We start from the raw sequence: 72,089 nt of genomic DNA on the forward strand, positions 1-72,089 counted from the left end.
GATGGGCTGCACGCATTAGTTGATCCATAGAGTCTGTGAGTAATGAGCTGGAAAAAAAATCTTCTGATTGAAAATTTGAGTCATTAAAACCTTTGAAATCAGCAGCTTCTTTTAGAATTTTAATCTTCTATGATTTGCTTGGAGTCAGTGCTGCAGTGGTCTGAGCCACAGGCCAAATTGTCAATCAAAATGAGCAGGCCTCTGTTGTTTCAGAGATAATATTAAACACTTCGAAAAGCTGCAGTAACTCTTCCAGGGGACTGGAATGGTCATTGTGGTGCAGTCCTCTTTGGACTTTCATTGATTTAGGATTTGCATTTCTCATTATTTGCAAATGACCCTCCAGGTTCAAAATACATTGTAATTTGTATTTTTACTGAAGCATGAATTAGAATTGCACTTACTGGCTGGGATGCTGGAGTGTAGTGGTTGCACAGTGAGTGGAAAAATCTGCTGCCCCCGGACCCCAGTATCCAAATAAAAAAGTGCTTTCACTCATTATAAAATATATTATGGGAAAATTACATGACATGGTGATTATTTGTGAATTGGGGGGGATTCATAAAGGTCTCAGAAAGAATTACATAAAGGGTCAGGCTGCACTGTAGGTGTATCTAATTATAACGAAATCCAGTACAGCAATATCTTTCATACGTGAGGATGACTTATCTGGCCATTAAGAAATGACTTATTTTGTAATCACTATATAAAGAAAAAGTGCTGCTGAGCAGACAATATAGATAGTCTCATATTTATCCACACAAAACTCATGCACTTACTTCGAGGTGATTTCCTCATGTCCTCATCCTCAGCCCTCTCCCTTTTTGTCTTTAGTTTGGATCTTAGGTGCAAATTGAAGCTATCTTCCCAAGGAATTCATGCATTTAGTTGCCCATGGTCTCGTCTCTCCCATGTGTTAATTCCTTTTGCTTTATCTTGTCTGACATTTTACATTTAGGTGAACAGTAATTTTTTTGTTTTTCTATTCTTACTTGATGTAATTTCTCAGGATTCATCCATCGTGGTGAATACGTGTCTGGTTAATTTTCCTGCTTCGTGTTCTGGAGTGTGCACTCTACGTTTTGCTTACCACCCTAATTAGAGACACCATTGTTGGGTTAAGGCTTTGCTGATACATAACACTCAGTCTCTTTTGTATTCCTCTGTGGTCCTGGGTGAATATTTCTGGAGTGTTGGAATTGCAGGTTAAGGGCGAGCAACATAATATTGCGTGGAACTGCCACGTAGCTCTTCAGAACACCACTTTCATCTCGTACAAGGAGGATGCTAGATTTCCTATTTTTCCACATTCTTATATGTATATATAACTGATATCAATGTATTTATTTGATTTTATTTAGCAATTTTTTTTGAAGTAGAGCCTCTCTCCATCTACTTGTTAGTCATTTGGAGTTTTCTTCCAGGACTTGTCTATTTATATAGCCTTGTCCATTTTGCAAGTTTCTTGTCTTTCTCATTAATTTATTGGAATTATCATTACTTTATTAGGATTATATGTATACATTAGAGTTTCATTTTTGTCAATTTTAGTTAATGCAGATTTCTTCTGGTATCTCCTATTGATTAGAGAATCTTTTACATGGTAAACCTTTTCTTTTTGAATAATTTTAGATGAATGGAAAAGTTGTAAAGATACTGCACCTTCACCTAATTGCTAAAATCTTACACAACTTGGCATATTTGTCAAAACTAAGACATTGGCATTGGTATAGTATTATTAATTAAACCAAAAATTCAATCAGGTTCCACTAGTTTTTCCCTGTATTTCCCATATTGTTCTAGTATCCAATCCAGGATATGACATGCTATTTAATTACCATATCTCTTTAATCTCTTTTATTCTGTTGATAGTTTCATTCTTTCCTTGTTTTTTATGACCTGAGTTTTGAAGAGCACTGGTCAGTTATTTTGCAGAATGATCCTCAATTCGGGTTTGTCCGATGTTTTCTCGTGATTAAACTGGGCTTATAATTTTTGAAAATGACCACAGAACTAAAGTGCTCCTCTCTCACAACTTACCAAAGGTACCTCATATTATTAGAATTTATCACCAATGGTGCTGGCCTTGCATATTTGATTAAGGTGGTTTCTGCTGGGTTTCTCCACTGGAAAGTTACTATTTTATCTTTTTCATTTCATTTCTCTTATTGTTTGAACATGAATTGCTAGATTCAGCCCACTCCCAAGGGGAGTAAAGCCTCACATTTTTGAACAGAGGAGTATCTCTATATATATTTAGAATTCTAAGAATTATTTTACCTTCTGTCATGGTTTATGTTGGTGGTCCCCCAGCCTCATGCCTTCGCATTATGCATTTGTGATTGGTTCATTGTCTAGTGCTTGGATTGTGGGATGCTATACTGGCCTAGGGGTGGAGCCAGGATGTGACGTAATGGCAGGAAGAAGGTGTGTCTCTCTCTCTCTCTCTTGCCAGTTTCTGCCTTGCTGTTTGTAGCCGCTGTGAACCGTGGCCCCACTATATGCCACCCTGCCTTGGAGCCGACTGAGAATGGACTGAAACCTCCAAAAACTGTAAGAAATAAACCTTTCCTTTCCCAACTTCGGGCATGAGGTATTTTGTCTCAGCAACAAGTAAAAAGTAACTAAGACACCTTCCAAGTCTTCCAGTCTAGAAGGAAAAACGATTAAGTTTGGTATACTCAGTTTTCCAGTTTTTTGCCTTATGGCCTGTGCTTTTAAAGTTTCATTTAAGAAATCTTTCTCTCTGTAAAGATCATAGAATATTCTCCTACTTTTGTTTACACACACACACATGCACACACATACCCCATTCATGTTTGATCTTTAAGTGTTTAGTATAGTTGACTTTTATCTTTGTATAATATGTAAAACAGGACCCAAATTAAAAATTATCTCCATAAAACTTTTTAAAAAAATTGTTTCCTAAACTGATCTTCACCTACCAATTTATCATCTCAGTTATCTCATATGTCCAATTTGCAATTTGGAACTATTTCTATATGTAAATATCATTATATAATTAAATTAAAAATATAAAGGCAAAAACTAAACATATAACAAGATGACCTCTAACCCATTAATCCTGTATTCTATATTATAGGACAATCAATTTATTTATTTTATAGTTGCACTTTCTGATGTCTGGTAATTTGTACCTAAACCTCATGGGTTGTTGGGTTTTATCTATCTTAGCTGATAACTTGTGTCCAGGGTTAAGAGATAAATCTGGGTTACATCTTTGTGCACATGTTATCTAACATTTCTTGTGTTACAGCCACTTAAAGTGTTTTTTAAAATTTGGAGGACTTATAATTGCAAATATATTTATATGACTATATGGCTTGGTAACTATAGAAAATTAAAAAGAGACAAAGAGTTTTTACATACAAATACATAGCACCATAGCAACAAATGGCAGATGACATTTTAAAGGGTGGCAAGGGGTCCTGACAATGTGTATATCCACAGATGTGAACATGAAAAGCAGACTGGTCTGGGATTATACAGTGTAGAGGCAACTGTTTCATATACTTCAGTGGTCCTGGAAGTGAATACTATATGGCACATTAGCATTAGTATTAGCATTTTTATTAATACCGTCAAGGTAAACTTAAGTGCAGAATGAAAATATATGGATAGATACAGTACATATATATATATATATATATATGTTAAAAATTACAATAGAGGTTACTATATAAATAGAATATTTTATTACTTTAAGAGGAAAACATCAACTATCTGAAAAATTAGTTACATGTTTTAGCTTATTCTTTGATAATTCTGGAAAAATGAATGGGAAAAAACCCAAAGAACAGATTTCTAGACATTATCTAAAGGATTTAAATGCAGATCATTTTCTGGTAAGTCTGATCATGATTAAAAAGATCCCCTTACGTATATTCACTAGTCTGTATATGCTGTATGACAAGCCATCCCAAAACTCAGTGCATCAACACAACAGGCAAGAGACTGGGTAGCTGGGTGACCGTGCTTATCTGGGGCAGGCTTAGTTGATTTTGGTTGGTCCCACTGCTGCATCTGTAGCTGGCTGCAGATCAGCTAGGGACTGGCTGGTGTAGCAGGCCTCAGTCACATCCTGGCAGTTGACTGCTACTGGCTGAGGTGTAAAGGAAGCCTAGGCTGGGCGAACCTTGTTCAGTAGGCTGCCTGTGCTTGTCTCACCCTGTCCTGCCTGCACAACTTAAATCACAGCCAAAGTAAGTCCCAAAGCCGGATTCAAAGGAATGAGCAAACAGACCCCACATCTTGATGAGAAGACAAGGCACCCTGCAAAGGTTAAGGACATGGGACATGGGAGGAGTCGAGCACTGTGACCATTCTGTTATTTCTGTATATCCCTAAGTGGGCAAGTAATCAGCTCTGTTTCACATATCAAACTTCTGGGTGAAAACAGATGAAGGAAGTTGCACATGTGGAGTCAGGAACTCCATAGCTGTGACATAAATATTGGTGGCTCAGAGATGCATGTTGGTGAAAGGAAGTTAATTATAAAAGGGGTGTCATAACTATTGAATATTACGAAGTATAGTAATGTTTGGTGAGGATTATTTTCAATGAGTAGATTTCTAGGTAAAGAAAACAATTCCTGATAGACACTACCTTGGATCCAACACCAAGCTTATCATCACTATATCAGCACGTATTTGCTAAGTATTAGTACAAACCAAGCACCATAATTGTGCCTCAAGACACTTTAAATCTGCTAACAAGACATGATATTTTCAAAAATAGGGAAGTAATGTAAGTAATAAAACATAATAGCATTAAAAAGTGACTCAGAGATTGCAAAACATGTAGTTCTCTAAGAGATTTCTAGAAATATGAGTATATTTTCAATAATACAATTAAAACCAATGGGAAGGAAATTCATTTTTCATAAGTAGGCCACCAAAGTATTTAAATTCCAAAAAGGAAGAGATATTTTAAATTCAGTCAAAAGTGGCACCCTACCAAGTGAATTTCCTAGAGATTGGAAAGAATTATTGTGACTCTGACAATAGCTTCCCCAAATCTGACTATATGAATTAACTGAATCTAAGAGACACAGACAGGATGCCAAATCTTTACTTGATTCTCTCCACTTGCAAACTACTAATAACAAAACTAACTCAATTCATGTGTTGACATGAGAATCGGCTAATAGAAACTATTGCAAAGCACTGTGGAAATCTTAAGTGCTGTGGAACTAGGTCAATAATGGACATTGGCTTTCTTCCAGTTGCTCCAGAAAGGGTGAAGGAATTTGATGACAGTTGAGTTACCATTTAACCTGCTAATCAGGCAGCTGGCTGGCTGCCTGGTGATAAATAGTAGAAGGAAATTTGTAGACAGCATCAATAGGGGAAGCAAAAGAGATGAGATGCTGAGTTTCTTCACCAGGGCACCAGTGGCATTTGGGCAGGATGAGTCTTTGCGGTGTGTTCAGAATATTTGACAACATTGGCCCTTGTGGAGCCAAACGTTTCTGCCCCACTTCAGCCTGCTTGTGAGACAGCACCCCCTGAAACACATGTCAACCCACTTCCAAATCCTATCCCTCTTCTAGTTGAAGAGTCGTGGAAACAAAGGACTAACAGCCTTCTGCAAAACAATATTGTCTGGGTATTACACAGAACAGAGTTTGAAGATGCAACAATGTGGGAAATAAAAGTTCTAATTAGAATGACATCATTTTATTTTATTTTTAGAATGACAGTAGTATTTTAGTGCTTGATCTGATTTGTCAAGTTAATGCATTTTGCACTAGGCTTTTAGGTTTTCTTCTAAACATTTGCTTTCATCTTTTGATGACTGTGTTTAGAAGCCTTCAATGACTCCCTATTGCTTCCATGTAGAGCTCATTCCTTGACATTTTCTTTCCTCCAAAACTTATTCCCAATTGCTCATCTTCCATTTTCTTCTATGGGCTTTTCTGTTTCTAGTTAATGGAGCACAGCCATAAAATTCCCTTGAATGATCCAGAATGACCAAGATGAGAAATTAACTAATGTTGACTGAAATTAACTGAAAATTGTGATGAATAATTTCAAATGGGATCCACTCCCAGGCATAGTTCTTTGTTGCTCTGACAGAGGTACTCATTAGCTGTGGTATGCCAGGTTGCGATAGTCCATTTTCTTTAGTAGTTGCCTGACTTAAAGCCATCTCTCCAGTACTCTGCTGATCACAGTTCTCATCTGGATCGCATAAGTCTGTCCTCTACTGAGTCTTTATTTCTTCATCTATTCTACATGGTCTTCTCAGTCTAGGTTATTATTTGCAAGAGACTGAACTAGTAGATGCTTTGGTCAAGTATAGAGTATTGCTACATGAAAAAATTTTTCCATTGGAGGCTGAAGGGTATAGCAATTATTTTTTTTTGTTATCCAGGAGGTATAATTTAAGTCTTGACTTCAAATGAAGAATACCTATCATGTCCATGGGAAAAAGTATCACAGAAAGTCAAATACTGCTAGGATAACTTGTAAATTGAAGCTTGACTTTCCATTTAACTGATAGAAATCTGAGACATATTCATCTAAGTCTTTTCATCCTCTTCTAATTGGCCCCCTAACTAGTTTAAAAATGACTTCATTTGTTCTGATGCTATTGACAGGTCCTTAGTTCAGGTTCTTACTATCTCTCACATGATTCATGACAAATTCAGGCTGATAACTAAATGGTCTCTATTTGAGTGACACCCCCCCATCGGAAAACCCTCTTACTTCTCCCTAAACCCGAATTACTGTTATACTCTTGTTTCAAACCGTTCATGGTTTCTTCTTTCTCCCTAGGGTAAAAGCCTAAAAGATGTAGTAAAGTGAAAATCTTTTTGTGGTCTGGCACTAGTTCATCATCTCAGTTTCATTTGTTATATTGCTCCTTTCTCTGTACTCTGCTGTTGTTATTGAATTAATCTTCTCTTACCTAGGATTACTCTATATGTGTGTGTAGATGGTGAACAGTGTGATTTGAGGAGGCCCCTGGGGAAAAAGGAAGTGGCTTTCCAATCAGCCTGATGGTAAGGTGCCTAAAACTTTATTATGGAGGACTTTATTCATTAACACACCAACTAACATTAATGAGCACTTCATATGTGCCAAGCAGTATTTTAAGCACTTTATGTGCTGTTATGGTTTCTGTTCAGATGCCTCCCCCAAGCCTCGTGCAATCATGGTTGCCGCTGAATCTAGTGTTCATGATTGGTTCATTGTCTAGCACTGTTATTGGTGGTGTGAGTGCTACATCTGCCTGGAGGCGGAGCCAACATACAGTGTAAGAACAGGAAAAATGTGTGTCTTTTGCTTTTTTTGCATGGTTCACTCTTGCTATTTTATGGGGGCCATGAATGGTGACTCCGCCATGCCACCCTGCTTGGAGCCAACTGAATATGGACTGAAACCTCCAAAATTGTATGAAATAAACCTTCCCTTCCCTAATTTTGGGCATCAGGTATTTTGTCTCAACAACGAGAGAAAATAACTGTGACATGTGCATTAACATTTAATTTTCATAACAACCCCAAGAAGTAATTTTATCATTTTTGTTTTATAGATGAAAATACAAAGCACAGAGAAACAACATGGGCAAAATTGCTAAGCTAAATGGCTGAAGCAATTACAGGCAGTCTGACTCCAGAGCCCAGGTTAAGGCTAACCCACCTTGATTATTATTCTCTCCTGCCTGTTATGTGCTGTTATTGTCCAGAGTCAGTTCTTCCACTGTCTGGGAGCCTATAACTGCAAATGGTCACTAGGAAAGACAAGGAAATATTTTCCTTTGAAGGAGGCAATAACACCTCCTCCCATGTGACTCCATGTGCTGGGGCAGTTGAGCTACAACCAGGGGGAATCTCAATGGGGAACAAGTGTAGATCTTTGATATGCAAAGAGCTGTGACCACTGAACTGACCTCAGGCCACTTCCTTCAGCACCCTCCAGTCCCAGAAATAATTCAGAAAAGGACTGCAAAAGGCTTGCAGAGTGACACTGTTAGTAATCAGCAGAGAGTGGACCAGTTTAGGAGGAATTCTGGGGTTGGAGTGGAAGCTATTTAGGACTGGAGATTGGTGAAGAACTGCAGCCATAACCAAGAGGCTAAATGCCAGGATCTCTCTCTGCTGGAACTCCATGTATGTTTACTTTAATTTTCACACCAATTCTGCAAGGTGGGCATTCATTCTGTTTAATGGATAAAAGAGCAATCTTAGAAATGTTACATAACATGCTCAAGTTACAGTGTTAGTCAGTCTCTGAGATGGGATTCATGTCTAGCTGTACTTGATTCCAAAGCTTAACTTTCTAACCCATACTCACTGACTCCCTTATGTAATGTTGGCTGTTTCTTTTTTTTCTCTCTCTCTCTAATAGGGCTTCTTTTTGAATCACTGGGGCAGAGTAGGGAACTTACCTGGGATATTATGCAGCAGAAATATTTTTCCAGGATCTGGGGGGAGAGTATCAGAATCAAGTAGACTGTAAAACTTCCTGTAAAAAGTAAGTCCTAGGTGTCTGCCATGAGACTTTACCTTAAATTTTTATTTCCTTTTTAATCCTTTTTGCATGCCTGGAAAAAGTACAGAGTCCAGAGGACCCATTGTCTGTCTGGAAGGAGAATTCAGGCCATAGAAGTGGGTTGCACAGCCACCTGTGGGGCTGAAGGGTGCTTCTGCAGGCCAAGGGAACTCCTAGAGCATGTTGTGTTGAAGAGCGATGACATCCAGATGCATTCTAGGTATCTTGTTCTGGAGTCATGTGCATAGTGGGTGGGGTGGGGGAAGAGACCAGAAGATCAGGTGTACTACAGGAATAGAACACTGTAGCATGGGCCTGAGACTAGACAATGGAATGGGAATGGAAAGGAGGGGCAGATGGGAAAACATGAAGATGCTTGCAAGAAGGAGCAACAGGACTTGTTTGATGATGGGTACCTGGAGAGATCAGAAATGGGGGCTCATTTGGGGATCAAGAGTTTAATGTCTAAACAGTTTTAGCCTCTTGGATTTTGGAGGGTATTTTAAAAGAGTTAAGTTGGAAATGTGTTCCCTGCAGAGCCTATCCCATTCCTTGCCTTCCAGGGACACCATCATGTGGGAAATGTCCCATCTTTTCAGGACTCCAGAAGACAGGGGTGAACCTTCTGTTTTTAGTGATCTTTGGACCCCAGGATAAGGCTGGCCTCAGGATAATAAATCAGGTAATTACCTCTATCCTGCCTGTGACAATAATGGTGTCGAGATAGGCAAAAATTCATCAGAGGCAGCTTTACAAACCTCCTGGGAGACTCCTGACAAAGGAAATGATTGTCAGAATCTGCCTCTGCAGCGTTATACAAGGCTCTGTAATGATGGCCGAGGGCCACAGTGTGCCTCCAGAGGAAAGGCTTGTGGAGATGAAAAGAAGAAAGACACCCACATCCTAGCTTGGTACCTCGTGAAGTCTGTGTGGATGGTCTGGAGCAGTAATTAGAAACACAGTGCAATAAATATTGAACGAAACTTCTGTAAACATTCTAGAAGACAATGAAATTAGAAATAATAAGCAGATGGGCTTTTATTCAAAGCAAATTCGTGCCAGATGGACTCAGTTCTTCTCTCTCTTTTTTTGATAAAAGTACAAAGTTTGTAGTATAAAGTTGGTAGATGAAGGGAAATGGTATGCTTGATGTCATATGTTTGAACATTGTTAAAACATTTGAGTCTTCCAAGGAAGTCTGATTTGCAGAATTGGCTGAGAATGCCTGGAATAGAAGCATGCACCTGACCAAAAACGTTGGATAAATGCTGCAATTGGGTAATAAAAAGTTCCAAAATACTGAGCTGTGCCTTAACCTCAGGAGGGAATCTTCCAAGAGATCGTAGATATTTGGAGCTGGAAGGGACCTCACAGATCACTGGTTGTGACCCCCTCATTTAAGGATAAGGACACTCAATCAAAAGATGACAGTGACGTCACAGAGCCAGGGCTGGAACAGGGTCACCTGACAATTACTTCTACAGTGTGTGTGCTTGGTTGTTTCTCCACTCAGCATCTCTGTTGTCAAGGAAAGGAAAGAACTTGGTCAAGTCCAACTGTGAGAGAATCCTAAAACACAGAGATGCAAACAAAGCCTGATAGTGAATCACCTCTCCTGTGCAGGACGGGCCCTCAGACAGAGTGGAGATAGATCTGGCAACAATGAGATGGGGTGCGGGGATGCCTTCTCACAGACCAGACTTCTGGGGACCCTGTGCCATTTCTGAGTCATGTTCAATGGTATTGCCTTGTTTTTTCTTTCTGTAAGTTATATATTGTCCTTTTGTAGGTGAGAAAATGGAAAACCTAGGGAAATTTGGTGACTCGTTTAGGGGGGTCAAAGAGCTAGCATGTGACAGAGGTGGGGCTAAACCTGAGCAATCTGTTCCTGGTCAGTCTTTACCTCACCTGAACTTCGCCTTTGGTAAAATTCTGATGTAAGCTGGACACAGCTTTGGTTCTTCCATCTTCCCGGGGGCCTCCTTTGGCTGGACCTTATACAGTTCCCCAGACACCTAACTTTCTAGCTTTGTTTCCTAGGAATACTCCACTACCTTCGCCATTCCTTCACATTCTCTGTGTGGAAAATATGATCTCCTTTCTTGTTTCTGCCAAGTTCTGTGTTCAGGCATTTCTCCCCTAAAAAACACACATATAGACATATTTTCATGATTGCCTTTATAAGTGTTCGTTACACCTCCAGAAAATCATTTGACCTCCTGGGGCCACTCATTTAAAAAACCAAAAGCAGCCCTTAGAGTTAGGTTGTAATGTTTAGTGAAGGAACACATGTTGAACATCTGTCAGTCAGCCCTTGAGTCCAAATAGACATTTAGTATGTATTTATCAAGGGGACTTTAGGCTGGAACCTTTCCTTAAAGTTCCTTTCAACAGTTCTGGCTTCTTAATGCAGAATAACTGTTGCCCTCAAAGCTACGTCTGAATAACCCTCACTCCACCCAGAGGACTGTCTAGCTTTTGAGTGGGCAGAAGATAGTCAGGGATTGCAGCAAAAACAATTACATACAGGACACATAATTTACAGAATTATTTTATAATAATCATCCAAAAAGTCAAACACAAAAAGTACAGAAAATCTGTCCACACACTAAAGACCCTATAGAATTCAGCTGAGGGCCTGGATCCCATGGCAACATCTTATATGAGTCTAGCTGAAGATCTAGAGCCCAGGACAATGTCTCATGCAAGTCTGTACTGGTAAGGCCCAAAGGTTAGTGGTGGAAGCTAGAAAGTCTGTGCCAGCAGGCTGAGTAATCTGCACTGGAGCCAAGAAGCAACACTCAAGGACCAGGGCTCCCCTGAAAAGTACCACAGCTATCCTCAGTGACAGGGAGGTCCCGAGCTCCTCTGATAACAGCCAAGTTCATATCAGGAAGCCGGTGTGACAAGCTTCTTCAGTAGATTGAACAGCACACATCTTCCCCTTTGGAGCCAGGAAGCAATACTCAAAGTAAGGGCCAGAGCTCCCCCAACGTGCACTGTAGCCATTCTCAGAGACAACAAGGTCCTGAGCTCTCTGACAATGAGAACAGCCAAATTCATATCAGGAAAGAAGCTCAACTAGTTCTTCCAGGAGAACCACTGGCAACAGGAGAACCAACACCACCACAGAGAACCAACAACGCTAAACTCTTGCTCTTCAGGCCAACAATCCTCAGATGCACCATTCAGATTCAGCACCACGGTGATTTCAGCTGGTATTACAAGTTGACTACCAGTTATGAATCCACCACAGATGGATTGTTAAAATATGATTCTGTTTCTCCTCCATATAAATTTTTCCTGGCCTTGAATAAACAAGTTTTCACATTAGGCTGCTCTTTTGGAAAGATAAGTCATTGAGATTTGGAGGGAAAAAGAAAGTCCATCTAAATTTCCTTCTCTTGTTTAAGATCAGCAACTTGTCAGTTGAGGTTTTTTGCTCTGGGTGATCCATGAGACAATTTGGTAAATAAAACTCATTCAAACTTATTTTTGCCTCTTTTTTCCTTCTGTAGTAACCCTTAATACAACCACAGCAGGAAAACCCTATTTACCTTCCGATGACTGTAGTAATGGTTTTCCCCTTACTTTTCCTAGAAGGGGTGCAGCAGATAAAGAGATGCCTATTTCCCCTCTACTGAAAGTGTGAACCATGAGAAAAAGGAGTATCTGGAAATAACCAGTTCTGTATTTTTGTCCCAGTTCTGCCACCTGCAGGCTCTGGCAAGTGTCTTAACCTCTCTGTGCTACAGTCAGTCCTGGGTCTCTTTAATTCAATACACTATGATTTCCCTGAGGGCATGATATATAGCTTGTCTTTATATTACTTGACATAACAGGAGCAAATTTAGTAAATATTTGAGAACCATAATTCTAAATGTTGCTGAAACACTGTCACATACACACATCTATCACTAAAAAATATCACTTGGTGGAGTGCCAGATATATGCCTTGCATTCCTTAATCTAATCAGCATAATGCCACAGTGGCAGCTGTTATTATCATTGCAATTTTGCAGATGAGAAAATTGAGGTGCAGAGAGATGAAGTGATTCACTTCTTTGCTAGCTGATAACAAAGCCAGGATTTGAATTCAGGGCTGTTTCTGTTCTTTTATTGGTCTGTATTTAGGATGTATGTCCTAATATTTTATCACTGTAAAGGGCTTAGACTTTTAACAGTAGTGACCAAAAAAGTTACTTTGCTCTAAGAATAAGATGAAGCCATTGATTCTGGAAAAAGGAAGCTCTGATAAGGATTGATTGGTGAGGAGCCCGATCTTGTCCTTGAGATGTTTTTTCCCAGGAACCTCCCGTGTCCCCCACATACTTGACCTAGCCTCGGCTGGTACACCCCATTCTTGGGTGGAGAAGTTCCATTTTGCTTACCCACCTAGAGACCTCAATCCAGGTCAGCACAGTACGGAGTCTGTGTATTTGCCCTGCATTTGGCTCGAGTATATCTCAGGAACAGAACATGCCTTTTCCTTGCCTTCTGGGGACTTATATTCTGGCAGGGGACATGAAGATACAATTTCATGAGGAGGCAATTATAGAAACTGTATAAATTCATGCAATTGCACAAAAAGACCTTGGATCTGGTTAATTTGGCCTTTGTGTAGAGCAGTTTGGTCTGGGGAAGGGACCAGCCTAACAAGGCCTTCGCAGCTAGAGAGAGCATTTTAGATTTAGAAACAATCCTAAATCCAGAGGATTGTGATACCCTGGCCCTCAATTCATCCCCTTTCCTACCCTAGTTTTCATTCAATAAGACCATTTATGCACTCTCTGTTCTAATGTCAGATACCTTATCTCCTGCCTCCTGTACCCCCTGTAGTGTTTTCTGGGGTTCAGACTTCCCAGGACCCCGACACCTATGAGGTAATGGTAGTACTTTAGTAACTGAAGGACTGTGTGACACACTTGATTAGATCACATTTGGCCTCAGAAATAGCAGTATCACCTCTGGGAGTGGCCAGGGAATGTAGATATTTTTACTTAGTAACAGTTGGATACTTCACAATGGGTAGCTGTGATACTCATTTAACATGCTTCCCCTCCCAAACAAAGAATGTCTCAAGTGACTTTTAGTTAGTCATCGTGTTTCCTTTTAACCTTCCCATAGCCAACAGTAAGCAAATTCTCTACATATTTTCCTTAAATCTTTTATGGAAACCCCTGGTTAAAATTCATCCTTCCTCTTTCTCCTCCTCCTCTCCTGCCCTTCCTGCCTCCCTTCCGCCCTTCCTCTGTTTTCTTTTCTCTTTCCCTCTTGTTCTCTCTTGTGCATTGTTGAAAGGTTTGATTAATGTTTCCAGGAAAAAAAGTAGATTAGTTTTTCTTACCCCTTAATTAGCATTACTGCAGAGGGAGGCAGAAGCTGGCACCCATTACAAGAAGGCCTGGGACAATGCTTCACTTCCGTCTGTGACACCCCCATCCTCCCGCCATGAACTGGAGCTGATAGTTACAGGGTACCTTACTTGCATTTAGCCTTCCAGCTGGTCTTATTACTGTGTTTGCAGCTACAGATAGAAATTCTTCTATTTTTCCCAGTGCTAGAAGAGGTCTCTCTAAATGTCCTGCCTATTGTCCCCAAAGCAAAAATATTCCTTACGCTGTCAATATTGTATGCGTAACTTTTCTTGACTTTTTTTTTTCTTCCTCCAGGTTTTGCAAAGTAACTCTGAAACTAACTTCTGTGGTGAAGTGTATCTGCCTAAGGGATGTTTTTTACCCTAAATAACAACTCCCCTAAGTACTCAACACTTGCTTTTTGCAGAGCTGTGCTGTTGTTTATTTGGGACTGATGGAGTGTCAGTCCTTTCTGCCAGAAACAGAAATGCTAATGAGGGCTCTGGCATGATAGGACAGGCTTACATTTTTTTGAGGCTCAGGAGGACAATGGTTTTGCTGAGTTTTGTTTTTGTGGGCCCTATAGGAGATGGGGTCTGTAAGAAACTCTGGCAGTCAGGACAGCATTGTAATGGAGCCCAATCGGAGTACATTTTCCACCAAATTACATTAGCATATAAAACATAGATTATTGATTTTTTCTCTACTTGTCATGGTTTCTGGGATAAAGTCCATTTTGTAGTAGCAAAGAGAATATATACATACTTGAGAATAGTTTATTTTATATTTTTCTTAGCTTTAGAGACTGGTGACACAACTCCGGGCGGTAGTATGATTTTGCATTTTGATTTTTTCTACCCAGCACCACCGTAGGGCTCCACTTATATCTTTGGTGGTACAGTCCTTCCCTTCTAGTCCAACTGGGGAAGCCTGAAGGGACAGAGAACCAACTGTAGGGGCAACAGAGTCCCCGTTGCTTAAGCACCTCCAGTTCAGGCAGTAGATACACTAGTATATGTACACTGTCTCCTTTGGGACATAATATCCTCAGTTTGCAAATGAGGAAATTGTAGCTTACTGAAGCTTAGTGACTTATTCCAGGTCACTCAGAAGTGTGTATAATTCATGGCTATTTCCTTAGAATGCAAGTTGGCAGTTCTTGAAAGTTTAAACACAGAGTTACCATATAACCCAGAAATTCTACTGTTATGTTATGTACCCGAGAAAATTAAAAACATATGTCTACACAAACTCTTGTACATAGATGCTCATAGCAGGATTAGTCCTAATAACCCCAAAAGTCATCAATTAATGAATGAGTGAATAAAATGAAGTCTAATGCAATGAAACAATATCCGGTAGTAAAAAGAAGTAAAGTATCCATGGATGCTAAGCTGAGATGAACTTTGAAAACATTATGCCAAGTAAAAGAAGTTAGTCCAAAGACAACATATTACTGGATTCTATTATATGAAATGTTCACAATACATAGAATACAAGTTTGTGGCTGCCAAGAGCCAGGGGAAGAGAGGGTTTAGGGCAAATAGGGAATAACAGCTAAAGATCCAGGTTTCCTTTTTGGGTGATGAAAAATTTCCCAGAATTGATTCCATGTTTGGTTCTGAACTAGTTTCTAGATTCCAAATTGGCTCTAAACTTGATTGTAGTGATGGTTGAATACATTGAAAATGATTGAACTGGACACTTTAAGTAGGTGCATGGTATGATGTATGAATTATATCTCAATAAACTTATTTAGAAAAGTTAGTAGCTGCTGTCTTTGCCCTTATAGAGGGAAGCAATGGCTACTCAGACGGGAGGGTAACTTGATGTGCTCCTAATGACAGAATCTTAAATGGCAGCAGGAGCAGCAGTCATATTTAACTTTTATCAAGCATTTCCTCAATGCTGGGCACTGAGCTGAGCACTTTCTCTCTCTAACTAATTTAATCGTCACACTAAGCCCTGGAGCTCAGTGTTGCTGTTAGTCTCATTTTCCAGAGGAGGCAACTGAGATTTAGAGAGGCTTGGTGATTTTCTTAAGGTCACATAGCTAGTAAGTAGTACAGCTGCCTTCTACTGACTCAAAACCATGGAAACAGCTGTGTTTGTTTAAGCCCTAACATCATATAGTGGTTGTTAAGATAGTAGATCTGTAATTATCTGGATTCTGTCTAATGGATCTTGTGTAAAACATGTATATTATAGATAGTATAGGTCTGCAATGTCCCCCAAAGGCCTTACATATTTAGAGGTGGGACTTTTGGAAGGTAGAATATACGGGTGCTGCAGCTGAATTCAGTTACCAGGTGGGGTCTCACTGGAAGGGGCAGGTCACGGAGAGTGTGATACTAGAAGGCTGCATCCTTCCTTGGATGCTCCTTTCCCTCTCTGCCTTATGGCTGCCATGACAGGAGCAGCTTTCTTCTGCCGAGGCCCTTCCACTGTGCAGTTTCTGCCTTGGAACCAGCTGACCGCGGGTTGAAATCGTGAGCCCTAATCAAACTCTCCTCCTTTAGGTTGTGAGTGTTGGGTGTTTTGTTCTGGTGCCAAGGAAAGTGACTAAGATAGTGAGCCAGTTGTTCAGACTCTACCCCAGCTTCTTCGTCTGTATGAGGGATAATAGTCCTCAGCTCCAGACTGAGTGAAGATTGGTGACGGGAGTGGAAAGCCGCCAGAAGTGTTCACCACTGTCATGGTTTATGTGTGTGCCCCCCAGGCCTCAGGAGCTTGCATTGTATATTTGTGATGGTTCATTGTCTAGTGCTTGATAGTGTCAGTGCTCCACCCACATAGGGGTGGAGCCAGGATGTGATGTAATGGCAGGAAGAAGGTGTGTTTTTCTCTTTGCTGGTCTGAGCTTGCTGTCGACGGCTGCCATGAACTGCGGTCCAGCCATGCCCGCCTGCCTTGGAGCCAACTGAGTGTGGACTGAAACCTCCAAAAACTGTAAGAAATAAACCTTTCCTTTCCCAACTTGGGCATCAGGTATTTTGTCTCAGCGACGAGCATAAAGTAACTAAGACAACCACACATGACTATGACTAGGTACAATCTCTGTTGGAGGATGGGGATACAGAAGAGATGCATCACATGCTGTAGATCAGCTACAGTCTCGTGGGGGAACATAGACAGGTATCACTGAAATAGGGAATGATGGTGAAAAGAGGTAGGGGCAGGGCACGGACACAGAGGCAGGGAGAGGACTGGATCGTTAGAGCTGCTCTAGTGTTCCAAGCCTTTGGCCTTTAAGACTCCAGTATGGGGACGTTTGCAAGAACTGAATTTTCTTCTTTAAGGTTCCAGGCAAACATAAGAATTATGAAATCTGGCTGGGAAGTTTCATAATTGTGTTTTTCCTGACAGCTTGGTGAAAATTAAACACTTGAAAGGGCAGAGCAGAGGGAGTAGAGAAGATCTTTTATTTGGGCTTCTTGAATATTTATCAGGAGTTAGATCCTTAGGCTAATATAATAGAAACTTGATCAGGAGATGAAAAGTCTTGAAAGAGGAGGGCATGAGGTGTGTTCAGCCTCTGCGCCAGTGTTTTTTCCCTTTTATTCTCATCACACTGAACCTTTGCACTAACTAGGTTGGAGATTAGCTACTGATGCATAAGAACTGTAGCATTTGCAATAAACATGTCTCTGTATGTGTTGTATGTAAATGTTTTATATTATACATCACATATATATGAAAGGAGAGGGGGAGAACGAGAGCAAAAGAGAGATAGAGACAGAGACAGAGAGACAGAGACAGAGAGAGGAGAGAGACAGAGAAAGAGAGGGGAGAGAGAGAGAGAGAGAGAGAGAGAGAGAGAGAGAGAGAGAGAGAGAGAGAGAAAGAGAAAGAATGCACAACCAGGCTTCCAAATCTGAAGGAGCAGAGGAAAAGCAAAAACAAATGCACAACCTAGCTGGTACATTGAAGGTAACTTCTAATGACCTTTAGATTCTGGGTTTAAATTTACCCTCCAACAGCATAATCAAGAAAGTAATAAAGGAGACTTCCTGTGCCAGGTATTGACTCCAGGCAATTGCCGTTTCTTGTGGAGAATGAGGAGACTTTGGAGTACCACCCTTGACCCGAGCTTCCACCCTGGCCGCATGTTAGAATCACCTGGGGAGCTTTTGGAACACACAGCTGCCGGGCTGGAACTCACCCCAGACCAATCAAGCCAGCGTTTCTGGGCTAGGGCCTGGGCATTGGTACTTTTAAAAGATTTCCCAGGTGATTTTACTAGAAACAGGAACTAAGAAACCCTGGATGGACCAGGGCATTTGTGGATGGGAAGGCTGTGACATCTGCCGGCAGCCTCAGTACATAGCTGGCTGAGGTCAACAGCTGGTGTCACCTGAATGAGTGTAGAAACTCCTACTTTCTCCTTTTAGATATCCAGGCTCATTTTTTCCAAGACCTCTCTGAGCTTACACTGAAGATGTCTGAGTACAAGGGCAGTGGGGTGTCTGCAAACGGAGGCTGCAGAGGAAGGAGTGGGCTTTAATAATTGAAACAGCCACTGCACTTTCAAGTATTAAAGTTCTATAATTTTGAAATGTCACGTCGTCTGAGACTTAGCAGGGAGAGAACACGGTGGGAGCCGGAAGCCCTCAGCCTCACCTCATGGAAGGTGCAGGGTTGGGTCGGCAAAGCCCTCTCTGCTGATTGCAGGGGCAGCCCTGTTCTCCGGAGACCTGCTCCTGCTGCACTGCACTCAGGGCTCCCTGCCGATCTTTGGTGAGACCATTAAGATGATCAAAGAGTCTCTGGAGAGTTTGTGGAGTGTGACTGTGACCATGAGGGTATATTTTATTTTGCTCTCAACCAAACCGTTGAGGGAGGATTCTCTTATATTTTTCACCAGGAAGAAGGTTCAGTCAGCCAAACAGCTCTGAGTGCATTTCCAGTTAGCAAACAGCATCCCAGAAAAATCTACCTGGGCTTTCTAGGAGCGGCACATTTCTTTGGAGATCTAAGCTCTCCCTTGGGCGAAGGATGTCACTGGGCCCCATTCGGAGTTTGGGCAGGAATCTAGGCTCAGGAAGGCACACTGTTACTGTACTTGAATCAAGAGAATGAGATTACCTGCCTTAGCTCCCCTCCAAAAGGCATCTGAGTAAATGCTCCTCTGCTCTCTTAGCCTGCCTCCCCTTCAGGAACTTTCCACAGCTCTCCCCGAAGCAGCTTCCTGTCTTGTTTCCCTCTTCTCTCTACAATCCCGCCTCTCAACCATGTGCACTTGATACAATCTTGCACACAGGCTTATTTGTTATTGACCAGCTTCTCTATCTTGGAGAGTATGTCACAGTAGTCAAGACTATAGCTCTTGATGGTAGTTTCAGAGATTTAAGATGAAGAAATAGGATTCATATAGTTCTGGAGTCAGGAAGTATGATAGCCAGCCAGCGAAAAAGCACAGGACTGTAGGAGAGTAGAATTTTACTCACTGGAGCTGGCTTGGATTTTAGATATGAAACATTTGATTTATAGTTTCTATTTCGCTCTGATAGAAAACTCTGCTTACCCTTATTGGAAGGTCGAATGTGTTGGGTTCTTCAGCTAAGGTAGCTGTTAAAATTTATTTCACATTCAAGGAAAGGGGCTCTTGTTATTCACCATGTTCTCATTTTAATTATGATTTTCCTGGCATCATTTTTAACAAGAATAACCTAAGGCCTGCAAGGAGTGATTTCCCCTAATCAGTTCTAAAGCCCAACCTACCCCCTCCAAGGACTGCTTTAGCTGGCTACACAGATGAAATGAAACGGAGAACTGAGCAATTACCTGGTGAATCTGAACAATGTAGAGTCAGCAGTCGATTAGAATAGTTCAATTACAAAAATCCTCTTTTCCTTTTTTTTTTGCTATACAATTATGACCTTAACTCTTCCTACTCCTGTCCTGCCCTGAAGATTCCTTTCTCATCCTCTGCCTCTGCTGACCCCAAAGCTCTCTGGTGGATGGTTTGGCTGAGCCCTTCTCTTGTCTTCTTTCAGGGAGAGGCTCAGATTCCTCTTCTAATTGTGGGCTCAGGATATTGCACCCCCACCCCAGGTGAGACTGGCCCTGAACTCCCACATCTTTGCCTAGATCTCCCCCTTAGAACCTGCTGCATCTGAGCTCCTGAGTCCATGCTCCACTTAGCCTCCCAGGTGTGGGCCTAGGCTTGTGCTCTGCCTTGTTCTGTGACTCTCTGTGCATCTTGTCTCCTCAGATCCATTTGCTAGGGACAATGCTTATTCTTGCCAGCAGCCTCACCAGGGACTGATGCCTGATTCCACCCAGTGAGCTGAGGGGCTGTGCTAGGCACAGAACTCACATGTTGGGGCACCAGCGAAACAGGCGTCTAAAGAGCATTCTGCTCCCTGCCAGTTGGGGCTCCAAGGGCTTCCTCTCCACCACAGTGAAGCACTTTTCTGGGTATTCACTAGAAACAGTCTCTTCCATAGTAGCAGCTTCTGCCACTCTCTTATGTGATTGAATCCCCTGATTGAGGCATCAAATTCCTTCAGTCTGGCACATCTTGTTGGGAATGCGAACCATAACACCACATACTAATTCACTCGTTCAGCATGTGTGGGTTAAGCATTGACTGTGTGTCGGGTACCCTGCTACATACCGGGGCCTTGGAGTTAAACAACATAGACAGATATGTTCATTGGTTAGTGCTGATGAAACAAAGTGCCACAGAAATGATGGCTTGACAAAAGAAGCTTGTGCTTTCACAATTTTGGAGAGAAGTCCAAATTTAAGTTTCAGGCAGGACTGGTAATTCTGAGGAAGGATCTGTTTTAGGATCCTCTCCTAGGTTGTGGATGGTATCTTTTCACATCATCTTCCCTCTATGTATGCCAGTGTCTGTGATCTAGTAACTCTCTTTTTATAGAGATGTGAGTCACAGTGGATATGGGCCTGTCCTACTCAAGTGTGATCTCATCTTAGTTATGTCTGCAATGTCCTTATTTCCCAGTTAGATCACATTCTTGGATTTCAGTGTGTAATTTTTAGGATTTCGGTTTATAATTTTTGGGAGACTTGGTTCAGCCCATCGTTTTGTAGGGTATATCATTTTATGGGCAGTGACGTGATGAGAATGTGTCTGTACACTGTAGACCTAGTCTGGGCATGGTTCATGTTTCAGGGCAGATACATACTTAGGAAAGTTAGTATAACTATGTTCCAGAAACTTCTGTATTTGTTGAAAACTAACTATGTGCTGAACATTCCAGTAATTTACGTGTTAATACAATCCTGGGAAGAAATTGAAGCATAGACAGGTTAAGTAAGCAGCCCAAATTTATAAAGTAAGGGACAGAAAAGTAGAGCAGGTATATCTTATAGGGACTAAATTATATCTTCTGTTTGCACCTCCCGGCAATCTTGGCTTTTGTCTACTGAGGATCTGTCCACTGACTAAGACTGGACCTTACAGGCTCCAATTCACGTGGATTACCATGTAGGGAAGCTCCCTTAGGTGGGCAGTGTAGAAATGTGATTGCTCTAAGCCTCCTAATCCTCATGAGCTGAACTTCTGCCCCAACATGGAGTGATTCATGGCACCCTTCTGTGAATCTAGGTTCCCTTTATTGCCTTGGTTGTATCTTTCAAATACAATTACCTCATTCATCTGCTGACTCACTTATTATTATTATTATTTTTTTTTTCAGGAAAGTGTAACTCCCATGAAAAGCAAAAACCTGTCTGGTCTTTTTTAGGGCCTCACTGCCATTGCCTAGCACCCTGCCTGACCCACGGAGGCATTACAGAAAGACCTTTTGGTAAATGGATGGTGCTACAGATAAAGCAGATTTTTTGGGAGGCTTCTCATAGATGAGATTTTATGTTTTCAAGAAGCTCTAGGCACAAACATGAAAAATGACCATTAAATAACTGAGTAAAAAGGAGGCATTTAAAATGTCATGGCTGATCCCTAGCACAGTCCTATAGAACACTGAAGTCTTGATTGACTCACCAAAGTCAAATTACAGCATTTATTGATAATCATCAATCTACATGGAGCAAAGAATGCTTACACAGTTCTAGCAGGATAGCTACAGCGCTCAGTTTTACTTAAAGTATTGACTTCCCACCCAGGGCTCATTAGGATTTTCTTCTGTAAGAGCAGCCCATGCTGCACCTGTGTGAACGCAGGCTGCAGGCGAGAGGCACGCTTGACTGTTGCCAGTTCGTGTGTGGGTTGCGTAGTTCCCTGAATGCTCAGGTTGAGCAGAGGGTGGAGTGGGAAGTTGGAAAGTTTGTGTTCTCATCCTGGATCATAATTTATGCCAATAGTGGGTGTACCGTTTGTCAAATGTGTGAAGGATTCCTGCCCTGTCTCCACGGAGGCTATTTCAGGGTTCAATTAGATAATGCACAAATAAGATCTCCAGATCCAGGACAAAACCATGGGAAGAAGAAGCACCTGGGGGCAGAGTGACAAGAACAGGAGAGCTGGCACCTTGCAGCCTGGGCTCAAGGCCCGTTTCTACTGTTCATTAGCTGTGACTTTGGTTAAGTTATTTAAATACCTCTGTGCTTCAGTTCTTGATTGGAAGAGTTAAAGGGAAATTTGAAAAACTCTTGGCTCATAGTAGGTGCAGTAGTAATATTTTGCTGCTAATTTTTCATTGCATCACTTAATCAGATAATGTTATTGCATTAGTTTTCTATTGTTGCCATAGCAATATGTCATAAATTTAGTGGTTTAAAACAACGCAGATGTGTGAGTTCATATATAACCATAGATCCGAATGGGTTTGCCTAGTTTCTCTGAGTCTCATATGGCTGAACTGAAGCTGCATAGTTGGCGGTCTCCAGGGGAGTGTCTCCTTCCGGCTCACACAGGTTCTTGCAGACTTGGCTTCCATGTGGTTGTGGGACTGAGGCCCTCATTCTCTTGCTAACTGGAAGCTATGGGCTGTTCTGAACTTCTAGAGGCCATCTACATTGCTTGGCTTGTGGCTCCCTTTCTTCATTTCACAGTCAGCAGTGCCAGCTGCGTCCTTTGAGTGTGATGGGCTTGGAATATCTCCTTTGCCTCTGCTGCTGCAGTGACTCTTCTATTCCCTTTTCCCTTTCTGAGGTCTTTGTGACTACACTGAGTGCATATGGATGATCCAGGACAATCCAGGGCCCTATCTTAAAATCTATCACCTTAGTTTCATCTGCAAAGCCCCCTTGGCCATATAACTGTATTGTGCCAATATGACACATTCGCAGGTTTCAAGGAAAACACTGGCATTGAGGGGGCACCTTTATGTTGATTGCTGCCATATGTTGGTATCCTTTTGTATGTATTAACCATGAACCCTCCACAAGACCTACCATTCAAACTATTTAGCTCAGTAGTTGCCCTAGAACTAACTGTTGACCAATATTAGTTTCTGATTTTTGTTGGTGATAAGCAGATGACAGGAAGTTCCTTGTTTTCTCTACAGATGCTGGCAGATCCATCTGGCTGAGGGGTTCTTGCTTTACTCCCCATCTTCCCTTCTGTCCAGAAAGCCTTTCTGATTCTCACCCTTGGCTGGATCAGGCTGCACCAGTGCTAACTTGCTGTGTCTGTATCTCTTACCTTGTTTAATTTCCCATGTCCATTTCCTGTGAACACTGCCACCAGATCTAAATATAGAAACTGATACTTTTCTGGAATCATCTAGTAGAATGTCTGGTACATAACAGGTGCTCAGTAAATGTTTATTAGATAAATGAATATTGAAAAAAGTTATTATACACTTTAAAAACAATTGATTAAATACTGATTGGAATGCATCCCTTAAACAACACAAATATTGAAATATTTATTCAGGAAGAGGAAAATGTGTGTATATTGAGACCATGCTTCTAAGAGAACTGTTTTTACATAGAGTGTAACTACATAGGTTGTCTTTGTGAATTTTCTGGGCCCAGCACTTGTGGAAGAAAAGGCAGCTCTGAAACAGCTGCACAATCTTTGGAACTTGGAATTTTTGGGATGATTTTTGTCACTTTCTTTCACTGGGTGCATCAGGGAACAGATTTGCACAGTGTTGACATAAAGCCACATCAGTTGGCTTCATTCTCATTTGCTTACTTACTGGGACTTATTATATCTAGCAGTGAAATTGGACCCTAGTGTTATTCCTTTTGGAAAATCAAAACTAGCTCTCTGCTTTTTCCTTGATGTCTTTTCCTCTCACATGTTAAATTTTCATTTTCTACCCATTTTATGAAGAGTCCTAACAGTATTACAAATAGTTAGTGGTCAATAATGACCAAATAAGAGCAACGCTCATAGTGGAGTATACATGCCCTTGCTCTGTGTGTTTTCTGTATTTTAACACTGTCTATTTCAGTTTGTCAACCTGCCCATCTGACTCCATCAGCCACGAGGCCAGGCTCCTTTTGCCTGTTCCAGGATCTCTTAACAGCTGTTTTGGGCTTGGCTGGTCCTTTTGCAATAATTGTTCCCACTCAGGGACTTTGGTCTTTTGATATTTATTTTTAGCTTCAATATAGTCTCCATTATTTTAAAGGAACAGTTTTATTATCTGAAACAACCACAAATGAAAAATTTGAGCCAAATCACAGGCCTCAGGACCCAGATGAGGAATAAAGAAAAGTTGTTTATATCCTTAAGTGCTTTCTTTGCAGTTTTCTTTCTGTCTGTTGGGCTGCGACATTTCCTACCATGGCAGACCAGGATGAGACATCAGGTTACGCCTTGCTGTTCTAACTCGCTGCCCTCTCATGGAAGTCCGGGAAGCCCAGTTTCCTCTGGACTCAGCGCTCCGTTTTAGAATCAGTCCGGCTCTGGTATGAGATTCACACACACAACTGAAAGATTTTGGTGAAGTCGGCTTTTAGTGGGTTATCTCTGGTTGATCTCTCTTGAGTGATTACATTTCTTTAAGGAGAAAAAAAATCAAACAAAATTTCAAAACAAGATAATAAGAGGGTAACAATGGTTAATACATTGCATATTATCTTTAAATGAGTTACTCAGAGTACAAGATATCAGCATTTAATTGTCCAAACTATATTAGCACAAACCTTTCTTTTCAATAAACTAGGAGAATTAGTAATATAACTACTGTATCAATTGTTTTGTTTTGTTTTGCTTTTCTCTTCCCTCTTTCTTCCATTCCCCCGTGCCAGTTTCTCTTTCCTTTTGAAGCTGCTTTCCACAGTGGTTATACCAATCTAAGGGTTATACCAGAGAAGGTATACCTCTATACCAGAGAACGTTTCATTTTGCCCCACAACCCTTCCAGCATTTGTTACTGGTTGATTTCGTGACAATAGTATTCTTTTTGTGGTAGATGAACTCTTAGTGTTTTAGTTTGCATCTCTTGAATGACAAATGTTGTTTAATATTTTTTCATATATTTATTTGCTCTTTGTGTTTCTTCATCTGAGAAGTATGTATTCATCTCAGATGTCCATTTTTGGTTTGGGTCTTTAAATTTGGAAGGTGTGATTTTTTGGAGTTCTTTATATGTTCTAGATAAAAGCCCTTTGTCTGAGGCAGAAATGGAAAGCATTTTTTCTACTTTGTGGATTGTTACTTCACTCTGTTGGTGGTTTCTCTTGCTGCGAAAAACCTTTTTAATAATAGGAAATCCCAGTTGTTGATTCTTAGTGATAGTTTCTGTGTAAATGGGGTTTTATTTATAAAGTTTTTGCCTACACCAATGTCTTCAAGTGTTTTTTGCCTATTCTGTCTTCCAACAGAGTTAATGTTTCTGTTTAATATTTAGATCTTTGATCCATTTCAAATTGAGTTTGGTGCATGGTGAAAGATATGGGTCCAATTTTAATCTTTAGCATGTGCACACCAGTTTTTCCATCACCATATATTAAAGAGGCTATCTTTCTTCCAGTGAATATGTTTGGCTCCTTTGTGAAAGATAACGTGGCTTAGTATGTTTAGAGTTGTTTCTGCATCTTCTAATGTGTTCCATTGAACTTCAGGTCTATTTTTTTTTTTTGCCAATACCACACTGTTTTTATCACAACAGTTTCATAGTATAGTTTCAAATCAGGGATTGTAGCGCCTCTTGCCTTGCCTTTGTTGCCCAGAATTTCCTTTGCTATTCTAGGTCTCTTATGGTTCCAAATGAATTTTAGGATTGTTTTCTCTAATTCTGTGAGATATGTTATTGGAAATTTTATGTGTTAAATGTGTATAGCAGTTATAGAAGTATGGCCATTTTCACTATATTGGTTCTTCCTACCCAAGAACAAGGGTGTCTTTCCATTTTGTAATATCCTCTTCAATCTCCTTTTTCAGAGTACTGTAGTTTTCAATGTAGAGGTCTTTAACATTGTTAGATTGGTTCTTAGGTATTTCATTTTTTTGGAAGCCATTGTGAAAGGTATTGTTTCCCTAATTTCTCTCTCAGTGAGTTTGTTATTTATGTACAGGAAGGCTATTGATTTTTGAGTACTGACTTTGTATCAAGTTGTACTATTGAATTTGCTTATTAAATCTAGAAGTTTTTTATTTATTTAAAGAGAAAAACAAAACTAAACAAAGCAAAACAGTAAAAGGCTAGAAGTAATACTAGAAGTAATACAGAATTTCAAGAGAAAAAAATATACAGTAAGAATTCACCAGTTTACAGATCACACATTGTCATCTCAGAAACAGTTGTCCAGATTACAAAATTAAAGCATACAAAGTGGACATTAATACAGTGAGACTGCAGACAGTTCCTTTCAATGATCCAACAAAAACTCAGCAATATGGTTCTCTATCCTACACTTTTAAATATACTTGCAGTTATATCCTTTAGATTACTTTCTTTCCTTTCTTTTTTATGCTAACAATCACACATTTTGGTTTCCATTACTCCCACAGTTCTTACAACTTTTTCTTTGAAGGGGAAAAGAAAAAAGATAAAAAAACCCCCCAAAACCAAAAAACAAAACAAAACAAAACAAGACAGACCAAAGAAAAACCCAATGTGACAAAGCAAAACAGAGTCAGTTAGAACAGGAGGATGGACATAGTATATAATTCAAAAAAAAAAAAAAAAGAAAAAGAAAAAGAAAAAGATTACTAGGTGATCAACAATGGTTACCATCATGCCTCTTGTTATCTTAAAAAGAGTTGCCTACATCAGCTGGTATAAAACAATTGAACAAAACAGTGCAGAAGACCAGTAAAACCCACATTGGAGAGCTTACAGGACTTCCAAAGAAGGTAATAGTCAAATGATAACGGGCATCATAGAATATCTGGTTGCCTTCCAAATGGTTGCCTATACCCTCAAACTTGATACTATTAAGCAAAACAGAATATAATATAATCAGTTAAAGCAGGATGTGGAGAACAATACAGGGGTTCAAATCAGGTTAATAGGGAAACAAAAAAGTTACTATAATATATTGCACTATTTTTAATTTAGTTTTCCCTTACTTAAAAGATACTAAGAAATAAATTAATTTAAAAAAGGGGGGATATTGAGATAAAAAAAGAACATATCAATAGAACAACACCGGTCAGAACTGAAAATTTAAGCATCATTGTGTTTCGCCACCAGATTGCCTGACATTAATAGTAGTTACCATAGTGACTCTTTCCTTGAAATATTTGAGTCTAACTTTGTATACTATAGCATCAAACTTATCAAGACAGTGTGCAACCATTCATGAGAATGAAATTATTGCAGGGTATTTAGAACCAGCTAACAGGAACCGAACACCAGTTTCTATATTATCTCTCTGCCTATAAAAATTTTGCTTATGCTATTGCATATATTAAAATATAATAAGATACAACATGTTATAACCAATAGAAACAGATGGACAACAACTTGATGGGGCTTTAAAACAGGACGATATTAAATCAGCACTAGCTATTACGCTGTCTTATTTTCTTCAAAATAGTTATTTGTAGTATCACAGACAATAAAATAAAACCATTAAAACCACTCCAATTAATGAGTGAAAACATTATATGGCTTCAAACCAATGTGACTAGGAATCATGATTACCGTGTACTTTTATGTATTCTTGTTGTTTCTTACACTAGGGAAACTATTCGGTATTTATACATGTGAGTTTGATTTATTTCACTTATGAGTATGGTCTCAACTGCATCCATTTATTTATAAAGGTCTCAATGTGATCATTCTTTATAGCTGAGTAGTACTCCATTGTATAAAAATACCACAACTTTTTTATCCATTCCTCAGTTGATGGACACTTAGGTTGTTTCCAAGATCTGGCTATTACAAATTGTGCTGCTATAAACATGGGTGTACATATATCACTGTGGTATGATGCTTTCAGTTCTTCTGGGAATATGCCTAGAAGTGGAATAGCTGCATCAAATGGGGCTTCTAGTCCCAGCTTTCTGAGAAATCTCCAGACTAACCTCCACAATGGTTGCACCAGTCTACACTCCCACCAACAGTGCAGGAGAGTTCCTTTTTCCCCACAGCCTCTCCAGCATTTATTGTTGATGGTTATCTTGATCTTGGCCATTCTTTCAGGAGTGAGATGAAATCTCAGTGTGGTTTTAATTTGCATTTCTCTAATGACTAATGAAGATGAACATTTTTCATATATTTATTTGCCATTTGTATTTCTTCATCTGAAAATTGTTTATTCATCTCAGATGCCCATTTTTGGATAGGGTCTTTGAATTTTGGGGGTCTGATTTTTTAAAATTCTTTATATGTTTTAGACAGAAGTCCTTTGTCTGAGGGGCAGTTCACTAGGATTTTTTTCCCAGTTTGTGGGTTTTCTTTTCACTATGTTAGAGATTTCTTTCGATGTGCAGAAACTTTTTAATAAGATGTGATCCCAGTTATTGACTCTGGGAAGTGTTTCTCGTGCGGTTTGAGTCTTGTTCATGAATTCTCTACCTACCCCTATGTCTTCAAGGTTTTTACCCAATTTGTCTTCCAATAGATTTAGTGTTTCTGTTTTAATATTTAGATCTTTGATCCATTTAGATTTTATTTTAGTATATGGTGACAGGCATGGGTCTAGTTTTAGTTTTTGGCATATGGAGAGCCAGTTTTTCCAACACCATTTATTAAAGAGACTGTCATTCTTCCAGTGAACATGTTTGGCCCCTTTATCAAAGATAAGGTGGTTGAGTGTGTTTGTAGTTGTGGTTGTATTTTCTAATCTATTCCACTGATCTTCTGCTCTGTTTTGATTCCAGTACCATGTTGATTTAACTACAGTTGTTTTGTAGTATAACTTCAAGTCAGGGATTGTGATGCCTCCTGCCTTGCCTTTGCTGCTTAGAACTGTCTTTGCTATCCTGGGTCTCTTCTCACTCCAGATGAATTTTAGGAGTGATTTCTCGAGATCTATGAGGTATATTGATGGTATTTTTATCGGGATTGCATTGACTCTGTATAAGAGTTTTGGGAGAATGGCCATTTTCACAATATTTATTCTTCCTATCCATGAGCAAGGGATGTTTTTTCATTTTCTGAGATCATCTTCAGTTTCATTTTTCAGTGTATTATAATTTTCCCTGTACAGGTCTTTCACTTCTTTTGTGAGAGTAATTCCTAGATATTTCATTTTTTTGGTTGCTAGTATAAAGGGTGTGGCTTCTCTTATTTCTCTCTCTGTGGTTTTGTTGTTAGTGTATAAGAATGCTATTGATTTTTGAGTATTGATTTTGTATCCAGCCACATTGCTGAATTTATTTATTATATCTGGGAGTCTTTCAATGGAGTTTTGGGGGTCTTCTATGTAGAGAATCATATCATCTGCAAATAGTGATAATTTTACTTCTTCTTTTCCTATCTTTATGCCTTTTATTTCTCTTTCTTGTCTAATTGCTCTGGCTAGTATTTCCAGTACTATATTAAATAGGAGTGGTGACAGGGGACTTGTCTTGTGCCTGATTTTAAAGTAAAGGCCTTCAATTTTTGGCCATTTATTATGATACTGGCTGTTGGTTTGTCATAGATGGCCTTTATTATGTTGAGGTAAAAACCGTCTATTCCAATTTTCTTCAAGGTTCTTATTATAAATGAATGTTGTACCTTATCAAAAGCTTTTTCTGCATCTATAGAAATGATCATGTGATTCTTACTTTTGGCTTTATTGATATGGTGGATTACATTTATTGATTTACGTATGTTGAACCATCCCTGCATACCTGGGATGAATCCCACTTGGTCATGGTGTATAATCTTCTTGATGATTTGCTGTATCCTATTTGCCAATATTTTATTGAGGATTTTTGCATCTGTGTTCATTAGGGAGATTGGTCTGTACTTGTCTTTTTAGTTGGGTCTTTCTCAGGTTTTGGTACTAGAGTAATATTTGCTTCCAGGAATGACTTGGGAAGGATTGCTTCCCTTTCAATTTCATTGAAGAGTTTGAGGAATGTCGGCATTAGGTGTTCTTTGTATTTCTTGTAGAATTCTGCAGTGAATTCGTCTGGGCCTGGGCTCTTCTTTGTAGGTAAGGACTTAATTACATTTTCGATTTCATTAATAGAGATTGGGTTATTCAGCAGTTTTACATCTTCTTGACCTAGCTTTGGTACTTCATATGTTTCTAGAAATCTGTGTATTTCTTCTGTGTTATCAAACCTTTGAGAGTAGAGGTTTTTGATATAGGTGTTGATGATCTTCTGTATTTCTATTGGGTCTGTAGTGATTTCACCTTTTTCATTCCTTATTGCATGAATTTGAGCTTTTTCTTCCCCTTTTTTAATAAGGTTGGCTAGGGGCCTATCGATTTTATTTATTCTTTCAAAGAACCAACTCTTTGATTCATTGATTTTTTGGATTGTTGTCTAAGTCTCTATTGCATTGATTTCTGCTCTGATTTTTATAATTTCCTCTCTTCTTTTGGCTTTGGGCTTGACTTGCTCTTCTTTTTCTAGCTGTTTGAGGTGTAGCATCAAGTTATTTATTTGTATTTGTTCTGTTTTCCTGATGTGGGAACTCAGTGTAATAAATTTCCCTCTGAGAACACTTTCATTGCATCGTACAGATTCTGGTAAGTTGTATTTGTATTTTCATTTGTTTGTAGATATTGTTTAATTTCTTCTTTAATTTCCTCTGTGACCCACTGATCAATCAAGAGTGTGTTATTCAGTTTCCATGTGTTTGTGGGATTTTTGCAGTGTCTTTTATCATTAATTACTAATTTCATAGCACTATGATCTGATAACATGCAGGGGATGATTTCAACTCTTTTGCATTTGTTTAAATATGTTCTGTGAGTTAATATATGGTCTATTTTAGAGAATGACCCATGTACTGCTGAGAAGAATGTGTATTCTGTTGTTGTTGGGCAGAATACTCTGTATATGTCTATCAATTCCATTTGTTCACAGGTGTGATTCAGTTCTTTTATTTCTTTGCTGATTTTCTGTCTTGTTGATCTGTCCATTGGTGTCAATGGTGTGTTAAAATCTCCTGTTATAATTGTATTACTGCTAATTTGGTTTTTCATTTCTGATATTACTTGTTTTATCTAACTAGGTGCTCTCAAATTTGGTGCATATATATTTAAGATAGGTATCTCTTCCTCTTGCAGTTTTCCCGTAACCAGTATGTAGTGACCTGCTTTATCTCTTCTGATCATTATTGGCTTGAAGTTCACATTGTCTGCAAACAGAATAGCTACCCCCACTTTTTTTTTTGGGTTCCTGTTGCATGGAGAATTTTTTCCATCCTTTGACTTTCAGTCTGTGAGTATCCTTTTGGGTTAGATGCGTTTCTTGTAGACAGCATATGGTTGGATTTTGTTTCTTGATCCATTCTGCCAGTCTATTTCTTTTAATTAGTGCATTGAGACCATTTACGTTAATGGTTATAACTGTTATATATTGGTTTATTGCTGACATGTTATATTTCTGCTGTTGCATCTTTATCTTTCTGTTCTATTTAGTTGTCTGCTTTGTTAAGTGCTTTTTTCCTAAGTGTATCTAAACTGTCTTTCAGTATTCTTTGCAGGATTGGCTTGGTGATCATGAATTTCTTCAGTTGTTCTTTGTCATGGAAGTATCTTATTTCTCCATCAATTTTGAAGGACAGTTTTGCAGGGTACATCAGTCTAGGTTGGAAATCATTTTCCTTTAGGGTCTGAAATACTTCACTCCATGCTCTTCTTACCTTTATTGTTTGTGTTGAGAAGTCTGCTGTGATTCTGATAGGTTTTCCTTTATAAGTGATCTGTTTTTTCTCTCTGACAGCTTTTAATATTCTATTGTTTTGTTTGATTTCTGGAATGGTGATTATTATATGTCTGGGTGTAGTTTTATTTTGGCTATGGCTATTTGGAGTGCTATATGCTTCATTGATCCTGATATCAGTTTCCAATTTCATATTTGGGAAGTTTTCATCAATTACTTCTCTAAATATCCTCTTGTCATTGTTTATTTTGTCTCCTTCTTTTTCATTTATCCCTATTAACCTTGTGTTGTTTTTCTTTGCATCATCTTGCAGGTGTTGAATTGTTATTTCTTGATTTCTTGTTATTTTTAAAAGATCTTTCCTTTCCTGTTCACTGGCTGCAATCTTGTCTTCAAGGTCCGAAATCCTATCTTCGCATTCATTGAGGTGGTTTTTACAACTTTCAATGGAGTTTTTGATTTCCTGTACATCACTTTGCATCTGTTTTATATATTCTGTTTGTTTCTTATATTGTTCATCTAGAGATTCTTTTTGTTTAGTTCCTCCAATTTTTGTAACTGTGTCTTCTTTAGATATGTTCAGCATCTCCTTCATTTCTTTTATTATTTCTTCTTTTACCTGAGGGATTATTTCTAGTTTGAATTCCTTTAAAGCTTCCCGGAGTTGCTTCTTTATTTTGGTTACTTTTGTTTCAGGTATTTCAGATATATGACATATATTTTCTTCTATGTACATGGCTCCTAGGCTTTCTTGGGATGGGTTGGATGTTTGAGATTGCATTTTGGTCTTTCTTCTTTTTGGTCTTTGAGACTGCATTTTGGTTTTTTGTTTTGTCATTTTCCTATATTCCTGTGTTTCAAGTGTTGTTCCAGAGTTTCCCCTTGTCGTGTTGTAAATTGACTCTTATGTCCTGGGCTCTTGGGACTCCTCTAGTAGTAGCTCCCTCCTTGGGCAGTGGAGCCCCTGGATTAAAAGAGGCTTCCAAGGCTCCTCTCAGGTAGACCTAAATCCTCCTCAATTTGCACAGTTTCCCCTTCTGGTAGCAAAGCTCCTCTGAGGGATAGAAGGCCACCTGGTGTGGTCTCGGCAATCCCAAATCCTGCTAAGCCCAGTCTAGTGTGGCTACAAGCCCAGTGGACCCCCCACCCTCTAGAGCAAGGATCTCATACTCTCCCAGGGATTGGATGTTGTGTGCTCCTTGGCCAGACAAGGCAGTGTGTGGGGCTGGACCAGAGTCCCTCTGCTGGCTGGGCCCTCTCCTTTCGGCCGGTGGTGATGGTGCGTTCCCTGGTTCCCTGGGTGGGAGAGGCAGCGAGTGGGGCTGGACCGGAGTCCCCTCAGCTCTGCTGGGCCCTTTCCTTCCAGCTGGCGGTGGTGTCATCTAGAAGTTTTTTAATGGAGTTTTTAGAATCTTCTATGTAGAGTATCATGCCATCTGCAAATAATGAGAACTTCTTCCTTGCTTACCCTTATTCCTTTTATTTCTCTCTCTTGTCTAATTGCTGTGGCTAAAGTTTCCACAACTATGTTGCATAAAAGTGGAGACAGTGGACATTCTTGTCTTGTTTCTGATTTTAGAAAGAAAACTTTCAGTTTTTGTCCATTCAGAATGCTGGCTGTTGGTTTGTTCTAGATGGTTTTTGTCAGATTGAGGTAGAGACCACCTATTCTAATTTTCTATAGCGTTTTTATCATGAATTGATGCTGGACTTTGTCAAAAGCTTTTTCTGCATCTATTGAGATGATTGTATGATTTTTGTACTTGGCTCTTTTAATATGATATATGAAATTTATTTATTTACATATGTTGAACCATTCTGGCATCCCTGGGATTAATCCTACTTGGTCATGGTGTATAATATTTTTGATGATTTGCTGCATTCTGTTTTCTAGTGTCTTGCTGATGACCTTTGCATCTGTGTTCATTAGGGAGACTCGCCTGTAATTCTCTTATTTAGCTGGGTCTTTCTCTGGTTTTGGTATAAAGGTAATACTTGCTTCCAGAAATGAAGTTAGGAATATTGCTTTCCTTTTAATTTTATTAAAGAATTTGAGAATAGTGGTGTTGTGTTCTCTAAGTTACTTGTAGAATTCAGCAGTGAATCCATCAGGGTCTGGACTTTATTGGTAGGTTTTTAAACTGTGTATTCAATTCATTGATTGATACTGGTTTGCTTAGGATTTTTATACCCTCTTGATTCAGTTTTGATAATTAGTATGTATTTAGGAATCTGTCAATTTCTTCTGCATTTTCCATCTTATCAGAATACAAATTTTCAAAGTAGGTATAGATGATGTTTGGAATTTTTGCAGGGTCCATTGTGATTTCACCCTTTTCATTCCTAATTGTGTGGATTGATGTCTTTTCTTTCCTTTTTTTGACAAGGTTGGATAAGCATTTGTCGATTTTATTTAATCTTTCAAAGAACCAACTCTTTGATTCACTGATTCTTTGTATTGTTTTTTTCTCAGTCTCTAAAGTATTAATTTTTGCTCTGAGCTTTATAATTTCTTCCTTCATATGAGCTTTCAGCTTGGCCTGCTCTTCTTTTTCTAGAAGTTTGAGGTTCACTGTTAAGTTGTTTATTTGTGCTTGCTTTGTTTTCCTGATATGGGTATTTACTGCTATAAATTTCCCTCTTACTGCTGCTTTCATTTGTTCTTGGACAATTACTTTCAATTCCAAGTACTTTGGTAAGTACTTGTCAAAGACCCAGTGTGTGTCAGGCATTGTGTAAAGTATCTGAGAGACACAGAATGCCTGGAATAATCTTCCTGATTTCAAGAACCTTATGACTGGGTGAAGCAGACAGACTTACACACAGATATGTAGAAAGGAAAGGCTATTCATGGGAAATATCCAAAGAGAGTTAGGACTTAGGACTGGGTCAGTTGTTGGCTGATTGCCTAGCACATGGCAGGTACTTCACGTATGCAATATGCATGATTTGGGGACAGTGATGTAATTAGACCTGCGATTCTGGAAGGATTACCGTGGTAAGACTGAAGCCAGAACTTCATTTTTACCTTCATTACCTGCTCACATTCTTAGCATCACTGCCACCAATGTGAGTAAATTCATCTGTGGAGTCGTCAAGAGCAGCACTGTTAGAGTGCCCATCAGTAAACATGTCAGACTTCTGACACCTTTTCTCAGTCCTATGTGGGGCCGGATTTGCATGAATGGCAGCACAAAGCTTATGTGATTGGATGGACAGGAGAGAATCTGTTTCTAAAGTGTGACTGAAAAATATGGTGAATTTTTAAATTAAAAAAATAGGTGACAGTAAGAGACTCATGGCTATTACTTTTCCTTGCTTTGAACACACCCCATTATTCTTGGTACTTTCTGAAGCACTTCTGGAAGTGCTCTTTGGGGAGTGTCTTCAGTTGTGCTGTTGTATCTGGTTCCATGTCATAAATCAGTTCAAAACATTTACTTTTCATGGTCATTTTAGCTTTGGGGAAGACCCAGCTGCTTCATGGAATCAGATCTGGTAAACAAGGTGGATGAGGATGCATAGTGATGTTTTTATAAGGCGGTCTTGCTATTGGATGGCACTCAGCAGCCGCACTCGCTGTGTTTTTGATTACAACCCAGAAAGACACTGATGAAATAAGACTTCCGGAATTGCTTCTGCAATGAGCAAAAATGATGGGATAAATGTAGTCAAAATGAGAGGGAATATTTTGAGGGAGATTAATGGCAATGTGAATTTTACTGTAACAAGTTTTAAAATATTTAAATATTAACCATGTATTTTGATCACCCCTTCTGTACCGGCCAGCCAAACTCATGCCTACCTAGAGTTCTTGTCCAATTGGGATCCCTCTTGAGAAGGACAAACTCTGAGTGAACAAACAGACCATAAACCACCATTGCGGCAAGGTTGGTAACAGGCTTTACAAGTTCTTACTGGACGCAGTAGCCCCTGGTCTCCTCTCCCAAGATTTTCCTCCCTTCTTCCAATGGACCAAGTTGCTAAATAGTGCCGTGCCTTTGCACTGCCTTTCCTTCAGTTTGGGAAGATCTTTATGAGCCTGACTTTCACTAAAGTTTATACTTACCCTTTAAAGCTTACCTCAAAGGCCAACACTTTGGAAAACATTTTTTTTGGACTTTTTTTAGACTGTGAAACAGTCTGCTTATCTACAAATACTCAGCCATATCTCTCTGCTGCTACTTAAAATTCTTTAGCTATTTGATTCTACATTTGACTTCCCAGAGGTCAGATCCTGGGTCGTATTAGTCCTCTTGTCCTACCAACCTAACATACCACCAGGGATGTAGCTAACATTTAGTGAATGGTTTTTTTGAATAAGTGAAGCAGATTTCATCAAAAATTCCAAGGAAGGTATAATGAAATATTTTTCATTTTTTATATGTAAATATCTACGAAGGCAAGTTAGGGCCAGACTCCACAGTCTGCATTAATGGTTCTTGAGAACTGGCAAAGGAGAGAGAAGGGGCCATGCAAGCAGCGTCAAGGTCTCTTTAGCAGGCAAGGTGAGCAGCTAGGGTATCATAACCAGTCATAAACAGTTCTGTGAAGTTCCCAATGGGAAAGGAATCCATGCTAGAAGGATTTTGGGGAAGTGTGGTTTACTGTTTTTCAATTCATTCATTTGTCATTCATCCTTTTGTTTAACAAACATATTTTAAATGCCTCTTATGTGCCAGGCATTGTTGTAGACACTGGAGATACAGTAATGAGCTGCATGGATTTGCTTCTGGCCCTCAGGAGCTAATTGTGAAACATAGGCAATAAACAAAACAACAACTTCAAATGTATAATACTTTAAACATGAACTTTAATGCTACGGGGAAAAATAAAATGGAAAAGCTTGTTGGAGGTGTTAAGGAAGGCATTGTGGGGATTTGGGGTGGGAGGTCAAGAAGTTCTCTTAAAGGCCTTTGAGTAAATTCCTGGAGTGCGTAGTGCATAGAGGAATAGAGTGGGGGTCAGGGGTTCACTGTCCAGGGAGACAGGCAGAGGAGGTGGAGGGAGTGGAGGAGCAGTTGTGTGAGGTCACTCAGGTAGGAATACAGTCAAGGGAGAGAAGGAAAGGGGGACAAAATTCTAGATTTATTTAATCACTTCTCTTGAATGCGGAACTTTGGCAGTCCTTGGGGAAAAGAAACAGTGTTTAAGGTGACTTCTCCCAATTTACTGGTCCATAGAACACACTCTCTCCATATAACTTACCCACTGAACACATTCTGGAGAAGGCCTAGGTAGTCTAGGGCCTCGAGCTCAAGAGAGAGAACTTTCCATTCTCTGTCTAAACTTTTCCTTCAGGTGATAAAATGTCTCCGTGGGATTTTAAGAGAAGGGTTGCATGTTTTGGTGTCAGTGTGGAGAATGTTTTGGAGAAGGAAGTCTGAATAAAGGACAAGGGAATGGGTGACTGCAATAGCTTAGGTAGAAGATGATGAAGCCTTGAATGTAGTAATTGAGAGCAGAGAGAAAATATCAAATCAAGTGAGCATTTAAGAAATTTAGAATCTACAAAATTTGATGACAGGTTAGATAGCAGGTGATAAAGAAATGTGCAAGGATAACCTGAGAGTTTGGACATGAGGGTATCTCTTGGAGAGATCTATCAGTGCAAGCTACAAACTAATGTTTCATGTAATTAACTTTTATTTTTAAATGCATTGTCCAAGAAAAATGTGAATTGATTTAATGGGAAGACAATATTGGCCTCTATTTTTTGTTATTCACAGTTATATTAACATGGTACTTATCAGAGTAAGCACAATGAAATGTTTGACTGCACACGGATTTTGATGTTGAAATGTCAGTGTAAGTGCCATGCATCAACTCTGGCTGAGGGTCTTGAAGAGCCAGTGTGTAATTTCCACACTTCCTTTCCTCTGCTTAGTGGACCCGTGTGCTCCAGATGATGGAGGCTCCCTTAGCTTTTGTGCCAGAGTGAAGTGGTATGGGTCCCTTTCTGACTTATAGTAGACGTGCACAGGAGTAAGAAATAAACCTTTAATTTTTGAGGAGGGAGGGTACCGCAAATTGAACTCAGGATCTTGAGCTTGCCAGGCAGATGCTTGTGCTGCTGAGCTGCATTCCTGGCCCAAACTTTTCTTTTTCGTACCAGGGACTGAACTCACCAGGGACTGAACTCACCAGGGATTGAACTCACGACCTTTTGCTTACCAGGCAAGCGCTTGAGCCACTGAGCTAAATCCCTGGCCCTAAACTTTTAACTTTTATGCCCAGGATTTGGAGTTTGTTTGTTATAAAGCCAATTCTGATCAATACAATTTTAATTTTTCACTGATATGTTTAAAAACACCGCTGTTTATATTTTCTAATTACCATATGTTCATTGTGGAGAGTTTTGGAAAGTATGAAAAACAAATCCACTGAAATTACCTATATAGAAGTAATTTCTTAATATTTTGATGTATCTCTCTCCCAATTAAAAAAATTGGGATCACTTTATAAGTGTGATATCATAACTAGTAATGGTTTAAAAAATATAAAGCATTGTATAACATTAATCAGTGAGGACATGTTGGAATCTATTTGTTACATTTATTTATATATTTTATAATTAAATTGTACAATTTATCACAAGGTCATATTTTATTTTTGTAGTTTTCCTAGGTGTAAATGCCATCCGATGAAACCATACCCCACTCTTGCTGGAACTGCTGCTTAAGTTGTTTGTGTAGATCCTTAGGAGAGGAATTAGTGGGTCGAGAAATGTGTGTGGTTTTAAAATTTTTTTCTCTCTATTGCCAAGAGAAAGATTGCACCAATTACTTCTACAGGAAAAGATGTGCCATCTCACCACCCCTGCTGAATATTAGAATTCCTTTTAATCTCCATTAATTTGATAGGTGAAAATGTATTCTTGTTGTTTTGTATTTGCATTTCTTTGATTACAAATGATGTTGAACATTTATTTCATATATTTATGAGTCATTTGAATTTTTTCTTGTGGGAATTATCTAAATGCATTCTCAAATGCTGCAAACAGCAACCATAAAACAGAAAGCAGCGCAGGAGGCCAGCATCCTGTTGGCTGCTCCGCGTGAAGGTTTGCGGTGAGTGCTGAACAATTTCCTCTTGCTCGCCTCCTCTTCCTGGTTCAGATTGTGTTCTCTCCACTCAGTCCTACCCCAGCCTTTTCCTCTCTCAAGCTTTGGTCTCACTCCTCGCATTTCAATGCACCAGGCTATAGCTGTGGCTTAGCTTAAAATTTAGGGAGAAAGGGACAAGTATTATCAAAGTTAGCTTTGAGTGCAACAGCACAGTTGTGGAAAACGCTTGAGGCGCCTGAGATTCTCCTGGGGGGAGCCCCCGGGGTGGGCCTGTCCTCTGCTTGGGGTCACGATGGCCAGCACAGCCCGTTGCTGTGGCGTTTGGCTTGAATCTAATGTCCTGGTGATAAAGCTTAAATTATTCTTCCCAGAAGCGTTCTTATTTATTTCACAGACATTACATTACCTTCAATTGTCTGCTTGGTGTTTCTAAGAGGGAGGAAGAATCTAAATTTCCCTGAAGTAAGTGCTACTTTTAAGCTAGTGGGAGATAAAAGACAGATTGAAATGGAGCCAGAGGGACCTGCCCTTCACCCTCCATCTTCATCGGAGCTGGAAGCTCACATTGGTATGTCAGGCAGCAGCTGGCAGGCTCTTTTATCATCATTAATTGTCCGTGGAGTTGTCACAAGGAGAGAGTAGAATTCAGGTTTAATTACATCTGTATCATCTCTGATAAAGTTCAAGAGATTCTGATGGTGCAAAACAGGAGTGGGCTGGTAGGTGCTGAATATACCCCATAAAGCAGAAGGCATGTGTATCCTGGGGAACAAGGTGAATTAACCAGATGCGGAGGGAAGGAAGGCTCGTCAGGGCTCGGAGTCTCTCCTGAGACAAGGTGACAGGCGAGATGGGCAGGGGAACCTGCTACGAGCATGAAGGCCGTTAAAAAGTAATTTGATTTATATGGGGCAGGTGCAGTGGGCCTTCATGGGAAACAAGCAGAGATTCATTTCAGGAAACTTGCTTGTTTTTTATGGGCAATAACCTACTGCTAGACAGAAAGCGGAGGTACATTTGGTCTTATATAAACAATAGCACTCCCACTTTCACTTCATTTATGAAATAAGCCTCTTTGGATAGCTTCTGATTTAGTTCTGGAAACACTGACATAGAAGGAGACTCAAGTGATAATCAGATGAGCTTTGGCTAAAATGAGCACTAAATGCAGCTTAATGGAAATGGCCAGGGGCAGGTGGTCTGGGAGCTGGTGTTTGAGTAGCTCACTGTTTCATGAAAATAAGTCAATAAATGCTAAGAGCCTTCAGCATGCTTATGACAATGACCCTTCTGCTCAGTTTAGCTGCACAAGGTCTCCTTCTGATCTTTTATGAATCCCTGGGAACCTCCTTATCTGCTGCCAGTCCTTATATTATCGACCAGCACCTGAATCTGCACTTCAGAATAAAACTTTGGCCCAGTGCTTTATTTCTCTCCATGGTGCATGGATCTCATGCTTAAGAGTGTTAACTACTCAGGCTCCTCTTAACACTCAGTTCCTAAAAGAAAATCTGAAACCATTTCGCGAGTTACCTCTTGCAGAATTAAATGTTTTCAAAGAACTGTATAGATTGGACATGTGATTCTCTGGTTTTTCCAAAGGGTAATTTCAGTGCTACTCAGGAACAGCAATTTATTTTAGTCTGTAAGTTCTCTTTCAACTTTAAAGAAATAAGAAAACCCCACCAAGATCACATGAATAGAACTTGAAAAACCTAAGTGCGTGTGTGTGTGTTTGTCTCCGAGTATTAGGAATCATAAACGAGGCTGGCACACATTCTAAATCTCCATTATAAACTCTTTTCAATTTAAAGTTTGTGGTCTTTGTATTATCAGCTCATTCAAACCACAAAACTAATCCTCTAATTTTTATAGCCAGAAACCAAACTCACAGAGGTAAGTTTGGAAAAAAAGAGGAAATCAAATTTGGAGCTCACAGAATTTATAATATAGGCTGACTCAGAATAGATACACAAGAGGATTAAAATTCAGTACAAGAAGATTGGTATCCCAAAGCTAACATATGAATATATGTTTCTTGAAGCCAGCGATTCTATATTTGCAATTCTATCCAACAGTACTAGGAACAGAGAAGATGCTCAATAAATATATACTCAAAGTGTGAAGTATTTGTTGAGTGTGTTACAGAACTTTCATAGTTGCCATATAACGTGGGGTTAAACCTGTAAATTGAGGTGAGATCAGAGGAGGAAGCAGCCAAAATAACTGTTGGAGCTCATGTCCGTGGATGGAGCCCTTCAGAGCTGCCCCTGAGGCATGGTGAACCCAGGTCCTGCCCCAGGTCCCAGGCTGGGCTTCTGTGAGGCAGGCAGTGTTTTTTGCTATCCCCCAATCAGACCTCTGAGGCGAGAGTCAGTTAAGAACTTGATTTTGTTTCCCACTGCCTTTCCAAGTCCATTCTGTTTGGCTTATATGGTCTTCTGTCCCAGATGAGACACAGAGGTGCCCTCTGACTTTGCTGCGTTCATTAGGTTTACCTTGACTCTGGGTACGTCAAGCCACACAGCACTGTCTTAGGACAGTAGCTAAGATGTCTGGTCCCATTGTTACATCTCAAACTTTGCTTTTGAAGTGAATTTTCTTTTCTCCCACACAGGCTTATGCTAGGCCAGAGGAAAGAGGGAGTGGTCAGCTTTTTCTCTTGCCTTCCTCTTCAAACAGCTTTCTAATCCTTCTGATTATGGAGTTCACACATCCTGTTTTACTCAGGATGGTCCCATGTACTTGCCTGTTGCCTGGAACTAGTTATTAATAGTTTCCCTTTGCATCAATCAGACATATATCATTAAGAAGTTGGTTTATATTAAGGAGCTGATTCACATGATTGTAAGGGCTGGCAAATTTGAAATTTGTAGATCAGGCTGGCAGGATGGAAATTCAGGTAGTATTTCTGTTTTATAGGCACAATTCATTCTTCTGTGGAAAACCTTAGCTTTTGCTCTTAAGATCTTTGACTACTTGAGTGAAACCTACCCACATCAAGGATAATTACCCTCTTTAAAATATTCCACTGACTCTGAAGGTTAACCACATTCACAGGACACCTTCAGAGCAATGTCCAGGCTAATGTTTAGCCAAATTAGTGGGCACCAGAGCCCAGCTAAGCTGACACCTAACATGAACTATGATACTTTTCCCTCTCAGAAGTCTTCCTCTGTGTGTAAAATGAAGGATGAGGCTGCCCTAGTCAGCTCTGACCCCTCCCCAGGAGGTATTAGGAGCTAGGGAGAGCTGGAAGTATTTCAGTTAAACTCTACTTCAAGATAGGCAGGAGGCACGTTTTGGTTCTTTGGAGAGGAAACTTCTTTTCCTTATCTCTGGAGATCACTTGCTACTCCTTATCCTTATTCTGTACTGGAGATTGAACCCAGGACCTTTACACTGAGTTATACCTCCAGCCCTTTTTACGTTTTGTTTTGATACAGGGTGTCACTGAGTCATTAAGTTGCCCAGGTGAGGCTTGAACGCTTGCCTCCTTGAACAGTTCTGGGATAGGGATGTGTCCTAGCACACCAGCTGGGATCACATTTTTTTCTTTAGAGGGCAACTGCATCTCTACTCTGATAGTACAGAGATTTATTCTGAGGGTAACAAATTCTTCTTCATTCTGCCACCAAACCAGCTAGTAAGCCCTTAACTCCCACCTTGAGATTTTCCAGGTGGGAGTCAGGAATGTGCACAGGAATTCCATATTAGGACTCCTCTGAGGAGTCCTCCTGACTTCTTCCAGAGGTGTGAGGTGAAGGCAGAACACGGTTTATGAGTGACTCGGTGGAAGGGGTACAGAACTTGGACAATGCTTACGAAAGTCCCCTTCCAATGGAGCCAAATCATCCCAAAACAAAGCGAACACCAACCCTATAAACTGTCTAATTCTCTCTTAATCTTTGAATTTTACGTCCAGGATGTGAGTGAGGGATTAAAGCTTCAACAGGTTTTTGTTTTAGCCTCATTTGAAATTTTGCACCGTGACAAAATGATATCAGTGTTTCTGGAATTTAGCCTAAAATTCATTTTAAGAATCTGTATAGATACCGAAGTAAGCATATCAGTGTATCTTTGTATCTGTTATCATCAGCGTGTTTATCTATAAATATCATAGTCCCAGTAACAAAGAAAAAGTAAACTGAGGAATTGTGCCTCATACGGCACAATCTACAGTGCTTTCTTTATTCAGTACTGTCCTGGATGTTCAATATGCCTTCATTTTACCAGAAGGTGTGCATGCGTGTGTGTGTGAGTGTGTGTGTGTGTGTGTATTTGCTTGGAGGCGGTGGGTTGGGTTGAGGGGCACATTGTCGTTCATCTAGAGGGTACTTTGATGTGGTTCCCAGCACCAAGCTTCCTTTGGGCTCATGTCAGATGGGCTGCCTGAATGCTCTTAAGCCATGCAATAGGATGAATAGCACTGCTGGCATTGCCCTTTGCTACAAAGGTATTTAAAATAAGGCCTGAGGAAATTAGGACGTCAAATAATCCTATTGCTCTTATAATACCTAGATATTGAATATGTATTAAAAGGTAAGCAGGCTTGAAATTTGAAATAGAAAGAAAATGTCCCTTTAAGTCATTAAGGAGTGTTAGGAGAGTTAAGCCTTTGAAAAAGAGAAGTTTGAAGAATTCATAACTCAAAAGAACTTGAGTTGCATTTATAAATATGTCAAGCTTAGAGTAATAAAAGAAGGGCCAATTCCTAAGTCTAGTTATGGAGGTGAACAGAGATAATTAAAGTAACTGAATTCTACCTGATGTGGAATTCTGTCTCTAGGAATATGCTTACTATGAGATCTTCACAGACAACGTAGAGAAAATGAGCATACAAAACCACATTGAAGAGGGGAAGAAAACACAAAACAGATGTGGCATGAATAAGAAGGACTCCAGAGTAAGGGTGAACGGGTCCTTCTCCTGGCTAAGGAAAGCACCACCCGAGTGACTTTTGGAGAAAAGCAAACTTTTATCTTTCTTACTTTTCTCACCTGTAAGTTGGTACCTATCTCAGAGAATTGTGAAAATGCTAGAAATGTCCATGGTATGTAGGATGTACTGTATTTATTAGCTAATAATTACTAAATGTAGATTTTCCCCTGAAGCACCGTAACTCTGATAAAATGATGAATATTTCAAATCAAGAGGTTGTGAGAGAAGTCAGTGGATTCATGCTATTAACAGCAAGAGACAAAAAAGATAAAAATGTACCAAAAATATTTAATTCCACAGAGGGAGTAACTCTATTTTTATTTTATTTTTTGGTTAGGGTTAATTTTACTGAACCTTTTTTCAGATTAAATCAAGAGTGCCACAAAGGCTATTTTACCCTGATTGTCTTGTTCCCTGTTGGTTTTTAAACAAGCTTGTTACAGATGCAATTCTTTGGTCACTAAGATGTGAGCATATTAGCTAGAACTGACTATGTGCTGTAGCCAACAACCTCAAGTCCCACGGGTTTACAGTAAGTGTAGTTGTCTTCTTGCCCAGATCATAGTCTGCTGGGGACCGTGCAGCTCTCCTGAGGCCTCTTCTCCAGGGTTGCCATGAGGGTTTGGACCTGTTGCATCCAGTGGCTCCTCTGCTTCTTGAGGTCTTTTTGGTGTCCGTGGATCTTCAGTTTTCCCAGCTGATAAGCTAAGATATAGAATGAGAGTGATTATATGGGTATTTTATACCAAGTCTGGAAGTGATAGTCACCATTTCTTTCTACAGTTTTGTGACCAGTAGCTGGCCACATGGCCCTGGCTAGGGTAGGTAGGAAATATCACTTTTCTGTATCCTCATAATGGGAAAAAGGGACTGGAGTCAGCCTGTCTCATGACTGTTGCTGTTGTGGAATTAATGAAGTGTTTCAGCATCAGGGAAGGGTTTATACTGGGAGATCTTAGCTATGGGAACTAGGCAAAAACTTACTTCAAAATATGAATCTTAAATGTCACGGAGTTTCTCTTATATGAGAAAAACAAATAAAAATACAGAGCAAAATAAAAGATAGGCAGCAGAGAAATAGATCTTTCTCAAGAATATGGGATCAAGAAATGGAGGGGGGAGAGAGGCAGGAAAGAAGATGGAAAAAGAATTAAGATGTGTTATGTACACACACCAACTCTACACAAGATATGTAAATATTATATACTGTAAGCATGTACAAAAAAGGAAGAGGATCAAGAGCTGGATGAAGAGGGGAAGGAAGGGAAAGGGAAAGACAAATGCCATTAAAATGTATTATGTATATGTACCAATTCCTCGCACGGAATATAATCATTATGTACTATAAACGTGTACTGATACAAAATGTGGATCTGCGATAATCTGAGAATCTCTTCGAGTAGAGTGTGCCCCCTCTACCGAATAGGCAGAACTGATTTAGTTTTTCTCCTTGGGTCAAGATTTTGAGGTAGTGGCAATAAAGCTATGATTGCTTGATATTCCTCAGGCACCCGGACCCTTCCTGGTGAATCGTGCTGCAGTGGCAGGATCGGGGTGGGGAGTGTTGTTACAACCCCTTTTTGCTCGCTGATCTAACTTAACTTAGTAGAATTTCTCTTACCATGTTTTAATTTTCACATTTAAGTCTGCATCATTAAAATAGACCTTGCCCTATCCTCGCTCATGAACTAAGACACCAGCAGGTGTGTGTGTGTGTGTGTGTGTGTGTGTGTGTGTGATGAAAGCACAGTGACAATAGTGTTTTGGCTGTGTCTTTGGATGTAAGGTGGCTTTACAGAAAGCTAGACACTGTCAGTCCTTGAAAAATTCATTCAATAACAATTCGTAGAAGCACAATGCAGCATCCTAAAGTGATGATCATCTTAGATGCCCGCCAGCTTCTCATTCGAGCCCCGAGATGATGGGCACAAAGGTAGAATGTGGGTCAGCTTTGCAAGGAAGAGCTGTAATCTGCCCTCTAAATGTCTTTGGATGCCAGCTGAACTGTGCTGTGTGGTTTGGCACTAGTTTAGTGAAGGCTTGATTGTCTGTGACTTTTGACCTTTTGTTCCATTGTGCCCCCCTCTTAGTTAACTGTAAGCTGGACCAGCTGATCCTGATACTTAATTTCAGAGTTTAGAGTCTGCCGTTCCCCTTCTGCCATGTAGTACACTTAGGAATGACTCTGCCTATTTCTTCTTCTTCTTTACCCTTTATTTGGTGTAGGCTCAAGAAGAAAGAAAAGCAATTTCAGTTTTATGTTATCTGAAGTCACACAGAATTATCAAGATAAATGTTCTGGAAAAAGCATTGCATTCCAAACCCAAGTACTGTGGTGCTGGTGGTCAGATCAAGAACCACTTTGACACATTCATTGTGCTCTGTGAGGGCTTCAGGGAGGTGATAGTATGTTTTAAGAGGGCATGATGTGACCTGTGGTATTTCCAAATTCTTAAGAGTAATACATCATGGAAAAACAGTACACATTTGTTATCATGAGTCTTAAGAAATATTTTTTGATTTCACAGAGTAGGAAGAGTATCAGATAGGGGACAGTGCTATAAAAGGGCCACCCGGAAGTCTGTTAAAATGACAGATTTCAGGACTTTATCCCAAGTTAGTAAGTTCAAATTCCTGGGTACAATTTAATACTCTAAATTTCTGAATAATTCTCCAGTTTGGGAGCTCATTAAGATTGTGGCCACCATTAAAAAATGAATCAAATCTCAGAAGTTTCAGTATTTGCTGTTTGTCACACAGAGCTGTTGTAAAAATGGAAAGGAAATCACGTGCTTCAGAGCCCGGTGGTGAATGAAGAGTCCTCTGCAAACGTAAGCTTGTGTTAACCGTCAGGGACAATTAAAGCACAGACTTTTGTTTCTACTTTTTGTAAAGCTGTCTTTTGTGTCTGCACTTTTTTGGAAAGTGTGGATGTGGGGCACTGGAGTGTGATGCACTCATTCTGCGTGTCCTCCTTAGCTGAACTTGTGTCAACTGCAGCTCCAAGGTGCGTGTGGAGTTAACCACAAGCAAGGCTCCATTTGTGAATTTACAGATTTTGAAGGGGACAAGCCCAGCGTTCTCTTCTGCTGATAAGGGACACACACAAAGTTATTACTCTAGGTGCAGGGAAAAGAAAAAAAATCACTTTTCATATTGTGCAACCAACTCTAAACCAGGTCAAGCTCTCCTTCATTGCTGGCTAATATCCAAGTCACAGTGAAAAGCTGATGTTTTTGTTTAGAATGGATTTCTGCAGTGTTTATAAACCAAGTCTCCTTGAAATTTTCATTAGGAGGATCATACAGTTCACCTCTTGTCCTGCCCTTTATCCTTTCTGCTGGAATAGTTCAGTGATTCTGAAAATTCTCACTAGTTTAATTGATTAGTACGGAGAGTTGTTTTTGAAAGTCACCTTCTTCAAGGCAGAATGGAGACTGACATCCAGTCAAGATTCTGTGACCTCAGTTTACACAGTGCAGGGAATGATGGGAATATGACCTTCACAACAGCTTTGCATATATGAGGAAAAGGAGGGGATAGTCATTTTATTGATTTGGTGCCAGCACTTTACTGGGCTCTCAACACCCAGTGTGTCATCAAATCCAAGTAAGTTGTAATCCTGTGACCTAGACATTGTTATCACTATACATACCTACCCTAGTGCTCAACTGCTTTGAAACTCATCAAGTATGGTACTTAATGAATTTTAGTATGAAAGTTTTGTTCTGGAGCTTCTCATTTATTTGGTGCAAGCTTGACTTTGTTGGTATTGATGGCCTCATGATTTGGTATCTTTTCTTATACTTCTTTTTTTGTATCAGGAATCAAACTCAGGACCTTGTGCTTATGACACTGAGCTATATCACCAGCCTGACTTGCTAGCCTTTCTAACTTGAACAATTTGCTTAGTACTGGTAGTGTTTGGTACTCAGGATTCCTTCTTGAACTAATTTATAGTAAGTAACAAGATACTACTATATTTATAGGTGAAGAAACTGAGGCTCAAGTGGTTTTCTGCTTAGTGCATGGTGGATCTTATAGCATTTCAACAAACTATTCCAAAGCCTAAAAGCTTACAATGATAACCATCTACTTTTGCTCATAAGTCTCCAGCCAGCAACAGTTGGCAGGGTAACTGAGCAGCTCTTCTGATTTGGGTCAGGTCTGACTAATTTTGGTTGCACACATTCATGTTATAGCTATTTGGCTACTTAGGAGGTCTCTCTCTCTCTCTCTCTCTCTCTCTCTCTCTCTGTCTGACTGGTTTTGGATAGTCTTTCCCCATGTGTCTGGAAGTTGGTTAACTGTTGGCTACAGTAAAGAGTGTGTAAAAGGTTGTATTTTCCAACGATGTAGCACTGACAGTTTTCTTAACTGTGTCTTTCTCTTGAATCTAGGAAGATCTTTATGATTGCTTTGACCTACAGATATGGTGGAAATAACACTGGGCCAAATTAGAGGTTAGTCTTAAGAACCTTGAAGCTTCCATTTCCCTCCTCTCATAGCATTGCTTTTACCTAGGATTCTGTGTAGCCATGTATAGCTGTCCATCCAGCAGTTACAGCTGAGGTTCCAGGTGACAGCACAGTAGCATCAACTACCAGGTCCATGAGTGAGTGAGCCTTCAGATGACTCCAGCTCCAAGATGTCAAGTTACTCCCACCTTTCGAGTGCCTCCCCACCCCCAGCAGATGCCATGTGGAACAGAGCTGAACTATGCTTGCCAGGCTCTGCCCAAATTGCTGATCACAGGCAGAAAGTGATAATTGTTGTTTGGAGCTACTGAATTTGAGGTGGTTTGTTATGTGATAATATATAACTGAAATAGAAGGCCATGTGTCTCATTTGGCAGGCTAGTTTGGCTTCTTTTCACTATAACCTGCAGGATTCTGAGAGATCTGGGGGGATGAGAAGGGAAAGGAGAGAGAGAGAGAGAGAGAGAGAGAGAGAGAGAGAGAGAGAGAGAGAGACTCAAACACAAAAGTATCTTGAGGACTAGTCTTAAGGGAGTAGTAGTACTAGTACTGTGTCACTTCCTCTGAATTATGTGATATATAGCAGATCACAAGGCCAGTGCATATTCAAGGGGTAGGGGAATAGACTCTGCCTTTTGATAGGAGCATCTGAAAGTAAGTGGAAAAATAGACTTAATCTTATTTGTAAAATACTGGAGTATGGTACCTACTAAGGCTTATGTCAATTAAGGCAGCAAGAAAGGCAAACTGACACTTTAAAACCTAAGAAACTTTAAAGATTTTGTCTCATGTAGCAATGCATATAGATCACTGTCCAATTTCTGGAAAGTTTAACCATGTAGAATGTCATTTGTGTGCAAGGGTTTTTGAATATCTTGGACATGGTTATTGTAAAACACATTGTTATTGTTTGTGTCTAGATGACCCCCAAAGCTTCATGTGGTCATAGTTTTGGAGTTGGCTGAATCTAGAGTGTGTGACTGATTCATAGTGCAATGCTGGGATTAAGGGTATTGGGATTAAGGGGTGATTGATGGATCAATCCATTGGTTGGATTGGGACTACTTTAATCCTGGTAGGCTGGACACAATACAAGGGACAGAAGGAGGCTTGTCTTGCACTCTCTTTGCTGTTGCATTTGTTGGCTTCTGCCACCATGAGCTGTTCCCTTCTGCCATGTGCCACCCTGCCTTGGAGCCAGCCAGTTATGGACAGAAACCTTTACAAGCTGTGAGCCAAACAAACCTTTCCTCCTTGAACTTTGGGTGTTGGGTATTTTGTCTCAGCAATGAGAAAAGTGACTAAACACCCACTTACTTTATCTATAGCAGAAACATAAAAAAGTCTTCCTTTGTCCCCCTCCCTGGGGAAGCCAGTGTAGCAGTGGGACTAAAGCTTGGAAGGAGTGTGAACAACTTTATTTCTAATGTTTCAGACACACAGGGCATGTGTTAAAGCTTGATTCACATTCACTCATTAATTTATTTGAGAGGCACGTCATATTCAGTATGCCTGACAGAGGTTGAGGTGATGGTTGATCTTAGGACTCCTGCTAAGATTCTTGCTGGATCTGAAATCACAAACATCTGCCACTGAGGATAGGTTTCACTAGGTAGCAAAGGAAGCCAGTTTCACTCTGAGGCAAATTTCATATCAGGCCACCTTTGGAGTAAATTTGGGAGCTCTTGGTAATGCCTACCTCAATCAGTCACCAATTTGCTGGGCTGGGGAATGTAAGGGATGTCTGCTGGGCTGGGGTGGTTTGATTCCTCTTTGAACTTTCTCAGACTAACTTACCAGACTAACTGAACCAGTCAAGTCAACTGATAATTACTGATACCTGTAGGCTCCTGCAACTGCCAAGGGAGCTGAACACAGAGTTAAAATGAAGCCTAGGCCTTTCTTCAGAAATGTCAGTAAACCAATTCCTGCAATTCTTGCCATACCAAGCAGGGTATGCCTAGACAGCACTGAATAGGAACATAAACTTTAGCCTATGGATTTGGGAAGGTCCAAAAGGCTTCAAGATGAAAAGAAATTATTTAGGAGAAGTGGAAAAGGCATTATAGGCAGGAGGAACAACATGTGCAAGGATCTGGAAGCATGTGGGATGCTAGAGCAAAAGGTTGATTTGTGAATGAGAGAAAAGGCAAGGAGTGTACCATAAAAGAAGACAGGGCTCAAAGGAAGAGGGTGTAGAAATCAAAGGCAGCAAACTGTAAAAGATAGTTGTGATAATCAGTGATGAGGGTTACAGCCCCAAGGGCAGTTGCAGGACTAGGTCAGAGTATGTTTTAAGGATGTGCTGTTCAGTGAATTTGAATTAACTGAATGAAGGGATGAGGTTGCCCAGATTTTGAACAATGGATGGGTGGTGCTGCCATTGTTTTATGGAGGCAACAAAATTAAATGTGCAGGTGAGGTTGGGACAGTGGTAATTTTGGTTTAGGACGTGCTGTGTTGGAGAGGCCCATGGGATTCAAGCCTAACAACATGTACCTTGAAGACTTTAAGACTGTTTTCTGGATTGCTTCACTTCCTTCTTTTCCCCTCTCTTGCCTACTTCCATTCTTTCTTCCACTATCTCATACAAAACTAAATTTCTAAACAAATACTTCCTCGTGGAAGACATATTTGAAATGAACTCTATGTGTTGATAAGAGTATTGGCTAGGTATCTACCATTTCCTAGAACATGCCAGATTTCCCTTCAAAATTTGCACTCTGAGTATGGTACAGTGTCACACGCACTCCATTAATGGTTGTCTTTGCAAACATCATACACATTAAGGTGAGCCTATGTCATGCTCCCTGTCGCACACACGTTCTGGAGAGAGGAGTGTGGGTTGTCTTCCCCAGTACGGACTGCTTTGTATGTGTCCCCAAACCTAAAATATGTTACATAATTCTCCAGCTATGAGAAGGAAAGTTACTTCCTATGACTTTACACAGTTTTATAACTCATCAATTAAAACTTTAATTTGAATTTCACAGTAATTCTCTGAGGTATATGGGAAGATGTTATGAATTCCATTTTACTGATAAAGAAAATGAGGCTCAGAGAGTGTGACTCACCCACTGCAGTAGACATGGAACACAAACCCCAGTCTCCTCTCCAAATCCAGTGTTCTCTCTATTCTAGTACCATGGCCCCATCTGGGGAAGAACAGCCAAGGATGGGTGAGCTCTAAAGGTCCTGGAGTGAGATCCTCTAAGGAAGCATGGTCTGGTCGTGCAGAAGCACAACAGCAAGCACGATATATTCACATGTGCATCGTGTCAGTTTCCCTCACAGAGGTGAGCCTTCGCCTTTTGTACCCTGGCCTTTTCACTGCTCAGAGGCTTTGGACAGCTATTGCAGTTGTTTGCTGTTCCTTTGGGTGAGGCAGTCTTGTTAGGATGGAATTTCTACTTTTCTTTTGGGTGCAATAATTTTCAAAAATATGATAGCTTTCTGCTTTATGCATAAGCATTTTTTTTATCACCTTTATTGCCAGGCCAGAAGCTAGCAAAACTCAAGCACCACTGCTAACTGCAGGAGTGGATTTCAGGTCTGAAACTGATCAAGAAGCTATGTAGCTTAGCAGCTCATCACTTACTGTCTAGGACAAAGTGACTGGGGATTAGCAGAAGAAAGGTAAAGATAAGGCTCTCTCTCACTTTGTTGGTGACTTGCATGGTGGCCCTTTGCAGATCACCTACCCTGGCAGAAGTGGGCATTCACACAGAGTATCTTTGGGAGAGTATATTTTTTTAAAAAGAGTTTATTTAAACATTTTTGACAACCTCAATGTTCCAAATATTAAGATGGAAATAATATATAATGACCATTCCTTTATGGAAGTAAGATTATGTTATAATCTTCCTTTATTAGCTCTCACTGGATCTAATGAAAAATAACTGTAAATGACTTTGGTACATATACAAAGAGGATGTTCAATATAAAAAATGGGTAACATCTTCAGAAAAATGGGTCCTGAGAGGTAAATAACTTATCAGTCATATTAATATTACTTGAATATTATTATTCTACCATGAGTGAATGGTCACATTCTTGTGAGAAAAAGTGACATTCTTATTATTCATTCTGAAGAGAAATACTTTCCTTTTTGGGAAATTGCCAAGGGACAGGCTTCCTGGGCTCTCCTTTCCTGCCAGGTAGTTCCTCTAGAACCCTCACAGTTGCTGGTGGAGATGCTGCTCTAAGAGTTACAGAATCAAGACCACAGGCTTCTCTTCCACAGATTTATTTTGTGATTTTCTTCCATTTCTTCCTAGCCCACCTTTGGAGCGGGGATGTCATCAGGGTAGCAGAGAACAAGTGATGAAAGACAGGCCTCTTGAGTACCTGGAGAAGGGCCAGGTATCAAGGGATGGCAGCTTTGAAAGCCTTAGCCACTGCTGTCCATGAACAGACTTAGTATGGAGGCACCTTGAAGAAGCCTGCTGGTCCTTTTTCCTCGGAAGCCCTTTTGGGTTGAGATGGAGCTGCGAGGCGGCAGAAGACAGGACTGTGGTTCCTCACCATCCCTGCCTCATCATCAGGTGCTCCTCCTCTGAAATCATATATTGGCCAAGACACTTGTTGATATGTATGCATTGCAGGCTGTATTTCACCTTGGTTGGAATCAGTTGAGAAACCCTTTGTTTGCCTCAGTGTGATCTTGCTTAAAAGCTTCCCAAACTCTGGCAGGAGAAGTTTAGACTCTATTGCTAGCTAAGTGACACTAAAGCCAATTTAGGCCTTTACAGGTACTTGCTACCTCTGGTAGACAGGGATTAAGTGGAGAGATATGTAAAATTCCCACCTTAATGTTTGGTTGCACTCAGAACTGAGATACAGCATTGAACTAAATTGAAGATGAGGCAAAATTCCTGTCCTCCTGCCTCCAGGCTCCTTAACAGAATTTGCTTGCTGATTTTCCCCAGTGCTGCCCTCTGCCCTCACCTGGTCCCTGTCACACACTTCACGGCAGTACAGTATAGCTCTCTGAGGGTGCTGCTGATTCTTGTCACTTCGATAAATCTGATCACTCTGCTCACTGAATGCATTGCAGCATACCTTGTGGCCTGCCCAAGATGCTCCTAAATGTAGAAGCTGCTATTCATCCCATCTAACTCTTTCTTCAGACTCAGTATAAAAGCAATGAGTGAGAGGTTATTGTACAGCCTTTATGATAAATTGCAGATGGCTTTAATGATAATAAAAATGACAAAAGCATAATGAATATCCATTAGGAAATCTGCTTTTGATTTAGATGCCTTCCCTTATTATTTCATTTAATCCTTATTGTAATCCTCTTGAACCCTTAAGACCACATTCATTTACCAAATCTTTACCAACATGAGAGCCAATCATCCTGCTCTTCTCATGAATATTCATCTTGTAGGATTCTCAATATTTATTTCTGTAGTGCAGTCATTTATTTGTTTAGAGTCATCTAAGGAACCACAAAAAACAATACATCTCATTCCCAGATAATTGCAACCGGTTATCTTTTAACATCAATCAACATCCCATAGCATACTGGACAATTTATTAATATTTTATAAGTAATAAAATTATTTTATTTTGGGAAAGGCCTCAAAGCTTCCTAGTTTTTCTAAGATTCCTGGGTTTCTCTGTGACTTTCTGAGGCCAAGCTAGGCTCAGCAGCAAAGGTGGCAGAAGGTCATGAAGAGTTTCCCTTGGGTGAAAACTCTAAAACCTACCTGGGCCTGATCTCCTGGAGTTTAGTCTCTGTCCTTGAAGACAAGCAGTAGGAGAACCTCTGATGTGATTATACTCATGTGGCACTAATCACAAGAGTGGTTACAACATTCAGGTGCATTTATGTGAGTGTGGAGGAGGGAACAGGCATGTAGTATTGGAGGCGGATGACCTATCATTCCAGTTTTCCTGGGAATAAGAGGTTTTCAGGGACACAGGACTTTTGGTGCTAAGATCAGGACAGTCCCAGGGAAACTAGAATGATTGGTCATCTTAGCTATAGGAGGAGCTCTTACTGATTCAGCCATTATTCAGGGTGGCTGTTTTGGTTAATGGTTTAGGGATTAGAATCAGAACTGGTTCAAAGCTTAGTTCCATCATATGCTATGAGAACCGAGTACTTTAGTTTCTTCATCTATAACATGGTGATATTAATTGTGCCTGATTCCTAAAGTTGTTATTCAGATTAAATGAAACACCAAGCATAAAGTTCTTGATAGATAGAGGGGTCTCAATCACTGATAGTCATTATATTGTTTTACCTGGGAACACAGTCCCATGTTGGGGGTATTCTGTCTTGAGTGTAGCCTGCCCAAGATGCCCCAGTGTCGATGTTGGTTGCATCGTGCCACCGTGTTAATAGGAAGTACATGGCTACATCCTGTGACATGTTTGTTAACTGGTTGGAGGACTTTATGTCAGACCAGCATGAGGGCGAGAAGAGATGGGGACTGGACGGCTCCAGGACTGGCATCTTTCCTGCAGGCAGAATCTGTGTTCTGACCTTAAACTATGATAAATGTCATAGCCTAAGAGTGAGGCTGGAAGTGTCAGCAGGCAGAGGACCCAAGAAGGTTCATTTTGAGAGAAGGTGGGGAAGAGGTGTTAATTGGCAGTTAGTAAACATTAGGGCCAGTATTTTTGTTATCAAATGAGCACACACATTCCTCTCACTTACGGGCTGCTGGGTCAGTTGTTCTCCAGAAGGTAAAGTGTTGGACTTGATTTTCTGATTGCCTGATCTCTCTTCTTGTCTGCATTAGATGGTACAGAGATCACAAGTCTCCTCCAAATTTCTCCTAGTGCCTATTTCTGTCTCAATTCTGTTCCCTGCCTGGCTTTTCTTCCTTTTGCTTTGAGGAGTTGGGATCCTGCTTTGTAGGATAACAAATAGAACTGTCAAACCCATCAGTGCTGCCGCCTGCAAAGATAAATGGGGCGACGCGTGGAGCAACCTCTGTGGATCCTGAGGCCCCAGCAGGAACTGACATTGTGACAGATGGGGGACAAGTGGTGCTGACACAATCGGGTCGTGTGAATGTCGAGGGGGTGAGGTGGTGTCTGCTCCCCTGTTGGCTGCCCCCCCCCCCCCGTCTTGGACACACTGTGTTGCTGTGGATCATAGAGAGAAGCAAGCAGATCCCTGCTCCTCCCCAGGCCTGTGAGTCCGTGTGAGCAGCACAACAAGAAGCAGGCTGTCTGCAGAGCACCCTGTTATCTCAGGGGCAAACAGCTGAGTTCTCTTGCAAAGTAGGTTCATCTTGGGCAAAGAACCAGGGCAAAGTTTGTGTTTAACCCTTGCCCTCATCTTTCTCCAGGCCTGATCTGCTGGTTCATGTTCTCATCAGTCTCTCCAAATAGCCAGCAGGCTCATCTAGTTTCTGGATCACACCCAGAACTTCTCCCAAGTGTTGTCAATTAGCTCATACACTGGATCTTTCCAATCTTCCCTTGCATATTGAAACACACCCTCTGTTTCCCATTTCATTAGTAGAGCTGTCCTACCAAGATCTCCTACATTTTCCTTGCTGAGCAATGCAGACACTAACATATTCCCTAGGAAGCACGAGGGTGGGCTTTCTGGAGCTCCTGGAGGAACATGGTCTGTAAGATTAGAAATGCCACTCCAACAGGATCCAAATGGTTGGTAGTATTCAAAGGCCAACATTGTGCATAGTAATTATTTACCTTAGTTTCTTTTCTTCTCTGCCACAAGTGTAGCTTTCCTTTGAACAGAGGTGTAGTTCTGAGCTGAGACTTCTCTGAGTCTCTTGACTTCGGTAGCCTGGGATTGCTAATGAGCTGCCTGGGACCCCAGGCAGTCAATTCAATTCATTCAGCATGCAGTCAGGATCCACTTGCTGCAAAGCAGTGTGCTGACTTCTGTGAGTTGGAGAAGACAGAAGTAGGGCTGCAAAGATAGTAACGATGTGGCTTTATTTGAGAACTCACAGTTTAGCTGAGAAGAGGGATACATATGAATAAGTTGACTACAAAATCAGCCATGAGAAAGAGTTTGAGTTGAGGGTAAGAATAGAAGAATGAAGACTAATTTTGATTTGAGAGGAAGGATGACATCCTTATGAAAGAGGTGGGACTGAAGCAGGGCCCTAAGGCAGAACAGGCTTTGGAAGGATACAATGGTAGGAAAAACTCTTTATGTAGGAGGGTGTCTTCTTTTTTTTTTTTCCATGCTGAGACACAATACCTGATACTAGCAACTCAAAGGAGAAGAGGTTTATTTTGGCTCATGCTTACAGTCCATGGTTGTTATGGTTTATATCTAGACGTCCCCACCAAAAGCCCCCTGCAGTCATGGGTGAGACTTTTTCGGAGGTGGGGGAATTTAGTGTGTGATGTTGGGATAAAGGGTGTGTGGTTACTAAATTACTAACCTGGTTTGGGACCACCCTAGTCCCAGTAGCCTAGATAGAGTATCAAAGAGGCAGAAAGAACTGCTAAGGTCCCTTAGTTGTTTTATTACCTGCTGCCTGCCATGAACTATTTCTCCTCTGTGATGCCTGTCTGCTGTGCCTCTCTGCCTTGGAGTCAGTTGATTATGAACTGAGATCTCTAAAAGCTGAGTCAATTAAACTTTTCTTCCTTTAATTTGCAGTGTTGGGTATTTTGTCTCAGCAGTGGGAAAGTAGCTAAGACAGTGGTCAACTGGCAGGAGGCCACAGCACGGGGTATGGATGAGAAACTTCTCAGGGCTTGGGGAAGGAAAGAGAGGTAAGGAGAAATGCGAAGGGAGATTAACACTTTCAGGGGTACTCCTCCTCCTCCCTCTTTTCTAACCAGATCTCACTCCTAAGATCAAGTCAGTGATAAGCCTAGATGATCCAGTTACGTTCACAAAGACCCACCTATGATTGCATGAAGCTCTTGGGGGACATCTTAATATAAACCATAGAGAGAAAGAGAAAAAGAGAAAGAGAAAGAAAGAAAAAGAGAGAGAGAGACAGAGAGAAAGAGGTTGGTAGAAAAGATTGTTCACAGGCTTAGGAGTACAATTTCCTTCTATAATAAGTTTGGGTAAGGGGACAAAATGACTCTTCACTTCTCATTTCATCTCTTATTCCAGAATTTTTAATACAACTGGATGCCGCCCTTGATAATGAGTGTGGAGATACATAATTACATAGCTTTCTTTGATTTCTAAAAAACCAAACAGACAGGGTGATGGGCAATATAGGGAAAATGGACAGAAGGATAAGGTGGTATAGAGGGTCTCTGAGTAGAATGAATGAGTGTGTGTGTGTGTGTGTGTGTGTGTGTGTGTGTGAGTTACCCTCTTTTAATCTCAATTTCTCTACCTTAAATAGGGATATCATGTAATACTGGGCCTAACATGGACATAATGGTACTTTCCCCCCACAGTGTTGTCATAAGGCTCAAGAGAGAAATGTATGTAAAATGTTTAGCACGGTCCATCTCATACCTGCTGGCTATTATTATGATTATCCCCCTAACTCCTGATCCATTTTCGCAGGCAAGTACTCTCAGAGTGTGTTAATGGGCAGCTGTATGAGAGGAACATGTGGTTTGTCCACAGAAATGATGCTGCCGAGAGATGCTCAAAGTCGAGATGATGAGGAGACTTAACAAGATCAATACCACTTTTGGAAAAGATTATATGCTATACTAAGCAGCAAACAGACCATTGAAACTGGATTTGGAAAGCATTTATGGAGTCTATTAGAGATGGTTAAGCATACCAACACAAAGAAAAATAGTGAATTATACACATGAAGCCCACTAGCATTCTTTTTCTTAGCATCTCTTTTTCTCTCCCTTCTCCTCTCTGCCCATTTTCAGGATTAGGGAAGCAGAACACATCTTGTAACATCCTTAAGAAAAGTTGAGGGAAAAGTCTACATGGGTATTATGGCTGTGTACATCTAGCCTAGAGTGTGTGAAATTTTTGGAACTGAATAGGAGGAGATGCCTCAATGTACAGCAGACAATGGATGAGTTTGCTCTGATTAATAAACTGATGGGTTTACCCATATAACCTAAACTTTTTGTTTAACATTTTAAGTTACCAGTGAACAACTTAGTGCATTGGAGCAGTAATTCTGTGCTCCCTGGTGGCTTGAAATAATTAGATTATTTTGTGTAATGAATAAATGAGAAGTTAACTCACTGGCACGGATCAATGTGGTAACATGATTTATTTCTTGTAAAGGGGAATGCTCTGGAGTTTAGGCCCTCCAAATAATTGTTTTGACTCCCTTCCCTTTCTCATTTATAATATGTTTTGGGCCATTTTGTGTGAGAGGCTGCCCAGTGGGGTGGATAGAGCATATGGATTTTGGGATCAGCCAAGCTTGTTTCAGTTTTTACTTAGGTGTGTGACCTTGGGAAAATCATCTAATATGTGCCAAATTCTACTTCCTTGTCAATAAGATGAGACTACCTTTTGTGGGAGGCTTATGAATTAAATCAGTTACTGGTAAGAGTGGACTTAACACAGCTCCTGGCTTCCTTGGAAATTCAGAGAAACTGTAGGTTTCCTTACTGTCTCCCTCCACACACTATTATTTTAAAATGATGAATGATTATAGGAACGCTGAATGGCACATTCATTAGTTCTGGTTTTATTCATTTGTTAGGTTAAAAGCAACCTCTGCCTTGATAAAGTGCTTAAATGAAGAAGTTTTCCGAGTACAATTTTTGGGTGTTGTAAAAGGTGCTTGAAACCTAAATATTCTTGTGGAAATCTATATGAGCATTGTGTTTTATTATTGTTAATGACCTAATTTAAGGCAAAGCCTCTATCATCATACCTAGCAATGATTACCTTAATATGTAAAATTAACACAGAATCTTTATTGGGGAATTAGCTTTGCACTCTCTACTGTGTTACATACAGTGGACATTCTACAGGCTTAGATAAAGTACACAAATAAAAAGAAATCAATACCCAAATGGCATTTGGAGGTTGGAGAACCATTATATTTTGATCAGTTGGTGACAGAAGCAAATCTCATTTGTCTCAAATTTTCTGTTTTTGGATCCTAGCAGATTGTCCAGTACCCAATGGGCCCAAATTAATTCAGCATGGTGGGGTGGGGATGTGTGCTTTCTGTTCCTGCAGGAACATTACAGCATTGGAATTCTTGTTACGATTTGTTCCAAGCCTCGAATCTGTATATCACTTATCTGCTGAATTGAACAAATTGAAAGTGATCACATTTAGGGACTATTGGTGGAAGGTTGCTGCTTCCTCCTCTTTAATAACATCTTAAGAGCTAACAGGGTTTTCTGATGTTCCACAGATTCATCCTACCTCCCTCTGCACAAATGAACTCAGTTGGAGGTCGGGTTTATTGACATTTAAATGAGTATATTTGGCTCAGTGTAGTGTCTGCCTAAATGAACACTGCTTCGGTGCACTGAAACTTAATGATTTACTTTGCATCCAGGTGAGAAGGGAGGGTTATGGTATTCAAGTGAGGAGGAGGACACATGGAATACACGTCTTCTAGCCAAAAATAGTTGTAAATTGATTTAATTTCTTCAGTATTTCATAGATGGCCATTTTATTGTTAGGATGAAGAATTTTAGGAACGTTCCACTAAAGCTGGAAAAGTAATACAATAACTACAAGAAAGGGAAAAATGCTCTGCTGAGACTGCTGACATTGCCCTGGCTTCTCTTCCAACTGCTGCTTACACATAGTGGACTAAGATCCATCAGGATTGAGTTTAAAACACAAAGGTAAAACCATGGGACCCACAGTCCAGTGATCAATTATGGCAGAATTCCTTTCTAGGGCTTACATTCTCTCCAGCTATGGCTCCATTTCTCAGATATTCTTGTCATCTAAACTTTTCAAGAAGATGTCTGGATATACCATTTTTTATGTCTCTACTTCCCCATCTCTTTTCAAGCTTTGCAAATCAAACCTTTGACTCCATTAACTGACCCAACATGATTTTGCCAAGATCTCCATGTTACCAGATCCAATGATCAGTTCTCTGTTCTCATTTTGTTTGAACTCTTAACTGCTGTAGGGAAATGTTGACTATTTCTTCTCCTTGAAATATTCTTGTTTTCCATAACAATTTATTTCCTTGTTTTCTTTTTGACCTCACTGAATACACCTCTCAATTTGCTTGACTGTGTCTCTTCCACTTCACCATCATGTCTTCAAAACTTAGTCTGAGTTCTACAGCAATTCTGCAATGTTTGTAATGTTTATCATGATCCCTGTTTTAAGTTCTAGATTTTTAAATGTAATTGTCTACCGGAAATTGCCACATGCAGCCATCTCAGTTTGAGTGCGGAAGGTACTCACCTTGAGTACCCGTTGAGGCCTGTTTCTAAATCCCTCAACACATCTGGCAAAAAGTCTTGTCAGTTTAAGTCCTATGATGAACCTTATTACATCCATTGCTATGGGCCACGCCAATTCCAGCGCTATCCATGGGTCAACAGGTTAAACTTTCATTTAACCGTACAAGGGACGTTCCATTTAACAGAGGAAGACAATGACTCACAACTGCTTTTTGCTTAAACATCTTTGATCAAAGATTTCCTTGTCCTTTCACATTCTAAAGTGCTAATTTCATTATCAGCTCTTGGTTATGACTTTATAACCTTCATTATTACCAGGGTTTCTTTGTTAAGTTGTGTTTTGGTTTGTGAGAACTAGGGTGAGACATTTCCAATGCCCTCATAACTCTTTGTAGTACCTTATCTTTAGGTCCTTGTGAATGAATGAATGAATGAACTTTCCATGGAACCTAGGGAGAGAGAAGAAAGTGACGAGAAGGTACGATCCATGGAGACACCAAGTGGGTCTGAGAGGTGATGTTCAGGTTCACATGATTTGTTCCATTCCATTCTATTCCTTCCAAAACAACAATAGTAACAAATTATAAAAAGAAGAGTAGGAAAGAGTGTAAAGATTAGTTACTCATACATATATTTCTCTGATTATAGCCTACCAAGGCCCTCACATAATAAGTATTTATAGGGTACATACTCAGCAGGAGAAATGATGTGGATAGAGAGTGGAAGGTGTGCTGACGTCACCCCAGCTGGAATGGAAGGTTTGGGGGTGAGTGTGTGTTAGATAAAGTTTGTGTAAACAATAACAGTGTGTTAGATAGTTTGTGTATAATTAACTTGTAATTAATTGTGTTTGCATTTATGCTAGGGCTAAAAGGAATCTAAACATCATTTAAAATGATTTAAATAATTTTTTGGGTCTTTTCACCTTGCATTTCTATATGTTATTATTCCTTGATTTCATATTCCTAATAGATGTTGATGTTTTCATTTGAAAATTGTTAGTATTCTGCACTTTGTGAATTTTTATAATCTTCTCAAATCCTCTTTGGTACAAGGAGGGGTACCCTTTGATTAATATGTGTACCCAGGAAACTTCGCATAGGTTTAGCATTGCCTTCTGGCTGATCTTTTCTTCATGAGCGTGCAGGTGACAGTGTTTGCTTGCCATGGAATTGGTGGCATGGATAGTTGATTGTACTTTTTTTTTTCTTTAAGCCGACTTCCTTTGTCCTTGTGAGTTGTTTGTTCCTGGAGAAGACTAAGTTGGATTAATGGAGGGGAAAGACTGGTGTAGCAATGACTCTGACTCAAACCTCATGAGGCCTGATGTAAAGAGTATTAAAAGTTCCTGCAGAGTTGCTGTCCAACCTTAGAAAAATCATTACGTGGTTACGGAGGGAAGCTACTTCCCAGCTTGACTCCACATGCTGAATGGGCACCTGCTCAGAGTTTGACACTCCTAGGTATAAGCATTTCCTTTCTTACAGCTTTCCAATTTCCTCCATTTATCTCTTTTTCCTTTCAAGGGAAGATTAAGCTACATGGAGAGTGGTGGTTCTCAAATGCATTCTAGTGATTGTAGGGGTCCTTAAGACCTCTCAGGGGGTTCATGAGATCAAAACTATATTCAAATAATACTGAGATATTAACTCTCACATTCTCATAGTATGAAGGATTTTCTAGATGTAATAATGTACTCTCACAAGAGAGTGAATACAGAAAGAAAAATATTAGAAGTGTAAAAGCTGATACTTTTTACTAAAATTATTTTTATCTTGAAAAACATACCTAAAAAGTAATAATATGTTCTTTATGTTAACATGTGACGGGTTTATTAGAGTTTGAATAAATACATGATTTAAAGATTTATAGGGACCCGTGCTATGCTGGGACCTGGAGCGTTGGGAAACCAAACAACGCCCTGGCCCTGCCGTGAGGGGCTATCAGCCTGATGCTGCTCGGGCTGAGAATCAAACATCACGTGCCCCTCCCCCCCCAGACATTAGCAAGTGGGAGCCAGTGATCTGGACATCCCTTGAGAGGTTGACCAGAGGCAATGAAGCAAATGGGGGGGGGGATTTCCTTCTACCATCTCTTTGAAGGCAAATACTTTTATCCCTTTTATCCCTGTTTTGCTTTGTTCTAATTAATGGTGTTATTTTAGCCTGTTTTGTTTTGTTGAACTTCAATATACATGAAAGTATGGACAGCTATTTTGAAGAGAATGAGAGACTCTATGACAGCCATTAGGGACTTCCCTATTGTCTGGTTTTGAAGACCTAAAACAACTTCCTCATTCTGTTTGGATCAATTTTATCCATTTTTTGGAATGAATTCTCTGTATGGGAAGACATGGACAACTATTTGGAAGAAAACGAGACAATATGATAGATAGTGAAGATCTCATGTCGTCTAGCTTTGAAATTTGTATCTCTTACATTGCTTTCCTATGTCCTATTTTGTTCTGTTTTGTTGTGTTTAATTTTACCCTCTTTAAAAATGATTTCTCATTTTAAATTTTGACTATGATTAATATTATTAGCGTTGACAATTATGGAAAATGAAAAAGGGACTGTATTAAACAGAACCACTTTGTTGCCCTTAATCATTTTTTAAGAATACGAGGAGGTCCTTAGACCAAGCAGTTTGACTATAACCATTTCAAAGCTGCTAGTGTGTCAGTAGTCTCCTTCGTTTGTGGAGAGAAGAGTTATTGAATTAAAGGAACTGAATACAAGGCCGTATTATGAGGCAGGTAGAGTGACAAGGTGCTTACTGTGTACTCTTGGAGTTCAGAGGCTATCACCTGTATTATCCAGTAGTCTCCTTGGTGCCCAGCATTATACCTAGCATTCAGGAGCAGGTTGATAAAAATGAGTACTGAAAGAATTGAGGAACGAGTGGTCAAATCACAGTTAGACTGAGTGGAAAGTGCATTTGACATAGTATACTAAGCCTACCTAAGCTAAGTCCTGCTATCTGCAGTTGGGTGAGCTTTCGTTCATTCAGTTTTCAATGCATGCATTTCTTTGAAGCTGTTTATTGAGTGCCTGTTATGTGCCAAGTACTATGTCAGGCCTGACCCTGCTTAAGTCTCATTCTGTCTTCGATTTTCTCATCTCTAAAAAGAAAGCTCCAATAAAACATGAATCCCTTTCTAGTGATGTCTTCTGGAAAATACAAAAACTCTTCTCTGTGTCTCTCTTGGATAAACTAACGAGAAGAAAGATAACTTTCCTCGAGCAAGAAACTGTGATCTGCTTTAAGGGCTCCTGCAAAACCTTAAGTGGCAAATATCAACTGCTTTGGAGTTTTACAGAAAGAAATGGCAGTTTGTAAGTGAAAAAATCTAAAGCATTAAATTTGCCAGATAAGTCTTTTTTCCTAGATTTATTGCATATAGGGCTTCAACAGAATAATTTCAATAAAGAGAAACTAGAGAACCTGCCAGTGTCTCTCCCCAGTAGAAACACGATGCTCAAAGCTCTTTATGAGACATCTGAGGGATGTGTGTGCATATGTATATGTGTGTCTTTTTCAAGACAGGGTTTCACTATGGAGTTCAGGATGGACTTCAACCTACTTTGTAGACCAGGCTGGGCTCAAACTCTCAGCAATCCTCCTGCCTCAACCTCCTGAGTGCTGGGATTCATGTCACCATGCCCAGCCACTTGAGGGATTTTGTGCAACTCATGCAAATAGGAGACTGTTTCATTGCTCTAAACAGACCATGATCTTAGAATAATGAATGCCTCATCCCTCTAGCAATTTCTTCACAACTTCCATTCAGGGTAGCAAAGTCTTAGACCTGAATACATTCTATGCCAGTTTCTTTCTTTTTTTTTTTTTTTGGTCTTTTTTCATTTTTATCGGTACCAGGGATCGAACTCATGACTGCCTGCTTACAAGGCAGGCGCTTATGCCGCTGAGCTAAATCCCCAGCCCCTCTATGCCAGTTTCTTGAAGCCTCATGTGGCTAGGTTTGCCCCTGCGTTACTTAGTTTTTGGTAGGTTGTGTTGCAGTAACAAGCAGCCTCCAAACCTCAGTGGCTTGTCCTAAAAGTTAATTTCCTGATCATATTTCAGACTAGCTATGGACTAGAATGGCAACATGCCTGCTCCACATATCTTCTTCCTTTCGGATCAAGGTAGGAGCAGCAGCCAATGCCTTGAATAACTGTTCTTATGGAAAATGAACAAGAGACGTAGCTGAATCATACAATTGCTCTTATGCAAAATGTGGCACATGTCACTTTAGTTCACAGTCAGTTGGCCCAAGCAAGTCATATGCATGGGGCAGGGAATATGGTCCTCTCACAAGGAGCTTATGTAAATGGCCTGGCAGTGGTTAGCGATGCATATTTCTTTTACAGAAAGGGAGAATAAACAATTGAGGACAATAATGTAACAGTACACTATTCTTTCTTTGTAGAGTATCATCCAAATAGATTGCTTTCCTTACCCAGTTCATTTTACTTTATGATATCTAAGAAGGAAATGAGGTCTTTACTGAATACATGAAGATATGCTTACATCCTGCTAAAGCATGGTTCTGGGTCATTTCTCAGTATTAGTCATGGGTTTTAGTCTTTCTGTCAGGGTATTATGAAAATATAGAAAAGTAAAAGGATACAACCTTTCCCACACAGAAACCAAATATGCATATTATTACTGAAAATAGTTTTCCTTTGTCCTTGACATCTCTCAAGGGAGAGAGGCAGTGAATAAGAGTTATGGCTAATATACATTTTCTTTTTTGTCAATGTATCTTCTCAACTGAGTCTTCACCTGTATCTGAGCTTAGAGAACAAGCATAGAGTACCCTACATTGAACTCTAGAAACAAAGATTCAAGGACATAGCCTGAAAATGCAAAACGTACTCATCTCCTCTTTCCCCACACCTCTCATCTTTCTGCTTCTGCTTTCATTTGGGCCATTAATACTCTGCACCTGGGCCATCACTATAGTCTTCTAATTGGTTTCACTGCCTTCGTATTTATATCCTGATAATCTAGTCTCCATTTGAGAAATCTTTCTAAAGTTAAATTCAATCATGTTATGTTTTCCCCATTCTCTACTTCTTTGAGCCATGATTTCATTAGCTAAAAAATGGGATATTATCTGCTTTGCAGAGATGAGGAAACAATATATACGAACTACCTAAAGCAACCTCTCAATAAATGGCAGCTAGTGATTATTATCTTGATGAAATTCCAGATCGTTTGTCACGATCTCCTAGGCCCTCCATCCTTGGTTGCCAACAACTTCTTTAGCCATATTTGGCACCAAACCTACCCACATTGTCACTACCTACACCCTAGGCTATTGCTTTGCCAAACTACCCTCAGTTTCTTCATAAACCGGCCTGTTCTGCAGCTCCACTGCATTGCCTGTGTGCTTATTCTGGACTGCTCTGCCTTAATTCGATCCAGTGGGTCTTCTGCTTAGAAGGAAGCTGTGTTTTCAAAGTCACACTCTGATGTTCTCCTGACCCTCCATCGACACCCTTAAGTCATGGCATTCCAACCTCTCTGTGGCTCTGTTTGCTTTGAGATTTGTTTCGTCTGCTAGACTATAAATCCTTGGAGGGTTAAGGCTGTCTTTCTTTCTTTTCTTTATTATTAATGCATGATTGCATTGCTGGTACATTTACACAACAGATCTTAGTACTTTTTTCATTCCTTTTTCTTCCTCTCCCTCCACCTCCCTCCATCTCTTGGTCTCTTTCCCTCCTGCAAAAGCTCTATCACCGTTTTCCTAAATCTATCTTTTACTTTGCTTGTTATTTATATTTTAGTGTCTCATATAAGAGAAACCGTGTGATATTTAAGCTTGTGTATCTGATTTATTTCACTTAATATTATGGTCTCAAGGTGTATTCGCTTTCCTACAAATGACTCAAATTTATCATTTTAGGTAGAGTAATGTCCCATGGTGTGTAAATACTACACTTTCTTTACCCATTCATCTGTTGATGGACATACAGGCTGCATTCCAAGATTTAGCTGTTATGAATTGTGCTGCCCTAAAATGGGTACGCATTTATCACTGTACTATGATGTCTTTAACTCTTTCAAGAAGATATCTAGAAGGGGAACAGCTAAGCTGAATGGACACTGATTTCTATCATAGTTTTGCTAGTTTATATTCCTGCCAACAGTGAGTCCAGTCAGACTCACCAGCATTTGTTATAGTTTAATTTCTTGATGATAGCCATTCTTTATGTAGTAAGATGAAATTTCAGTGTTGTTTCAATGTGCATTTCTCTAATGGCCAGAAACACTGAACATTTTTTCATGTATTTATTGGTCATTTTAAATTCTTTTTTGTTTGTTTGTTTGTTTTTTTGTCTTTTTCCTTTTTATTGGTACCGGGGATCGAACTCACAACTGCCTGCTTGCAAGGCAGGCGCTTATGCCGCTGAACTAAATCCCCAGCCCCCATTTTAAATTCTTATTACAAGTATAGATTCATTTCTGTTGCCCATTTTTTGATTGAATCTTTTATTCTGGGAGGAATCTAATTTTTTGAGTTCTTTATATATTCTACATAGTCTTAATTATATCTCCAAGTGAGACAAGTGGACTATGGTGCCTGATGTGGAGTAGAGTACTCAATGAAGCTTTTTGAATGCTTGAATATATATATATATATATATATATATATATATATATATATATGATGTATGATAGGCCTGCATGAAAGATAGATTTTGATTAAGCAAAGGTATTCTAAGATCTGAGGATTTGAGGTTCAGATTGAAAAAACAGAAAGCAAGTCTGTATCCTGAATTATGAAGGGGTTGACATGGCCTTGGGTAAAAGTGGCTGTGGTATACATTTCCTTAGGAAGATAAATTAATCATGCAAAAACTTCTGAGTTAAAAACACCTACAAATGGGCTCTTTCTTGACATAGTAGGTCCATTATACATGTGCTCCTTTAGTATCTTATGTTTTGAAATGTCACGCCTTTCCTGGGGTTAGCCAGCCACCTTAGGCTGAGTAGGTGTGGGAAGATAAGATTAATTCTGTTTGCCAGCTGCACATACCACTGTTTAGCTAGAAAAATTAAATTTCTATTCAGGCCTCACAGCGTGTTTAATATATGCTTCAGGAGCATAGAACCACATGTGAGGAGGAAGCAGCAAAGCCATTCCCTGGGAGTGACTTATTTATTAACCTCACAGAGTAATACAAGTTTTGCACCTGGGATGCTGGTCAGGAACCAGGGGAGCAGAGTGAGGAGAACCCAGCAAGCACCCCGTCCTTTCTTCTGTGACATGGAGCCACCCAGAGGGCAATGCTCTGCTTTTAGTATCAGGCTGATCTGTGTTCAAATGCTGGTTCTTCTACTTGAAGGTTATCTTTCTGTGAACATTTACTTATTACTAATGCTTTGTATCCAGTTTTGTCATGTGCTGTCTCTTATGGAGAATCTTCTGTGTACCATAGCATGATGGCTAACCTCTTAGAGCTTTCAGTGTTACCAAATGGCCAGCTGCGTCACACATGCCATTGTGGTGCTATACCAGGTAGTTTGTCTGCTTTAACCTTTTTACTTACTCCTGGTATTATTTTTATTGAATTAAAATAGACATAGCATGATGTTTACTATTTTAATGATGTTAAGTGATGAATTCAGTGGCATTACAAGCATTCACCATATATCTTATTTAATCTTACATTGGTCCTGTAAGTTATTATCTTCGTTTCAAAGGTAAGGAAACCTAGGCCCTGGGAAGGTAAGTAATGATAATTATTTTAAGATGCCTAGTGCATATCAAGTACTAAATATGATGTAGCTGCTCTTATTATTATTACTTTTATTTTTATTATTTCAGATCATAGACCAGGGATCTTATTAAATCTTTAGAAAGAGAAAGAGAAGTTCTAGATGACTATATGCACTAGCAGAGACATGTACATCACCCAGTGGAGGTGGTGAAGATGGGCAGTGTCCCAGAAGCCTGCCTCCATGCTGGACAGTAAGGGATTCAGGCCCCAGCTTCAGCATTCGTCTCCTATGGCTGACCCATTCCCCCCATAGCCCGAGGAAGAAGGAAATGAGCTCAGCCTGTCCTCAGACACGTTTGTATTGATTCTGTCAGTTTCTTGCTGCTTGCTGACAGGAGATAGATGGCTCATAATGCAGCTGGGCCCAGAACATTACGTCCCCATCTCGGGCCTCCTAAATCATTTCACAATTTTAAATTTCCTAAGCAATATTTTATCTGGAGCACAAGACAGCGAATAGGGCTACTTCTCTCTGGGGTATATACTCACAGCCTGACACCCAGCCCCATCTGGAGAGGACGTCAGGTGTCTTCTACCTGAGGCCAGTTATTCCTGGCTGTCCAGGAACAAAGAGGCCCTTGGGAATCACGTGGTCCTAGCATACTCCTTTCATATCTTAGTTTAAGATAACACTTCTTTAGAGAGGCCTTCTCTTCTCACCTTCTAGAAAGTCTACACTACCGATCAGAAAGGCCTTCAAGCTAGGCCCCTATCTTAAGTAGCTGGGAAAGTGCAGACATGATGTCTGTGGTGAACAAACTTCAACTGAATGAGGAAGCTGTGTTTTGAAGATTATAGCTACAAGAGTTAAGCAGGAATGGTAATGATAAAATAGCTTACCAGAGTTCATGAGCAACAAGCCCAGGGGCTTATTTCCACCTACTAGGGAAGCTTCCCCATATTTGGGCAATCAGGCATCTGTGGAGTTCTACCTTGTTTGGACATGAAACCCAGCTCCTGGTCTTTTTTCAGATCCTGGGGACACCTCACAGCCATGCACCACAGCAGAAGGCATGGGGAAACAGGGAGCTCTCTTTGTCCCCTGTTCTGGGCTGTGTGCTGCAGAAACCAGAAGGAAGAGCTCTTGGGTATGAGTGACAGGGATTTCATGATACATGTGAGGAGGCTTTAGCTGTCAGAGTTAGCTTGTTTTTCTAAGGGGACATGCAGGGAATTCTGGGATAGTAGTCTTACAATCTTCATAGAGCAGTTGGAGGTTTTGCCAAAAGCAAAACAGAAAAGCCAAGGATTTGGGTGCTTTCCCTTTCAAGAACCCTATTACAAAGGCCTGGTAATAATAGTGCTCTCCTACTCTTTCCCATTGCTTTATACATTGCAAAGCCCTTGCAGGCATACTGTTGGATGTTCTCATCAGTTTTATATCTGTGACAGGTGTCACTGCCTCTGGAGGATAAGAGACTTGCCTATAACCACTCTGCTGGCATGAATTCAACACCACTATTCCTCAAATGCTGTACTCACACATGACGAATGACTTCCGTCTTACCTGTGGTTGTATAGGGCCGTGCTTCTCAAGCCTTGAGTCTGCAGAAAAACACCCAGAAGTTTATTAAAACAGCCTCGCAGATTTTCATCCCTTTGGTTTGGGCCACGGTACCAGAATTTGCAGGTCTAACCAGCTCCCAGGCAATCTTGATAGAAGTAGCAGGCAAAGCAGGTTGTGAAGCTGTGAAAGTGATACCTTATTTGATCTCACCACACCCGATGTGATAACTCCTTTTATTATTCTCATCCTGGGTTCAGAGAAGTTAAGTAACTTGCCCAAAGTTCCTCGCTCTGTATCTGAATCTGGACTTCAGAATAATGGGTTTAACCATCACACCGTGTCCCTCCCTGGAAGTAAGGGATTTCTGGATAAGGGGTCTCCTGTCCTCACTAGAAGAAGAGCTGTGTTTCCTCATGGGCACTGTTCATGAGATGAAAGCTGCAGTCCTTTGAGTTTAAGAAAGAGCCCAAACTTCTTGGCAGGAGTCACAGGATCCTGACATCTGGGTGCTTCCTATACTATTCTACTTCGCAGGACATCAGAACCTGCTCACAGGTCTGCTGTGAACTTCTGCCAAGTTTCAAGTGCGATGGCCAAGCAGAGAAACCTGGCGAGGCTGCTGCATAGTCAGGTTTGCTGTGGGACCCACCCTGGTTAATGGATGACTTTCCATTCTGGTGTTCATGAGAGGGTGGGGGTAGAGGTGGCTGCTTCGTCTGTTCTGCCCCTGCTGTTCAAACCGAAGTATACTGTGAGTTTGCAACTTAGTTTTGAGTCAGATGTAGAGACACATGATATCTTTTTCTTTCTCTATCACAAGTCCCATTTTTCTATCATGAAAAGACTTAATCTTGACATTTAAATGTAGCTTAGAAAAATTGTGGCTTAATTTGTAGGTTCTTTTAATTAGTTACTTAAGCAGTTAAAATTCCATCATTTTAAAAACATCCTAGCAGGACCATGGTTCCTTCTCGAGTGTTCTTTCCTCCCCTCCTACTTGAGGTGGCACCTGCCTGCAGAAGGAAGCTTAAGGGATCACGGTGACAGGAGGTGGGAAGAAGGGTCTCATGTGGTGAGGTTGTGTGTTAACATTGGTCTTGGCTGACCACGAATGTGCAGTAGCTGGTCCCTTCTGTGTGGAGGGATGACCCTCTTTTCTCACTGCCTTGGCTGGCAAGTGTCTGCAGCTGTTTCAGGACATGGTGTGTCCTCTTCTATCAGTCCTTGTGATCTTGCCTACTGTCATGCCCACTCAAATTGTGCCCTGACTCACTTCTTGCAAACCACAGGCTCATCTGAAATTTCCAGGGAGAAATGTGTGTGTGTGTGTGTGTGTGTGTGAGTGTGGTGGGTGATACGTCCCTTCCAATGTACTTGGAGGTCCTCTGAGGAGAGAAGGCTTGTTTCTTTCCATTTGGCGTTCTGGAAGGCAACCGCCTAAACAAGATCCCTGAAGAGGGACAGGCTGGGCCTGCCAGAACCCTTGCCTACACAGAACTCTCTCCTCTTCTGTGCTTTTCCTTGAACCTCCCCTACAGTGGAGGTAAGCCGCTTCCGCTCCACACAACAGCCCTCCGTGCTGGCTACTCTGTGGAGTCCGGAAAATCTCTCATTTCCTCACGAGCTTCACATTTGCACTGGAAAGCCAGTGCTTTCAAGATTAGTGTTTTTCCTGTGAATTTAAAAAGTCAAACTTGAATGTCAAACCACTTGCTTCTTAGAAAACTTAATTTCTTAGTCTCCTACTCCCAATCAAAGCTATAGATAACTCAGTTTGAGGGTGGGTAAGCAGACTACGGAATTACTAAGAATGAAAATGATAATACTGCTTCACTTTAAGTAGTTTTCATATAGACTATTTTATTTTATAATTTACCCTTTATTTTATTAAATGATTAAATTGTTCAAGCCTGGTGTTAAAATACTGCTATGTAGTAGGACAAAATTTATTCAGTTAACAATATTTAACAATTTTACTTTTCCCATAAAAATGATAGTCATCTATGCAATTTTTCCTCCTTTTT

The 72,089-nt window shown here is 40.2% G+C and overlaps 1 long non-coding RNA gene across 1 annotated transcript; it reads left to right on the top strand.

Annotated features, from left to right (window-relative positions):
* Positions 1–16,725: 16,725 nt before the first annotated feature.
* On the top strand, positions 16,726–54,309 carry LOC134473960 (uncharacterized). The gene is made up of 4 exons (XR_010044466.1): positions 16,726–16,825; positions 51,613–51,767; positions 51,968–52,107; positions 52,749–54,309. It is a non-coding gene; the product is annotated as an uncharacterized LOC134473960 (long non-coding RNA).
* The last annotated feature ends 17,780 nt before the right edge of the window (positions 54,310–72,089 follow it).

The sequence above is a fragment of the Cavia porcellus genome, unplaced genomic scaffold (assembly GCF_034190915.1).
Source record: "Cavia porcellus strain 051 isolate PalLab524CR breed Dunkin Hartley unplaced genomic scaffold, mCavPor4.1 scaffold_29, whole genome shotgun sequence".
Taxonomy (NCBI): domain Eukaryota; kingdom Metazoa; phylum Chordata; class Mammalia; order Rodentia; family Caviidae; genus Cavia; species Cavia porcellus.